Source organism: Psittacula echo, assembly GCF_963264785.1.
Source record: "Psittacula echo genome assembly, chromosome: 6".
Classification (NCBI taxonomy): domain Eukaryota; kingdom Metazoa; phylum Chordata; class Aves; order Psittaciformes; family Psittacidae; genus Psittacula; species Psittacula echo.
This window is the reverse complement of record NC_137743.1, coordinates 63,637,809-63,709,897: the sequence shown is the minus strand read 5'-3', so window position 1 is coordinate 63,709,897 and position 72,089 is coordinate 63,637,809.

The window sequence follows — 72,089 nt, the reverse complement described above, 5'->3', positions numbered from 1 at the left end:
TTTAGGCATTATTGAAATAGTAATATGAAAGAATAATATTGATTGTGGACTGTTTTTTCCATACAGTTCCTGCTGAAAACATCTGCCTTTGGTTCTCCATTCATCTGTGAGGTTTAAATTACAGTCTTGTCAGTGAATAATTTTTTTGTGTGTTGTGAATCTCTTGGGATAAAAAACAGATTTCCTTTGCATTCCTTTGCATGTGTGCTAAGTGAACTGAGTTGAGGTGAAAACTGCCTCTCTAAAAGTTGTCTTAAAGAGTTTGAGAAATACTACTGAGACTTCAAAAGACTTTGGTTTTAGTATAACAAAGATTCATACACTCTTTAAGCAAGTGATAGTCCTGGACTGCATATATGCTCAAAATTAAGTAATTGCTTAGGTCTTTACAGGAGTGGCAGTGTGAGACGACACAGTGTGAGATGACAGGAGGGAAGCTTTTACCTATTGCAGTTGACTACATAATCTAAAAAATTGTTCTTTCTAGAGAAGATAATTTAAAAAATACCTTCTGAATTTGAAAATAGTTTAAATTATAACTCAAAATATTTTTCCTGGATGCCTAGACATACACGAAAGAAGTCTGTTAACTCTCTAGCCTTCATCCTTTGTAACTCAATTTCTCAGTTTTGAGGAGAGTGGAGATTTTTGTTGTGTGGTATTGTTTGGGGTTTTTTTGGTATGTATTTTTTTGGTTCCTACCCCACACCCCCCCTTCTTTTTTTTTTTAATGCATACAGTGGTTTAAATTCCAGAATGCTCACAACTGGCTATAGCTAATAAAGGGAAAGAAATGGACTGGAATCTCTTGCTATTAGCATCCCAAAATTGAAAGCATTTTATCTATCTTGTATCCAGTCTTCAGTATCACAAGGAATGCCTGAGAACCCATGTCTTTTCCCAGATTTAAGTGGCTGCATGTGTAAAGGCTCATATAATGTTGCTTTTAAGCTTCAGAATTGCTTAAGGGCATATATTAAGGAAGTTTGTAATAACTTGGGATTTTTTTGAAGGAATTAATTTCTTTGAGTTAATGGCATACTCCTAAGCTAGCATGGCTGTGTTAGAGCAAGTTATGCTGAAAGGTGCTCATTGGCTGCCAAAGGCAGTCACAGACCTTTTTAAAACCAGCAAGCATGCCAAGTGCTCTTTTACACTCATCAGAAGAGTTAGTGCTCCTGGGAGACTCTCCAGGAGCAGGGCTTAGTGACAAGCTGTGTTTGGGCTTTTGGATTATAACAAAAGTTCAATAAAAACTTTTAATACTCTATTTAAAACAGTCCTGGTCTGGGGATGTAACATTTGGCAAGTGTGTTATAATTGTCACAAAGGATGTGATCCAGCACATGGTTAAGTCAAGGGGGCAAAAAATTGACTTCAATAGGTGTTGGATGAAGCCCAGATTCATGAGTTAACACTGATCTGTGTTTCAGTAAGTGAAAGTTAAAACTTTGTAGCTGCTTTAAAAAATAATTAATATCAGAAGGGCTTATTTATTTTTTGAATAATCTTCAGATTAGCTTGGAGTTACTTCTATTATGTTTATGATAATGTTAAAGTGGTCTTTAACAGTGACATCTGATGCTAGCTTGGAAAATTAATTTTGTTGCAAGCTAAGAAGAGATACATTGACTTGTTTAAAAGGTAGGAGGAAATGTCATCAGGATAAATATTAAAAATTCACTAGAAAAATGCTGTCTTCATTAATATTTTTATGAAAATTAATAAAGTCTATGAATTTAAACAGTAACTCTATTAAATAAAATTGGTAAAATTGCCTTTCAGTGATCCTACCAATATTATTGTGTTTAAAAAAAAATTGTTTCCTGTTGCTTTCTTTCCTCTGATAGACCTTTTTATTCTTATATCTAAGGTAGCTCTGAACATCACTTGTTACCCTGGAATTAGAACTCTTCACAAAGTAACTCAGCAGTGTTTTATTAGGTCTTGTTTTGTGCTAAGAGATTTTAAGGCCTAGATACAAAATCTCAAATAGTTAAGCATTTGTCATGTGCATCTTCTGAACTTTCTAAAATTAAAAGAAAAGCCATTCACTGCTGACTGCTTCTAGAAAGCACTGTGACTGTCCCGTTAGACTGCTTTCTTCAGTTAGAGGACATAATTAGAGCTGCAAAATGGGTTTCTTTACAAAGATGTATCCTCATTTCTTTCCTGTGATATGTTTCTTTAAGCACAGTGTTCTACAGTATATTCTGCAATATTTGCATTTGTTTTGTAACAAGAAGGGTTGTAATGAGGGATTCTGCCCCAACCAACCTCCATTTCCAAATAAAATTTCTCTTTCAGAACTGAGAAGTCATAGGAATCCCCCAATCAAAAGAACATTATACTACTTCATTAGAGTTTGTCACTTGAAAGGAGGCACTTTAATTTTCTGATTACTTGTTATATGTTCTTGTGAGTGATCTGAATTTGTTCTTTAAAATTAAATTTTTACTGGGTGCTAATGAATTATTTATTTATTTTAAAACATAGTCATTTGCAATCAAATTTTTTCCATCAGTTTCTATATTTGGAATCTGCTGATAGTTACTGGAAGCTGTTTGGGGATTGGCATACTCAGCACTATTGTATTGTGATCAATAATTAAATTTAGTGCTGACATGTTTATGCAGCAGCCTTTGACAATCCATCCTGCAAAATTAATCCTTTCCAATTTATTTAATAGGAGAGTTAAACAATAAAATAATTCAGATGAGTACCAACACAGGATTATTTCTGGTCAATATTACTTTATTATAAATTGGGTCTACAGACTCATTAGTAAATTAACTGTCAAACCTGAAAACAGCTTTTTTTTTTTTTTTTTTTTTTTTTTTTTTTGTTTAAAGGTAATTATTGGTACTGAAGACAAGAAGGCACTTAACCTTGCTGTGCAGTCGTCCTTACCACAGTGATTTTATTCGAGGCTATAACTACCCATCAAAGCTGCAGAGGGAAAATAATTAGAGATATTAAATGGATGGAATATTAACTATTAAAAAGCTGTGTTCATTCAAAGCTGTTAGGGTCTTTTGGATTCTTTGTCAGTCAAGTGTTTCTTTGGATTTTTTTTTTTTCTCCAAACATTAAAAAATATGGCTAAATCTAAAAAAAACCCCAAACAAACATACAAACAAAAAACCCCACCAAAACCCCAAAACCATCAAAGTAAAAAATTGCTATAAACTATAAAGAAATCAAAATGACCACTTTGAATGAAAATAAATGTTGTGTGCATTATAAAGGAAATGAGATATTTATATATGAGGGATTTTGTTTGTTTTTCTTTTTTTGTTTAAAGAAATAAGTTTTGGGTTTTTTTAAGGAAAATATACTCTTCAACAAATTTTACTTATAACATTCTCCCATTTCACTGCTACCTCAGTTCAGTAACTTACTCTGTTTATTCCTGCTTTAGACTTTTGATTATGCCCAGTACAGCATCTGTAAGAGCTCCTCAATTCTAAGGATTTGTGCTAAACAAGGTTTAGGATTTGAGATTTCTGGTTTCAGTTTTGATGAATGACAGCCATTTGAATTTTTATAATTATTCCCTAAATCCATTTTGAATTTGCAGGAGTCTCCAGAGCCAAATAGAAAAGAGCAGGTAGAATGGCAATTTTATTCTATTTGATTTAATTATTTATTTTAAGCAAAGGGCATCAGAGCTTACTGTATGGCTGTGTGAGCACTGAAACTTCTGGGACGTCCTCTGTATTTCAGTGCTGGCCACGGGCTCTTAATGCTGTGCGCGGTGCAGCTAAGGGTGGCAGTTCTCTCTCTTGGAGCCTTGGGATCTGACTGGCATGTTGGTTCCTCCTGCAACATTTTGCTCATCTGTGCTCTGAGGGGATATTTCTTCTCTACCTGGCCACCTTTTTCCACCACAGGAAAAGGAAACTAAATTCCTTTGACAACTCTGTCTAAATTACATTTGATGATAAGCAGTCTGTAACTTCTGAAGTTAATGATGGTACAGACTGACTTATTAGTTTGTTCAAAATATCATTCCAAGTAATAAATCCTTTAATTTCCTGTGCATTTTGGAAAGTGGCCATGCTGCACTGTATACAATCAGCAGCAATAAAAATACATTTGTTAAAATTAGAATATATGATTTTGACTGCGAAAGACTGTTTTACTGTATTTGTATTTATGCCAGAAGATAATTGTCAAAGTTGAGAGAGAGGGTGTAAGGGGGGAAAAAAGCCCCGCACATAAATTTTTCAGGCAATATTTGGAAAGAGCCTAGAAAAGTAAAAATTATATTCTTATGCTGTGTTTAAAATGTGGTAAAACATTTGAAAAGTCATTATCAGATATATTTTATAATATATTATGCAACAAATGCTTACTAGATATAAAGGAAATGAAGCTAAATTATCTGAAGATTATTAGTTAAAAACTTCCCAAACACTTGATTAAATTTATGGTTCAATTTATCCATGGTGACATGCTGAAAAATACTATATGGGATGTATCTTTCATTCTTAAATACAATTTCCAACTGAAGGCAACATTTACTTGTTCTTAACTTGCAGTTTAATAATGTTCTGAAAGAAGAAAAAAGCCAAACAACCTACTAACAGTTTTAACTCCAACAGTGCTTTGAAAAGAAACTATGATTGTTTTTTTAATTCTGTATATAATCGCAGCCTAAACAGATTGATAGAGAGCTAGCCAGTAAAGGGATGAGGGTGGGCAGATTTTGTTCCTATGCTGGACCAGATGACCACAATGCACAGCAATGTGCGTACAAAGAAGAGTACAAGAAGGATGTATACAAGCATGGAGCAGCCTTTGGTTAGTGTAGGAAAGAATTTGCATTATATTATTTCGAAACCAAAGAAGGATGTACTAAAGTGGGTCACTGCACTACTATTCTTGCTCCTTCTGTTCTTGTACATGTGAAAAGCAGCAACATGGTATATATGCAGATGAATATGGAGGGCAAGTGTAAAGGTTAATGTATATAGTTCTGCCCTGGATTTCACACAGGCCCAGCAATCACTCAAATTGGAGAGGTAAAAATGAGTTTTTCTGCCAACCAAACCTTAACCCAAATAGGAATCTTTGTGTTCTTTGTGGCCTTTATAGTTCTAATAGCACACACAATGATTTAAGGTAAACTTCTTAATTATTTTAATTTTTGAAGGAGAAGTAAAAGGCCCTCCATTTGTTTTTTTTTGGGGAGCATTGAGTGGTTCTTGTAATCATGAAATCTACTGTCTGCTGTATAAGACTCTAATATTCAGGTAAAATAATCTGCCATTTTAGTGTAAGCTTATTGCCTTGTACTAAATACTTTTCGGCCATTATGTTGTGTTCGTTTGTGTTGGTTTTGTTTCCTTTTTTTTAATTTTTTCGGTGGGGATGGTGCTTGTTTTGGTTTTGTGGTTTTTTTCCTTTGGTAATTTGTGTAGGGTGATTGGCTTTCTTAAAATGTCTGGGAGTGCATAATCATGATGTGGCTCTACTTTGTCATCTTGTGCATAATCTTTGTCAGTACGATGTGTGACCACAGAAATGTGTGTCATAACCATTTGTGTACTCTGTGACTGAAAGCAGTCAGAATGCAGGATTTTAGTAACAAATCATAGAAGTAAAAGAAAATTAAACCATAAAGATGTCACTCTGACGATAAGATATCCCTTAGGAGGTCATTTCAAAGGGGCAAAATGTTGCATAAGAGTTCTGGGAAATTATCTTGCTTCAGTGAAATCAATCAGTTCATGAGAGGGCCCTGAGTGATGGATAAACACTTCCTTTTATTGAGCTAAATAATTTCCTAATAAGGATTAAATAAATGCTGTTGTTAACCACAAGAAATGTGTTGATTAAGCACAAGAATAAGAACACAGTGATTTACAACATTAAATAGTTGTTTGGAACTGAGCAACTGCAAATACTTTGCTAACAACAAATACTATAAGTTGCATCCAACTGATTTTTTTTTTTTAAAAATGAAAAAAATAAGTACTTCTACGTCTGAAGTGGTTTATGTCAATTAATATGGACTTACTGAATATCTGTTCAGTATTTTTATGTATGTTTTCCGTTGCAATCAATAAAAGGAAAGTATATCCCAAGTCATTAGGTAGTTGGCTGTTTACTATTTTCAGAGTTACAGTGCAGACTACTCTGAATTACAGGGCTATGTATTATTTACAAGCTTATATGGCAGTCTACATTGAAAAAATGTGAAAGTATTTTCAGAAAGTTACGGGTGAGCATGAAAAATATATCTTAATTGGAATCAGCTATTTTATTTTGTATGCATATTTTTAAAACTGCTATTCATATTTTTTTAAAGAGTATTTTGGTTTTAAACCGAAGTATTTGAGACTAAATTTTTCCTCACCTTAGCTGTGAAGCTAATTTTAAAATATTATTAGTGGTGAATGTGATTTTAGTCAGGAAATCAAGATGTGAATTTTTGAACATGTTTCTCCAAAGGTGCACTTCTCAAATTATTACTGTGAACGTAATTTATTTCAGCCAAACACCCTTCCCACATATTGTTAACAGGAGTCTGCACTCCAACTCATTTAACAGCTTTTTAATTCAGTGGTTATTTCATTTTAATAGAGCCATTTCTTCATCATTCTGCATTTAGTGATAAATGGTACCAGAACATATGATAAATTAAACCACAAAGAACTGTATTAAAGTAATCCAAAGTGTTTAACTTGAAAGGAAGAAGCACCTAGTTTGCTCAGCATAGCCGTCTGAGGGTTCTTATGGAGAAAGATACTTCCTCTCGTGAAATAAATTTGAAAATAAAGTTTTAAACTAAAACTGATTTCAGAAGTTTATCCTGGCAGTAGCAACCATGCTGTATGCACAAGGCATAATGGTCCCATCAGTCTGAAAAACTACCTAAAAAAGCTATAAGCTGCTTTCTTGACTACATCACTTTCAGTAATTTAAGCGATATCTATTTAAAAATAGATACTAATGAAATCTTATAAATTCAACACCCAGTTTGCTGGAAAGTATGCCCTGAGTGGACAGCAAAACCTACCCTAGAAGTTACATAAACTGCGATGATAAGTAATTTTTGTTTTAGATCTGAAATTAAAGTATGTTTGGTTTTGGGTGGTTTTCTTGTTGGTGTGGTATAGTTATTTATTCATTTATTTTACATAGATGAATAGACCTTAATAGTCACACATATGCAAGTGTTGAGAACTATGGTGCTGTAATTCAGCAATATGGGCCATTTTTTTTTAAGATGAGTTGTCTTCCATTTTCCTCAGTATGTTACACACAGCTCTCCTTTGCTCTCTCTGCTTTACAGAAGCACACACCAGCCAGCCATCTACAACTTCCTTTCAAAGGAGCCTATGCCTTTGGTTTTGTTTTTTCTTAATTAAGGACTCACAAAGTTCTGTGGAAAATAGACAATAAAATGGTGTAGGAACTAACATATAGGTGTGTTTTAAAGTAGGTCATTCATTACAATATGCATAGCATGTGTCAGCTTTCTGCTCTTGGCATTTTTGTAACTAAACCGTCTTAATTCTGAGCTCTGCTTGATATGGTGAAGGTAAACTTGATGGTAATGGAGTGCTTAGATAAATGATAATGAGGTATGAAACCCTTTTGAATAGATTTGAATCTGTCTATAGAGAACTAAAGTAACCATTAAGTAGATCCATGCTGTGGTCTGTGTGAAATGAATCTGAGATCTTAGTCCAGCTTCTAACGAAGGTCCTTTATTTATTTTTTTTTTAAAGGCCTTCTTACTTAAGCAAGTTCTTGTTGCTAGTGTGAAATGGAGTGTGCAAGGAATCGTCAAGCAGCTGCTATCTTTTCAAGGGGAGAGAAGTAAGGCTAAAAGTTACTGAAAGACTAGTCCAGTTTTTTAATTATATTTGAAATTGACATATTTGTGAGAAATCCCTTAAGTTCTAAGTATTTTTACTTTTTTTTTAAATAACAAAATTAATCTAGTTTAAGTTTAAACATGTGCAGTATATTTTTGTATCATGTAGTATATGCTGCCTAGATAGAGCATTTTTAAACACTTTTAAAACAAGCTCTCCCTCTAAATGACTTGTTAGTAAAGTGAGGTTTTAACAAAATTGACATCGAAAAGAAAGTATTTCATGATCATGTGGGCAAATTGCTAGAAGGTTGAAGAAGGCTCTTTAGTGGCCTTCTAGCAGCCTTGCTGTTCAAAAAAATCAGTGACATAATAGATAAAGACGATGGATTGGGTTTTATTGTAGTGTTTTTTTAGTTGGTGGTTGATAAAGTCACTTGTGCTCTTAGTTGCACTGTCAAACCTGCCAGTTTATCATTCATTATGGGCAAACAATCAACACATTACTGTAATAAAGAAGTATATCCAACTGTAACAACTCAAATTTCCAGTGTTAAGTTGCAGCATTTGAGTTCTAAAGCTTAGGCTTAATGATTTCTAAAAAAACCGATTTTGTGGTTGGTCTGAGATGTAGCATTTAGCAGCGACTAATTTCACCTGTAACAAATAATTGTTTTATTAAAGTCAGTAACAAAGCTTTAATTTGTATTTGAATACCTATGTGTCTTAATATGGGTACAAAGGTAATTTATGACCATTTTCCTTTTAAAAGTATTGTATAAAGTGTGTATTCTGGATGTTTTTCAGGCAGTGGTCTTATTAATTATGTTTCTCAATTGTCACTCCTGTCTTCAAAATGGTCTGTATGAACAGCTCAAGCTCTCCAATTTTCAAATCTGCCCAAATTAGTTCAATCCCTGCATAATGCTGTCAGAAGTTGATGAGATGCAATGTTAAAAATTTGTTTGTATAATAATTATTTCTGAAATAATATAGTAAACCAAAAGGCATTTCCTGACATATATAAGAGCAGCTGTACTGGGTTAGCCCAAAGATCTAGGTACCTCAATATCTGTTGGTACTTTGTGAATAGATTCTCTCTGTCCTGAAATCAATAGCATTGGCATGGTCTTGCGACTGTCCTGAGAGTTTTGAGAGGGATACCTAGGAAAGCTTGGCTAAGGAAACAGGTTGTATTCTTAACCTCAAAATTGTTTCCCTCATTGAATATGAACATAAGAGATTTTTAATTATTTTTTTTTTTAACATGTTGGCACGTGAGCTGTAGTTGTTCTAAGAATGAATAATTCCCAGTCTTGTACTTTATGTCCTCATACCTAACATCAGCGATTAAATTAATATAAAATTATTTTATTCTGTAGTTTGTATTGCATGGTGCATGAGAATATTGGTACTGTGTGTTTGTGGTTTTGAATCATGTGCTAGCAATTCAAGCATTTGAGCCAATATAATTATTTGTTTCCCTAAAGGGAACTAAGTGCCTTAAAACTTTGGGAAAGTTGGGAAAGTTTCTGACCGATTGAGGGCAAAAACCCCTCATGGAGCTGTGATTATGGGCAGTTTTAAATGGGCAGCCGCACCACAGTATACCTTATTTCCTACTTGTCCAACATTTCCTTTTGTATCCTGCTTATTAAAATGTTTGGCCTTAATAAGTTTTTCCACTAAGGGCAGCAGTGCGAGAAAACTCTACCTAAATTCTTTTAGTGTCCTATTCTTCCCCAAGCTGAAGTTCATAACCCCTTGTACTTCTATTTAACACTAGCTCAGATAGCCTGCAGCATCTCTTCCTCCCTGTTCCCTTCAGGATTGTGTGTACCTTAATACAGTTTCCTCTTAATCGCCTTTGCTTTCGAAAAAGCCACAAAATTTCCCTTAGCTTTATAAATAATCAAGCTTTCCACGTCCCAGTCTTACCATATAAAGTTGCTTTCATTTATTGTATGCTCAGCAGCTCTAAACTGTTGTTTATTGAGTTGATGACTTACTGGTGTTATCCCATGCTGTCTGAATTGCTTGCTCATTATGGAATGCTTTCTTTGATGTATATCTGCTGCTTATCCAAGTCAGAATTTGTTTTGCATTTTCACCTTGGAGAATCACTACAATACGACCAATAATGTATGTAATGCTATAAAAGCTTGTACATTGTATTTGATCATATTCTTATTGCATTCTGTGCAAAGGGGATTAATTTAGATATCATACTTCTCATCTCTTGCTCATGATTTCATGATGTTTATGATTGGAACTCACTTTTATCCATTCAGAGTCCTAGTTAGTCCAAAGACTTTCTGACTTACACTGCTCTTCACTTTTGTATTGACTGACTCCCTCACACAATTTTTGTGTCAGCAAAAACTGTCTCACCTTTGTTCACACTTCTTCTGCCAGCTCATCAGTACAGAAAGGAGAAAAAAAAAATCCAAACTCCCCAAAAAACCCACCAGTGTAAATTCTAAAGCTCATGGCTTCATCCCACTTAGCAACTCTCTACATCCTATGATCAGATACCAAAGCAAGCTCTCTAACCACCTCTAGTGATATTTTCTTGACCTTTATAGGGCAGGCAATTCTGTATCAGAAGTATTCCTTAATTCCAATGTGTTTTGCCTGAAAATTCTCTAGTCAACACTTTTGTTACTTTAAAAAAAATGGAAATATGTAATTTCCCATTCTTAATATTCATTTCTAGAATCCGTTTAGACTTTTTTCTTTGCTTTTTTTTTCTGTATCTGCATCTTGCTACAGACTTGCTATAACAGATATGACAACAAATTTCATCTAGTTTAGTCCTGTACCTTCAGGAGTTGTTATTAATCTTTGCTGTTCCATGGCACAGTATCAAGACAAAACTCTTCAACCTACAATAATATGCCTTAAAGGCACACTTTGGAGGTTGAAAGCTCTTGTAATTTTAGTGTATAACACCATACTTATGTGGATCATTGTTATATGTTCATTCCCCTGAGTGTCTTAACTTTTTACTGTAATTATTATCCAACCTTATGTTTTATGTCTATTAGCAGCATTTTGTCCTCACTTTCAGTATGGAGTTACTCACGGTGCTCTTCTGAGTCAGAATAGTGTCTGAAGAATAGTGCTACCTTTTGAGAAACATGCAGATTATATGCTGAAGGATTTTAATTGACATGGTATGCCAGGTACTATGTCTGTGATTTGCTGTAGATTGTCTAAGAATCAATTATTGTAACATCTCTGGAAAGAAATCCATCTAGATTTTTTAATCATGCCATTCCAATGAGAAATAATGTATTATCAATTATCTGTGTTTGCATGATAAGTCTAGGAGGCATGAAGCAACGGATGTGTAATACCGAAATTGTTTCTGTGAGAACTTTCTATATACTTATGATGTGTAGTACTTCCAGTGTGTTTTGTGAGTATTTCTTGACAAAAGTGGATAAATGATACCTTCTAGTGTATAAACAAAACACATTGTGCACTATCTCTGTGGAATAATTGCTCAGATTTTTCTCCTTCCTTTTAATAAATAATTAAGAATCTGACTTGCTGTTCTCTCTGAATTTAGTTTAATGAAATCCTTATTCAGAACATTTGTGACTTCTTTCCAAATTGCTTGTAGACATTCCAAATAGAGATTTTACTCTATTCTTGTGACATGAACAGGAGATTTTTATTGAATTTTATATAGTTATTATGGCCTCTTCTGCTGTTCAAAGGTCATTTAAATAACCTTGCTAATTCATGCAAGGTTATGTATGCAACAGATCACTGACACACCAGAAAAAAAAGTTGTCCTGGACAAGTTAAAAAAACCCTGTTCTGTACTTCTTGTATTGTTGTTGAATACAGTGGCTCATTGCAAAAGTGGCATGCAATGGATGTCATCATTTAACAGCTTTCTTTGCCCACTAATTTTTCTTAGGTAGGGTCCAGAGCATTAAAATTTGGACATGAGAAACTCCAGTAAAAAGGATCGTATTGAGATTCTCTTGGAGGAGGCATTCCTCTAAAATAATACATTGATATTCAAACTATTCTTTGTTCATTTGACTAATGAGGCTTTTGTTAGTTTCGTGTGCTAAAGACAGTGGCTCTTCAACTGCTTATTAAAAAGGTCTGACTGACTGACTTACCCATTAATGATAGAGAGGAAAGTTTCCTTTAAAGAGATACTCCTGTGAAGCAGAGACTAGACATCAAATCCTGGTGTTAAAACATTTTCTGAAAAAAATAAAAAACTTTGTGAGGTTCTCTGGTTGGTGATGGCTACAGGCCTTTTTAAAAAATATAGTCCAAGATCTGCAGGACTGGTTTCCCTTTTTTCTTTTTCATTTTCTTTTTTCTACTTTTCCACCTCTTTTGCTATCGCAGTTTTTTTAAGATTTTCCAAAAGAGGATGCAGAAGAGGATTTGGTGGAAATGCATTGATAGGCTCAAAGTAGTAAAGCATAGTATCAAGAAGGTTAAAACATATTAGATTTTGATTAAATGAGGAAGTTTGGGGGAAACTCAATACTTCCTAAACAGTTTTAAGTGTAACAACAGTGTAAAAATATGGCCAAGCATTCTTTCCTCCTCCTCTATTTTTTCATAAGGTGGCTTTGTTCAAATGATTAATTTCCTAATGTTTCTCAAAAAAACTGTTTAAGTCATTTGTAGACAAAATAGGCTTTTTATTTAAAGATATTTCAAGATACTGATTGCTTTATCACTGTTTAGAGACTGTTTAGAGAGCATTTGTCTTTGGTAATTTAGTGGGTTTTCTGAGAATATGACTAATTGAAGTTTGGTTTCCCTAATGAAAATTTACCTTAATTCAGCCATAAAAATTTAGGAACAATTCTGCATCAATATATTTTATTTCGGTGCTTTTGTATAACTGGTTATAACTGGGCTTAGTAATTTATTTCATTCTATCAGTTTCATGTTGTATACGAATTCTAATATCAATCTCTCAATCTCATATATGAAATGTGAAATGTTCTATATTCTAAAGTATAAAACACTGTTTAATTGGTAGCCCTATAACATTATATGTATCTTTTTAGCTGCTGTTGAAGGGTGTTAAGAATTTTCAGCTGCCCAAGAACTGGAGCCTTCATTTCTGGGAAGGGGCAACTTGCCACTTTCTTTGAGACTGGACAAAAGCTGCTTTTATTTGCAATCAGCAGTGCAAAATGGCTGAGTTTACTAATGCTGCCACAGGCGCTTTTGCAAAATTGATTAATTCCTGCTACTATAATGTGGCCGTTATAGCATCTTTAACCCTTTCTCAATCGTATTTGGGGAGAACAAACTGCTAGCCAAGACTTTCCAGGACTTAACAAGCTTGTTAGTTTTTTTGGGGTTTTTTTACCTCAAGCTGTTTCTTGTAACTGGTTTGGTTGTTTTGGATTCACTTTTTGCCTTTATTTCCCTCAAAGCGGTTTTTGGTCTCTGTAGCAAAGCGTTCATTACTGAGCATCAGTGCACTCCAGGGAACCTGTGGTTTGTGGCTATTAGAGTCTGTGAAGCCCATCAACTTAGCCAAATCTTAGGTAAATTAGTGTTGCACAGAGTCGCAGTTGAGGATTTTGCCTTTTTATTAGTATATAGGCCTTCCACAGTGTTGTGCTCTGATCAGTGTCAATATTTCCCTTCCAAAGGGAGTGCTCAGTCTACAAGAAGTCTAAAACCTGATGTATTAGATAACTTTTTTAAATTTTTTTAAAATTTTTTTATTTTAAGGATGTATTTTTTTCTACATGGTTTTGACTGCACGTTCCAATATAAACCTCTAAATATAACTCTGAAAATGTTAAGACACCAACAGCTAAAATGAACAGACAGCTTCGTATAATCTGATGATTGAAAAGGTACTAATTCCTTTGTCTTCAGAATTGTTTACTGGATCCAAAACAATTACTTTGTGTACCTTCATCTTAAATCTTTCCATCAGTAGGGAGACTGTATCACATGGTTCATTGATGACAGATTGATGAGAATGTAAATTTTATCTTCAGGATAAATATTTTTCAACGTAAATGTAAACCAAATATAAATTTAAGATAGAAAAATATCATTTAATCTTAAAAGCATTTACTTTTGAATTGCAAGTACTACTTCCCATTTGGAAGTCACTTGTGAAAGGATTTATATATTTAAAAAGCTGCTGAAGCCTCCAAGTTGGTGTAATCAGCATATTGAAATGGGAGAAAGATGGACAAGGTGAGGATAAGCATAAAGAAAGACAACGCACAGAATATATTGCACTTCAAATGAGGTGCCAAGGATAATCAGATGTATAATTCGATGGGAATCTGTCACATGCCTGCATGGCTTAACAAAAATAAAAATTCAATTTGTAATATGTAAGGGCTATCTTCTAGAATGAACTCTGGAAATCCCTGCAAGCAATATAAACCCACACAATGCTTAGTAGATTTCCAAAACCTGAAAATAGAAAGTTGGGCTAGCACTGCATGAGGATTTCTTTTTCTGCATGATCTGAGACATGAGGAGTCTTGCAATTCCCTCTGTAGATCCAAATAATGTAAACAAGATTGATATTGTCAGCTACTGTACCTGTTCGGAAGGTGCTCATAAACCATGCTGAGTATGAGATGGTTTTAATATACAATTTGATCTTATGAGGTACAGAGTATCTTTGGAGATTCCACGAGTTTAGTGAGAGCTAAGGATGCATGACAGATGGTTGGCAGCAACTGCAGTCCCGAGTATTTTTTTGTGTGAGTCCTTTATGGTCTTGTTTATTGCTACCATACATTTCTTTGTATATAATCTGTTGCAGCAACACAGGCTTTCATTGTTCCCTTAATTTCTCAGTTTTGATTGTGCTGGAAAGAGCTCTTTGCCAGAGGTCTGAACTGTGACGAACAAGTCCTCCAAATGTGTGTACTTTGGACTTAAGTTTAGAATGCCATTTAACTGTTAGGCAGTGATAAAGGCTGAATCAAAGATTGAACTGCTAACTGCACCAAGGACATGGGCTAGCAAAGGTGCTAGCACTTCAAAGTAATTATCATGCTCTCATTCTGTAATGCATTTTGAGGTTGATATTTTGTGCATGCTTATGTGTAATTCAGTGCTTGAGCATGGCAGGGAGAGAAGGTGGCCTCAAAAGAGTTCTTTTAAGATCCCAAAAGAGCAAGGATTGTTATGTCTGTTTTATCTTTGAACATCAGAAAGACTTTAATTAAGATATCCCTGGGTTCATATGAGTTTGCTAGAGCTTGCTCACCAGGAGGGTTTCATAAGCTCCTGAAACTCATTTTTAATGATACTGCTTCCAGAGAAATGTCTGAGGAGAATCACCAAGAAAATGCAACATATTGTATTATTGTCTATCCTGTTACTGTTGCAACATTTCATAACTGATTTACATGAAAAATAAATCAGAAAGTCCAGTAGTCTGTCGAGAGAAATAGGAGACAAGAACATCTCAGTATTGTTTGATTCCTCTGAAAACTTGTTCATTTGAATGTTCGTGATACATTTCTTAATCTTCCTGCTGATGATGACTAGAATAACTTTATTTTAAAAGCAATTCCATTACCTTTTAATGCTACCATCATTATGAAATATGTATATAGGAATGAGAACTGTTGTGCCTCAGTCTCCCATCTCTAAAATGGGGGTTACAATTTTTTGCTTCATTTTGCTCTTCAGAAGTAGAAATCTTAAATGTTTGAGAGGTGCTAGATATTATGGTAATGAGGGCAATAGGAAAACTCATTAACTTGTGAATAAGTAATTAGCTATTTATTGTCAAAAAATAAAAAATAGAAAATGTACAATGAAATGCTTGATATTATTATTACTAAGAATGCATCTTATTTTTGATGATTGTCAAGCTGATTAACAAGGAAAAAGGCTACAAATGGAGATCTTTTCAGGAGAGAAAATAAAGCAGAATGTAAGTATGACAGCTTAAAAAGACACAGCAGAAAACACTAGACTGGACACTGCATTCTCCTTATAAAACAGCACCTTCTCATTTCAATTAGATTCCTATAAACTATTCATCTTGGTATGAAGTAGGTAGGGAAGAGCAATTTTAGATCAAAATACTCCTAGATACTTTGAAGAACTTGCATGACTTGTGAAATTATATTTAAATCAGGTTCTTTGAAATTACACCCATATAGGTAAATAGATGCATTTATCTATTTATTTTTTAATAAACCCGTGTTAAGTTTTCTTGAAATACTAGATTACAGTGTCAATGATTTACTTACATGGATATTGTTAATGTTTTCTTCTTAACAGAATCATATTAAATTTTAATGACATGGATTGTAATACCTAACTGGTATCTGGAAGCTTGTGGATAGCCCAAAGCTTTTATACAAATTTATATGTATAAAGCTCTCACTGATATACTTTGCCAGTAGATATTGTACCTTGAGTAGGCAGCTCTGCAAATCCCTTCTCACAAAAGATTAAAAACATTCTCCTATTACATCTAGAGACTTCTTTTTGTTATTCAAAGACATGAATATATTTAGAAAAATGTATACGATTTTTAATGCCTTAAACCAGAAAACTACCTTGATTCCCATTAAAAATTGGAATATTTAATGTTTTTGCTTCTTCTGTGGCACTTTTTTGATATTGTGAGAAGAACAAAAAAGATTTCTGAGAACATATAAAACAAAAAACTCTGTTTGAAGTATTATAATAAAACAACCTTCTTTTAATGCTAAGTCCCTTTTTAATGAAGATCCTCTGGCAGCTCTTGAATGTATAACTAGTTTATATCATGGGATGAAGCTGTCTGTTCTGATGATTGACATGAGCCCACATTACAATGTGATTCTGAAAATTAGTCCATAGAGGTCCTTTTCAGGTACTACTCAGTCTGAGAGCTGCCCTCCAACTACAGTAGAGCCTTTTTAACCCCACTCATTGGTATTCTAATCTGGAAGTGCTGTCCTGCTTTTTAAATAACCCAGGCATTCAGGCTAGTACCCCCCTTGACACATTACTTAGCCAAAGGATTCAAATGAGATTCAAGAAACATGCAGTAAGGCACAAAGGGATTGGAATATGCACAATTAATAATCACACAGTTAATTCATTTTTAATGCAAGGAGGTTTTCTGAAATTTCACATTCAAATTTGTAACACAAAGTAGTTGCTGTCTATTCCCATTATGCTGCCAAAACACTGTAATGATAAAAATTTCCTTATTTTTCTGTCTGTGTGTGTCTGTGTGTATATGTATGTGGGTGCAAGTACATGCTAAAAAAATAAACCTGTATAACCACTAAGGTTATGATGCAAACTGATAAAAGCTAGAGGGTTCAAAGTTAAAGATTACTTAAGTCAAGCATGAGCAAAAAAGTGTAAGACCTGTGGCATAAGTCAGAGGAGGCATGTCAATTACCTTACGGTGGCAAATAGCCTATTACTGATTTGTGTCTAAAACAGAATATGGCTTGATCAATTTGTGTTTTCTTTGCTCATTTTGTTGTTTGTTTTCTGTTGATTCCTACAGATATTTTTGTGCAGATGACTGCAATACATCTGAGTAATTTTGTCTTAAGGGATAATTGTACTGACAATAGAGGAAATATGATATTTAGGCATTACTAACCACACTACTTAAAAATTAAAATTTATATTTTGTTAAGAACTTATTTTGGATCTTGTATTTTTACTACATATCATTTTATGGGCTCCTAATGTTCCTTCTTTGTTCAGAGCAAATGAGCACTGAATACAGAAACTTTTTTGAGAATAATAGTAATGCTGAGTGAAGGCTGCTGTTCAAACCCTTCTATCCATAGATTACCAGCCATTGTCACAGGGATCTGCCAGATAAATACAGCAAGTGCACTTTATTGTCAGTAGGAAGCTGACCTTTACCAACAGTTACCATGCTGAAGCATGATTCCCTACTCTCTCCTTTTGTATGGCCCCTACTGCCCTCTGCTCAAGTTATTCAAGCCTTCTGTTGGTAAATTTTACCCCATGAAGAGTCCCTGAAAAAAATATGCTTAACTCCTACTTAAACCCTTTTTTAAAGACTTAAGTGGTACATAAGCTTTATGTTCTCACTATACACAGGGATCAACTTCATTCTCTGTGACTGTTTCACCAGGGTCTGCTTGAAGAGACGCGTGTAAATGCTGCTTCTGCATGTGCCTATTTTTAAAAAGAACTATTTCCTTCCAGCAACTAAATCTCCCTAATCATACTTGAGATACAAACCATTTTCTAAAACAGAAACATACGTAGAATGTTCAAGAAAATTAATATAAAAAATAGCATAACATGCCTGGAATCAAATGTTACAAAGCCGTAGATTCTTAAATAATCAGAATGTGAACCAGAAACTTGATTTTCTAAGTTCACATTTAAAATCTAAAATAGTGCACCTGTACAAAGAGAAAGAATTGATATTTTTATATTCTAATAATCTCAAACATCACCAGTCAAAATTTTCCATGTCAGACTTAATGGTTAGTAGAAGAAATTGAGTTAGATAAAGAACATGTGAAAAGGAACTGGAGATACTCTGCTTTCAACTATATACTGGGCAGTAATGACTCCCTTCAGAGTAATTTTTGGGAGGCGGGAAATAGCCATATGGAATATGGAAAATAGCCATAATTTCTGGATTAGGTGGAATATGTGTATATATGTGTACTTTCTCAAGCTGAAAGCCAAGCAATGCCTCTCCTGCCCTATGCTCAGGAAATGGAAGTATCACTCCCAGCTGCATGGGAAGTCCTAGATCCTGTACCGATCTCGGGGCACTTACATTGCCTCTGTCTACAGGCTTTCTTCGAGTAAAAGGTTTTCTAAAGTATTGTAAATTCCAACATGAATTTACAAGACAGTTTCTAAATGTGGCTGAACATTTCACTGATTATGTTATTTGTTTGTAAATTAATTGCTCTGGATTAAGCCAGTAGAGCTGCTTTGATTTACATTTTTAAGTGCAATTTGTCTCAAATCAATGACAACCTGTGAAATATGGCCAGAAATATGTATTTTATTACCTGCTTGATTGCGTAAGTCAGTATCACTTGCATTTTTTTAAAATATCACTGATAATGTTCATAATAAGATACTGTTGAGTGGCTTTGGACAGGGAAATACATCTTAGCATAGAAAACTAATACATTTGTAGAGAATTTCTGTTGTTAGTGTTGAAGCATCACTATCATTAGTGTCATGTTTACCAATAGTGCCTAAGGATCACACAAGAATGTTGTATTTTGGACTAAACACTCAAACATAAAGTAGGTTCTGCCTTAGAGTACTTACTCTTCACATTGCTAGCTACACACTAACTATTCACATTGTTAATACTCTCTTGGGGGTGGAGGGAAAGAGAAGAACGTATTTAATTAGGAAGGCATCTGCTAAATAAGAGAGCAGGAAAACAGATGATCTTAAAAAATCATGAGGTAAAGAGTACAAAGACTGTACTCTTGGGGCATGGGGCCTCAAAAAGAAGTAAAGGGAAGTAAAAGTCTTAGCAGTAGACAGTCAAGGTTGCGTAAAGAAGTTAATCTGTAAAATAAATTTAAATCTTACAAAGGTTTTCTCACTACTGATGATGATCAAACATTTCCTTGTTATTAAGGCATTTTTTACAGCCCTCTCTATTAACCTCAGAAACAAGAACCAATATTTTTGCTTTGGAAGCACCCTTAGAAGGATAAGTTGTCTTGCTGGTTGCTTGCTACAGTTTTTCCGTGTTTCACTGGTGCATTAGTATTATCTTAAATTTGGTAAACATTCAGTATACTGTAACAACTGGCAAAAACTCTGTAGAGGCTTGTATGTTGGAGCTACCTGTAGTAGGCAATAGTTCATTAAATGTGGTATTAAAGTTTTTAATACTGCACACGTGTGACTCTGGATATTTGCTGTGACACTGAAGCAACAGTTGCACTTTGTTGTTGCAATAAAATCAACCTTATGGGACTGCAAATCCTGTCATGATGGCAAAAGGATGCTTTGTTAAACCCTTGTTTTATTGTGTCTCTTTTCAGTTAGGATCATATTCTTGTGTTTTTAGTGCAAAGAAGAGCTGCATCACTGCCAGGGCAAATCATTCTGCTGCTTTCTCAAAGTCTGAAAGCAATAACACACACACACAAAACTATCCTTACATGAAGTAACAGTAACCTTGGGAAGTGGTACCCTGAAGGGAAAAAGGCAAGTCATAAGTGGTTGTGCAGTGCTCTGAACCTCATGAAGATGCTGGTTTGCCTCAATCTTGAGCATGGTATGAAGCAGGTTGAGAAGACCTGTGTGGAGGGAGTGACCTGACCAGCATGCCTACCAGCAACTAGCCAGGGCTGACTGGGAGGCCTGAGGGGGACTCTTCTGAGGTAAGCCTTTTCATAGTGCCTCAGGACCATTCTCCTGTCTGATGTCGTTGCCTACCACAACTGAGTCTGGTCTCTACCTGCAGCACTGAAAGCGGGTCCATGATTTGACTTGCGTTATGGTAGGCACTAAACTGCTGTGCTTCTGGGAGGACTGAAGAGCACTGTAACTTTGCTTAAGTACAAGAGGCTTCTGACTTTGTTACCCTAAAAAACACTGGTCTTACATGGAATCTTTTACTGGGTTGATGCAAGCTTGGGTATGTATAAGCACAGGGAGGAAGGTGGATTCTAAAGCACATGGTGGAAAGCTTTCTCTTTTTTTTTTTTTTCTTTTTTCTCCCCTCTCATTGAATAACCTGAGAAAACCCATAAACCTTGTCAAAGCAGCGTAACACACAGGCAGTCTTGTCTGATTATGCTGTAAACTGTCTTTGTGCATTTAAGTTATAATTGTATTATAAATATAACAGCTTTTTCAGGTGTAAAAAATTCAAGAAGGCAAATCAGGGGACCATATGGTGTATAATGGAAATGAAATAGTTTTTATTTTGCTGATGTGGAGGGTATAAGTAAAGGGATTGTTTTGGTTAAAATAGACAGTGTAACAGAAGGATGGAGTGGAAAGGCCAAGGACATCTACCTGTTTACTATAGTGTTAATCCCTTCAGTTGCTGTCGAGTACCACTATCCGTGTGAAGCACTTATTTCCTCAGTGTGCAGAAGCTCAGGCAGTAGGATATTTCAGACCTTGGCATGGCACTAGCTTCTCTTTTTCCTTTACGCTGTTCAAGAATGATACAGCTATTTCTAAACTGTTGCCCCTCTGTGAGACCCAAAAGTTTAGCCTGAAGGAAATACAGCCCAGCCCCCATGTTAGCACCTGAATGCCAGTTTCTTCCTGGCCCTTTAGCAGGGTTTGGCTATCAAACCTGTCAGCCTGGTGTGTCTGTTCAGAGTTGTCCTCCTGATGTCATTTTCCACTGGCTGCAAGGGACTTACTTGCTGTTGCTTATTTGGCAATGAGGTCTTGAGCACATTTTGCCTGACAAGCATATGTATGATCAAAAAGTTCTCCCTCCTCCATGCTCATTTATGTTCACACTATAAATCTGCTTCCTGGCCTTAGAGCTGATCTCATCAGGAGTAAATCCAGACCATCACTTTCAGACAGTTATATTGAGAGTGTAACCCCATGTGTATATTAGCCTCTTTCCTTTGTGAAGCAAGGTTTAAACGCTACATCAACAGATTTAAATGGACAGTTATTGAAATCAGCAAGATAGTTTTCAGTGAGGCATTCATAAATTTTCTGGAGAATATTTTTCAAATGTGAGGCAGTTTTCTGAGACCTAGGTTGCTGTAGCAGGAAATATTTGGTAGATGAGCTACTATAACTGCTCTTTGATCCTGATTGCTGCCTTGTTTTTATTTAATTTTGGGTTTTTTTGTTCTTGCTGAAATGGCTGCACCTCCAGTGTAGGCTGAGTTACTTTGGAGTAGGTACATTTTATATTTTATATTTTAATCTTTTTATATTATACATTTCATATTATAATCTCATTTTATACTTCACCATTAAATTATTGTGTATCTTGGCAAATGGGATTTGACTGGTCAATATCCTGGTGGCCCATTTAAACATCTTGTTGCTATTCAGTACAGTTTAGCATCATACAGTTTCTCCTTTTGTTGAAGCAGACTTAGAACAGTTCCAAATGTATCTCCCTCTCATGATTGGGTTGTGTGTGTAATCCCTGAGTATTCACATCCCTCTTGCACTTCTGTGCTTTTGGTTAAGTAGAGACAGTAACTATGAGTCCCTCAGTGACTAAAATGCCAAACCACACACGACACCCTCCCTGTACTCCCTATTAAAATTTTACAGGTCAAAAATCCAAAACCCACTTAATAAAAATTGTTCTTCATCACAAGTGACAAGAGAGAACAGGTCAATCTATGGAATAATGGTGCAGTAATTAGAACCTTTGTAGTTGATAAAGTGTGACTGTTAATCAATGTTTGGCTAATTAATCAATATTTTAATCATTAGGGTTTTTAAATTTGTTTTAATGAGCATTTCCTCTAATTCCCTTGATCCTGTTGCTTCCAACACTTCAGTTATCTCTGTTAAACAGCAAAGTAAGTGTTCATATACCCAGAATATGCTGTGGTTTTGTAGACTGTAGTTTACTGCTAGGATACAAGGGCATTTTTTAACATGCAAAAATTTGGATTCTTGCGCCACATGCCTTGTGCATATATGTGTAAAAATCAGTGTGAGATGTCTGAGAGAATGGGTCTTTGCAATCTAATGGTGCACTCCCTTGATAAATTTTGATATCTTACTATGCGTAAGAAAAAATGCAGATGGGACATGTGTTACTGAATGATAGTTACTCAGTCCTTGAAAATCCTACTCTTCCCTCTAAAAGCCTTACCCATGATTATCAAGGTATTTAGAGTTTGTAGAGAGTAACTGCTCCACCATTAGTCAAAACCTATTATTTCCAGGAATTTTCTGCCTTTTTCTTATGTCGTTTGATGACTGCAATTCCCTGATGTTTCATACATGGTATACGTGCCGTACAGCAGTTATTGAAATGGCCAGTGGAATGTGGTATCTGTCATTTGAATCTTTCAGTAAATGTTTGAGGAATGTTTTTATCTCCCTCATGCAGAATATTTGGAGAATTTTTACGCTGCCTTTGTCCTTTTGGAAATCAAAGCATGATACCGTTTACCATGACAGATGCAATGAAACTATTTCTGGTACTAATGGGTACCAGGAGTTTGCTGTCCAGTCCTGCATGCAGATCATCTGGCAGTGAGAGAGATTTTGCTGAGCTCTGCATGGGTTGGCCTGTTACATTGGGTTAGATTTCTTACTGTCTCCTAAACACTTGCTTTTATTCCCCTTCCTGCTATTTGGTGATCTTTCCCTCATCTTTTACTAGGTGTCAATGAGGGACTGAGAAATAACATGTTCCAGACATGTAGAAATCTGTGGTTACAGAGTGCAGGCTGATCCTCTGCTTTAGCTTAATCCGGAGGTTCTCTAAGTCTTTCCCTGCAGGAAACGAGCAATTCATTTGCTCTACAAAAATTTAAGTCTCCAACTAATTCTAAATGCTCTGGTGCTTTTGTGGTTTTGTCTTCTGCAGACCCATAAAGATTTTTGGTAGCTATTCACAATATAACCTTATTAGACTATTAGTTCTTTAACCAAAAATTTGTCAACTATTTTGATTTTTTGATTAACAACATTAGAAATGTTTACTGAGTGAACATTACATCACTAGATAGCAGTGATTTACTAAATGTCAAAGTAATTCATAAAATCCTTTCCCACTGGGAGCTTGGATTATCACCTGTGATTTCTGGTTTTGCCACCAGAATTTGGCAAACAATGAATACATACATTTTGGAGCCATTTCTACAGATTTTACTGTAGTAAACTGCCAGTTATGTTCAAAGCACAATTATGTGCTTCTGGAATACTTAAGCGGAGTCTTGACATGTAGATAAAATAAAACCTGTTTCTTGTAACAGTGAAATGATTTATAAAGAAACATTAGAAAGGCAAATTGCAAACTGCTTTCCAATGTAACCCAAACATCTGAACACTCTGTTTCCAGCTTCTGAGAATGTATTGAGTGGGAAAACCTTTAAAGTTTAACTTAAATATTTTTTTTAGAGATTGACAATCTGGTCTACTCCTGCCAGCACCAGGAGTGGAGGGATTGATTCTTAGCTAAACAGCTTTGTTGAAGTTGGTGCAAAGCTCTGGTTGACTGTATCTGGGCACAGTTCTTCCTTCTTGTAGGCTGATATGGCCAATGTGCTGTTCATGTAAAAATTCCGGCGGCTTGGTCTGATGTATGATATAAAGAAAGCATTTGAATAAGTAATCTCACCTAAAGCAGGTATTACAGCACATGAAGGTGCCTGCAAAGTTTCTATCACAGCAGAGAGTTAATGGATCTAGTTAATGAGGGAGACTTCTTCAAAAGAGCTATACACTGATTTCATGCAGTTGCCGTGTTTGGTGGGGAAAATAAAGTGGTTTTCTCCTGGTAGGACATAGAAAGATAACAGTAGTGGGCAGGCAACCTACTATAGAGAGATATGTAGAGGAGAAACTTGCTTTGGGATATTTTATATGTGCATTTCACTTTTCTTTATCTTCTCACCTTAGTACCATTGCACCTGATCCTATAACTTTTTCTTGGAATGAATCTTGTTCATTAAATTTTTGTCTCAATAAACTCCCTTTTCTGTCTCATCTAGTAGTCAGTGAAATCTAAATTATAGAGAAGAGGCAGTCCCTGAGAGAAACACATGTTGAAAAAAATTATTATGAGGACTAGAAAAAAAATAAATTTCTCACCAAAAGGCTATTTTAGGGTATAGATGATAGTGAATAAGAAATATGGAAACTGAAGTCATTCCAGAAAGTCAAGAAACACTATTCAGTCAGTAAATCAGGAAGGTATGTAGCCAGGTGCGTGGTATCTTGCATGTACTAACATGAAACTTCTGCAGTGAAAACTAGCAATATTGTTAAGTAGGTCCTTAAAATTAGAAGCATTTATGGAATTTATATGTGGCTAAAGTGTCTGATTTAAAAAAAAATATATAGTTGACAATAACAGAGTAATTACAGTCACAGCTCCAATCTGGCTGTATAAATCATCATGATTCAACCTACAGTAGTAATAAAAATAAATTATATTAGTTTTGGTCCATTACTGCTAATCTAATAAAATATAATGAATTAAAAAAAAATCCTGAGTGAAATAGTCTCATAAAAATAACAATTTACTAATGGCTTCTTAACAACTTATGAGAATGCAATACAAAAAGAATTGTATTTTTAATTAAAATAGCCTTTTGGTAAATCTATTTTAAAGAAAACCAGTGTAAGGTTGTTGGTGGATTTTCTTATTTTCCCCCCTTTCTTTTTTTTGCCTGTATATTTTTCTTATCCTTTCTCACAGTGAAATGAGAACATATGGGCAAAAAGTGACCAATGAAGATGTGTAAAAAATTACTTGCAGCAAAGTAGTGGATTTTAGGAAGCAATTGCTTATCAAAGGTATGTCTGAAAGAAGCGAAGGAGGACTATAGCAAGTCATTGACATTGCAGCAAACATGAAATGTAATGAAGTTACTAGTTATTTTTAAAAATCCAATTTTTAATAGCAATTTTCTAATAGTAAAACTTGAATAATTACCATTTTTTAATTTTATTGCCCGTTGCGAACTTCATTTACTCCATACATCCTTGATCCACCAGGCTAAACAGAGAATGATGTAGAAGGCTTGAATTAGGGCATTGTTGAGCCAAGACTGCACTAAAGAGAATTTTCCTTACTGGTGAACACCCTCAAGGCCTAGAATTCAGATCAAGTGTGGCAAGAAATTTTTTCCCATTTTCTTGGGCTGTCCTAGGACATAGAAATACCCTCTTGCGCGTGTGAATAATGGCGGAAAAAAAACAAAACAAAACCAAAAAAAATCCAACCCCAAACCAAGCATGCCACTCAGACACCTTTTGCTCATATTCCTTGATCCTCCAGGTGACAAACATTCACTTTGTCCTAGATTTTGCTCTGAGTATGGACATTATCTTCAGATGCAACTACTTTTCCAAGATATGTAACATTTGTCCCAAAGATATTTTTGAAGAGAAAATTCAGAACACTATCTACAGCTTTTTTTGTACAACTAGAAGCCTGTTATACGTATGTTTCAGTTATCTCAAAACAGCCTCATTCTCCATGGAAATGGAGGAGAAAATAAAGCCTGTCAATTATGTTGATTCACTGAACCTTCGAAATGCACTATTTTGTCTTTAAGTAAAACTTAGAGAAATTATTTTCACAGCATGCAAAGTATTTTGGAGATTCCCTCTCAAGACCAAAAATAACATTTTTCTTCCTTCCCCATAACTGCTCAGTTAGGGGTTTTTTTTAAAGACATTTTGCTTCTGTTGCTGTCTCAGGAAATATCTGGTCAAAGGCTACCAGAATAGGCTCTAAAATAGGAATTAATTTCAGAAAAGTTTTGATTCTCTTAATCTAATGTTTCAGTTGATGCTAGCTTCGTTTCCTACTTATCCATTCTTCCTTCTTATCCATGTCCCACTTTCCATGCTTTCATTCTTCAGGATGTGAATAGCATAAAAGGCCACTTAGAACTGTTTGAATGTCCTTACAGTTTAATTTGTCCAAAATGTCCAGCAATGAAAAAAATACTTCCAGTGACATGTATGTGGGCATTTTTTTCTCCATGCCAGTTGCAACATCAATGGCAGTAAAGAGAAAAAGACCTGCTTTTTGTACTTTGCTGAGTATTGCAGTATTTGGCTGAGCATAGAGCCAGAGGACTCTATATCTGCTCATCTGATTAACGAGAGCCTAACAAGCAACTGAAAGAGAAATGTAGAATTATGTTTATTTCTCTGCTGGGATTCTCTTTCATAGCAATTGTGATACCTGAAATCCAAGGCCTAATTTTGCAATGTGTTGAGTGCAGTCAGCTGAGAGTGCTCTGTGCTGCTCAAGAGACACTGAATATCTTGCAGGATGGGATCCTTGGAAAGATTTGAGTGTGCTTTTGTGAGCATTTGCCTTTACTCTACAAAGCTCTTAAAAGCAATTCTAAAGACAGATAGAATTCTTACAAAGTTCAAATGTAAATCTCTTCAGAATTATTACATTCTCTGGAGTACAGTAAACAAATAAACATAGTAAGAACTACAGTGATAATATGGCACTTGGTATACAACTTTTCTTCAGTTTTTACAGAGCTTTTCACCTCAGGATCTCAAAGGGCTTTATAGATGGTACTTATCTAACCCTCCTAACACCTTTGTAAAGGTAGCACTTAGGTATCATCCTCATTTTAAGTTAAGAAACTAGAAAGGGAAGCACAAGAGATGTTAGGCAATTTTCCTGTTTTTCTCAAGTAGTCTGAGAAAAACAGGACTCAGGCCTCTTAAGTTTATATATTAACATAAGAGAGATTTTTGTGAATAAATGATATTTGAAAGGGCTTTTAAATACCACATAATCTTAAGTTAATGGCAATCTTGCCTTTTATACTTGTGTTATCTTTGGCATTCTAGTTTTTGGTTTTACAAATATTGAAAAGGTATTTCTTGTAATTACTGTTGAAGGTCTTTAAACTTTAATTTATTTTTTTTTTTTTTTTTTTTTTTTTATTCCTGGAAATCACTTGATTTACAACAGGCAGACTTAAAGACTGTTGTTATTCTAGTTCACCTTTAATCGTATTGCAGTCTAATGAATTATTAATTAATTGTGTCGTATTCATTGTTCTGTCTGGAGAATGGCCATCTAATATCTGATCTTATTGCTCTAAATTTTGATGAAGAGATGAATACCAGTGGTAGAAAAGAAGAGAGACAATGGTCTATTATAATTTTATGTATTGAAAAAAATGTTATTAATAGCTCTGTTTTATAAAATAAAATGCAAATACTTTCGCATTTTCCATTGCTGTAAAATGTGAAATTTACATGCATTATTTATTTCAAGGCCTTTTCATCTTAGAGTAACTTCTTCATATCACATTTCACTGAAGACTGCTGAAGAAGTGCACAACACAGATCAGAACTGGTATGTCAGCATCTTTCACGTATTTTTTTTCTAACATCCCATGCCAGTTGCAGTTGCCATTTTCTGAAACACAAGAGATACTGTTTTATAAAGTGCAGAATGGGTCCCAAGAAAATATTTGAAATCTTATTGTATTTTGACAGCACTTCAGGAAGTGAAAAGAATTTTTTTGTTTGTTTTGTTCTCATATATAATTTTGTACAATAAATGTTCCTTGAGAGAGCACAAGTGAGTGAAGATGCATTGTCAATCTGATATAAGCTATTTTAACCATAGTTATTTTAGTCAGTTCAATTACTACTAATTTGATTCTAGGTTACAGCATGTAAGTAATATATTTAAATAACAAATGCTGCTATTGCTTTTTTTTTGTTAGAAAATACAATTAATACTTCTTGAAGGAAAGTTGTAGAAGTGGGTTTATCTGAAAGTTTTTCTCACTAAATGAATGACAGTCTTGCAACATTTTAAGTTGTTATGGCCAAATTATTTATTGGAGTTATTTTGGATCTTTGCCACATTTGAAAGATTTGGACCTCAAATATATGTAAGTACTTGTAGCGTATTCTAGAATATTATGCTTTTTGACAAAACTAGGTAGGAAATAAAACATACTCAGGAGCATCTCCTGGAAGGGATTGTTTTGGGTTTTGGGTTTTTTCACCTAAATTCTGAAAGTTGTGACATGGAAGCAAAATTAATAAAAGAAATAAAAAAACACACAGAGAAAACAAACAAAAAAACCCACCCTCAAAACACCACCCCCTACACACAAAACCCCCTCAAACCACCCCACAAAAAGATCCCGAAGAACTAACTCTATTTAGGTGCAAAAAGAAATGTGTTGAATGTTAAGAAAAACTTGTTTTCTGAAGTGTGCATATCTATACACAGGCAATAACTCATTTAATGTTCTATTTCAGTACATTAACAATTATTTACACTTAGGGCTCATATAAGGTAGGCTGATGTCACATCAAAGAAGTAGCTCAGATATATTCAGCCAGCCTGGGCTCAGTTTCAGATAAAGCAGCCCAGGCCCTGGTGTTAGGTCTGACAACACAGAGTTTTTCCCATGTGGTACAAAGCCCAGGCCTTCATCCAGCTTCTCAGATAGGTTTTGTGCTACCTACATCAAACAAGCAAGTTGTAATCTAGCTCAAGTATTTCTTTAGGAATAGTGTAGACATATTTTGAATCACAGGAAGTTTTAAACTGTGGCAATACAAGCCTTATGGGATTCTTAACTTTTAAATCCTATGAATCATTTCACGCATGGTCATGCTGACTTTAACTCTGAAAGACTCAAACAACCTCATTAATATAATAATTTATAAATAACAGTTTGTAAAACGCATGCATAGACTGGTTAACCATACCTTCTCTGACATTAGATTTTGAAATATTAACAATTTCCTTTTGGTGATTTTTGTATTGTCTTCTACTTGCCTGACAGTTTGTGAGGGGAAAAGCCGCTGCTGAGAGATAAGCATTAGTTGTTGATCATCCTCTGGGTTGTATACTTTTGTTAGGAGAGTCTGTCTTAACATGAAGGGAATATTCAAAATGAACATTTGAAAATTTAAAACACAAGGAAATGTTTGTTAAAAAAAAATGAAGCAGTGAAATTCATTGCCACTGCTAAGAAAGGAATATTTATTTACATGTACAACAGACCACCCAAGTTTATAATAGAAAGTAAGACAGTGGAAACAAAAACTTCAGGACATAAAATGCAGAATTTGCAGGTTGGATTTTGGAGGAATTTTCTGTAGAAGTCATATCTGTGCTTTTTGTATCTCCTTCAGCATATATGAGAGATGGCATAGTGAATGTAAATGTACTATGGGTGTTGTTCACTAAGAAATTCTTGTGCACCTATGTGGACAGCTAGTTTTCTTTATTATGGAGTGTTACAGAAAGTTTTCTGTATTATGGAGTGTGGTTTTTTTTATACTTGCTCTCCCATACTTGCCATTCTGCCAGTACTCTGGTCTTAAATTGAAGTAATGGACAAGACCCCTCATTTTCTTCAATTCATTGGCTACAAAAGTGCCATAGAACTGCTTTGTTGTTGTGAAATTTATCACAGACTTGCAAAGAAAAGAAAAACAAGAAAATATTACCCTGTCAACAGAGTCAAAAAAAAAAAAAAAAAAAATTAAAACAGAAACAGTGGCTGATGCGCATTTATACCCATGCTTGATGTCATCATTATAAGTGCTTTCCTTCTGGATAACTGCATCTCTACAATACAACTAAATCGCTTTTTTTTTTTTTTTTTACTCATAAGACAGGAAGGAAAAGATTATCAGGCTTCAGGGTGCAGTGTATTAAACTGGCTTTGGTACATACGGAGTATTACTCTCTAGTTCACTCATTGCTTGAGTGGGGCTTCAACCATGAATATCATGTATTTGGACTGTAAATTAGTTCAGAATGCGACACAGTGGAAAAAAGGAACAAACGGGGAGAAAAGTGGGAAAATGAGGCAATTGAAAAAAGCATATGTTAGGCTGCGGTATTCCTAACCTTCCCAGTCATTACAGCTCTTCATAGTAGTAGATTCTCTACAGACTAGTGGTAGCAGTTTGGCATCACCCCTTCCTGTAAGAAAATAACCTTCTGCAAGAGTGACATTTTTCTAACATTATGTCATAACCCTCCAGTAGGGCAGAGCCAAGGAGTCAAGCGAGAGCTCCCTTGCGCTATGGCACCTATCCTGGGAGAGGGAAAACTGGCTCAGGTGTCAGATTATTTTCAGATTTCTGCATCTGAATCATCTTCAAACACATACTACAAATCAGCAATAACGTAGGATAATGCAAGAAGTTTACCTCAGTTCCCCTTTTTCAAATAAGTCCTCCACTTGATTTTGTATATGTTGCTGGTGAGGATTATTGCAGGACTTATTTTAAAGTAGTGTTTCCTTTTTGAGCGTGTGGGTTATCTGAGGTCAGTTTGCATATGGAATTAGGGCAATCGACAAATTCATTTCTTTGACTCTTTTTCTCAATAATTTTCTCTTAGAACATCTACCTGTTCCTTTGGATCCTTAAAAAAAAAAAAAAAAAAAACCAAAAAAAAAGAGACAAAGAATTCCATATTTTCACTATTTTCTCATCTGATCAGACTGTCCTGTAAGATTTGGGAAAAGGAAGAAATTGCTATTTTTGTTTCTATTTTAAAGGTATTTAGAGTTGTTTGGTTAGCATGAGGATGAGAAATATCCTCTCAAGTATCTCTCTCCTAGTTGGATATAAATATTCAAGAAACGGATCCTGGGCCAGATCCCCAGCATGAATTCGAAAGGACTCTGTTAATGTAGACTAGGTAAGGATTTGGCACAGACAAATATATGAGTATACAAGTGCCACAGCTCACTGGGTGTTATTACAAAAAGTCTGTCTCTTGCTGGCACTGACTTTCAAAAACAAGCTGTGCTTAGCACCTCTGAGTTTATAAAGATCACACAGCAACCTACATGCTATCAAAGCTTCAGGAACAAATAAATAAGCAGCTTATCTCTCAAGGTCTTTCCCCCTGATTATATTATAAGTGACAATAGAACTGAAGTTGTAAAGCAGTATAAGATCTTCAGCCCAAATATGTGCTGTGTATTTTTTCACATTGTCTGAATCTGCTGTTGGATGATTTTTCCTTAAATTGTAATATTAGGGTTTTTTAGATCTGTCAGAGCTTTGAAATTAATTCTTACTGTCGTTCTACAAAAGACATGCAATATTCTTCACACATCTGCTTCAGGAGAAATGAATCTCCACTGGCACACACATGTTTTAAAAAGAAATGTCAGTTTTATGGATCTCTCTCTTTTTGTGCTATAGTCTTTGCAGAGAGCTATCTGTGTCTACACAGAGAAAATTCGGAGAAGATCCATTGTATTTTAGCCTTTGAAGCTGATACCCTGAATGGGTGAAAACCAAGTGATATCAGTCATCCCTTGAGAAACGTAATGAAAATCTTAAGGCAGGGATTTGCCCACTGTTGGTGTTAGATGTGTAAAATTTCACACAGCTAAGATGACAACAAATAAGATTTCTTAACTACTTTTCTACTGTTGCTCTTCATCAGTTGTGAAACAATAACAGTTATGGTTTTGCTCTAATTCTCCCACTCCAGCAAAGTCCATCTGTAAAACTGATGGAGATGACTGAGCAAAAACAACAGGCAGCCAGGCCATTTCAGCGGGAGGGAATCATTATAAATATGAATCATACAAAGTAATATAAGCAAAAGCTACCTTGGGCTGGGTTTTAATTCAGCCTCCACTACCAAGTATCCTAGAGTCCTCTCTTTCAGCAGCCAGAACTTCTGGAAATACTCTTTGTGAACGCTGGAGTAGGTTGTGCCTTTGTCTCCTGCCAAATGGTGCCAGAATCTCCCAATGTAGAGTCAGAAAAGCCACATGCCTGGAATGGATTGTATTGAAAAATAAGTTTTTTCCTGTTTAATTCATTTGTGTTCTGTGTTTAAATGTGAGAGGGGAAGTTGATGGGTTGTATTGAGGCTATTAATGATGTGCTTTGGCCATAATTAGGCGTAAGCCAATATGCCTTTTTATTTTTTTTTCGGATTCCTGCCGACCTATGTCATCTTTTAGCCTTCTGTAACACAAGCACATTTGGTAGCTTTACCTGGTGCAGGGGCAGCTCGAGCTCCAGCAGCATCCATTGGGCAGCTCTAGTGGGAGGTCTCGCAGGAGCCCCTGCTGTCAGGCTGTTCCCTACTTCTTTGCTCAGCACATAATCAAATGGTGCATAGCCACACACTGACTGTGTGCCATATATTTTCTCCTGCCATGTCATTACTCATTAGTGTCTGGAACTGTTGCCGCTGGCTTCTACAAATGAACGCAAGAGCCCTAGGTGAGTTAAAATAAATAAAGTCTCTTGCTGGCCCCCTAATGGACTATTGCCTGCCACCTGAGGAGGGAAGGAATCCGTCATTACCTCAGGCAGATAAGAGGGGCTACAGTTACTCACCTGAAGTAGGCCACTTATTGTCCTATCTCTGGGCTGAGTCAAATCTTACATATGTTCACCAGATGGTCAATTCCCATCATTATTATTCTGCAGGCTACAAGAACATGAGGAGACTGAAGAGCTACTCAGCCTGTATATGCTCCTCTCCACCAAATCTACTCACATGTGAATTGAAATACATTAGAGCAGAGTGGTACCTGAAACTTTAAAATATAGTAGCCCAATAATGTATTATTAGTCTTATTGCCAAGCATTGTATGTATTCTATCTGAGCATCTTAAAGAGGACAGCATAACTCATAAATGAAATCCACTACATTGCTGATTGTTAGGGCTGTCTAGCCAAAATACAATTAACAAAGAATTTCTCCCTTCTCCTATCACTCCACAACTGATCAATCCATAGATTCTTGATGCTTTTTTTTTTAATTTTAAAATGTTCTTTATGATACCACAGTGTTCAGTTTGTCCCAAATTACAAATTTAAGAAAAAAACCAGTATAGATTCATAGAATGATTCAAACTTTGTATCAAACTTTTAGATGAAACCTCTATATAACCTTAAGGGTCAATACTGGGGCTAGCAGACTTCGGTGCCTTCATTAGTGACCTGGATGATAAGGTAAAACTCAGCCCCAGCAAACTTACAGAGAACACTAAGTGAGGGCTAGGGGTTAATATCCCCTACAGCAGAGCTTCAGTTGAGTTAAACTGAGGGGCTGGGAGACTGGGCTGACAGAAACCTCAAAATTTTTAATGGTTCTGCACTGGAGGAAAAGTAACTTAAGTGTGTAAGTACGGATTGGAAACCAATTGAATGCATAATAGCCCTGGGAATACGATGGATAACAGCAGTGTGAGGTCATAAGTAATGTAAGCTGCACCCTTGACCACATTAGGAGAAGCATGGATAGTGGATGGAGATCATTATCTCTATAGACCTGGCACAGGCTAGGCAATACATGGAGTATGGTATCCAGTTTGGGGCTACCCTTGTGTAAGAAGGATATTGAGAAAGAAGAGATAATCCAGCAGAGGACTCGCACGAAGCAAACGGCCTGTTGTACTTGGCATAAGATGGGAGGTTGAGCGGGCTGGGCTTGTTTAGGCTGGCAAACAGGAGAGTGAGCGGGGAAGCAGCAGCATCCTACGACTAGTAAGAGATAAGAGAGTCAAAGTCCTCTTTGTAATTAGGGTAAAGAAGAGGCTCTTGGTTGAAAAGCTTTCACTAGGAGGATGCCAAAGTGCTGGTTATCCAGAAATGAGGGGAATTTCCATTCGTGGAGGTCTTAGAAACTTGGCTTGTTCTGGTGTTGCTGGTGTGTCTGCTTGAGACAGGAGATTGGATTACATGATTAACTGGAGGTCCTTCTCTGTGACTCTGGTTGAATTTTAACTCACAGCTATATAATCTGTCAGAGTATTTCTCATATACATCCTGTGAGTGTTTTGTGTGAAGCTGTGGGTTCTGGTTCATACATCCAAAAGTCCTCACATAGACTAGCAAACCTAAGCACTTCTGTCATAAGAAACCTAAGGGAGAAACTTATCTGTAAACTTAAAACATTGACTGAAAAAGTCCTGTCTTATGGATACTAGGTATTTTGCTTCTGTGCCTTGAATGCTGTATCCCACATTAGTGTCAGCATCATCATACTTATTTGTTTCCTCTGGGAAGGCTGCTGCCCAGCGTTGTCATTCTTAGTGATGAAAAGATTCCTCCATATTAACACTTTATTATTTGAATGTGTAGTTGAAATGTTGAAAGGTTTCATGCTGTTGTGAAGAAATGTCAGGAAATTGTTTAAAATCTTAGGGAATTTCTTACTGTAGCTTATTAAACCTTCTCATTGAAAGATTAAAAAACATAGACTCAAAGAATTGCTCAGTTTTTTTTCTGCAGCTAGGTCTCAAACACTGGAACTTTCAGCGTTTCCAGCTGCAGATCTTTTGCTTTTGGAAGTTCTTTGAGTACAATTTTAAAGCTGTCTGATATTTTCTTTTGCTGTGCCAACTGTTGAAAAGCAGTCTGGCCTCGTAAACATGCCAGTACAAGTGAAAGAGTGCTATAGTGTTAGTCTCATGGGATCTCACAGTAAAAGGGATGGAAAACTCATCCTCAAGATTCAGCAATCAGAAAATGTGCAACCACACGGAATTTTATAGCTCTGATTACTTTCAGTGGTTTTACTATATTCTTAACTTTTGATGCAGAGATATTAAAACCACCTTGTAAAGGTGTGGCAAGACCTCATTTTCCTGGAAGATAATAAATATCACGTTAATCAGTGGTCAGTCACTTTGTGATATGGCAGAGCCACGCTGTTCTGACAAATGGCTTTAAACAAGTTCAATGCTATAATTACAGAAAAGGTTACATTGTTCTACAATTATCCTTTTAATCAATCTTGCAGGGTAATCATCCTGCCGAAAAATCTGTTTCTCAATATCAATTTCATTATCTAGGTGATTCTCATCACTAATCATTAGAGTGTGATTCACTATATTCTTAACAACTCCTGTTTTAACTTTAAATGGGTGATTAGACTCAATATACAGGATATTACCTGCACTATCGTCTTTATAATACATTCTCCTTCCCAACTGTCAGACCATCTCTCCACTAATAAATGTAAAAAAGCATTTCTTATTAACATCTTTTCCATAGTAAATCATATTCAAATGAACATTACTAATGAAAGAGGAAGGAGAACAGCTCTTTCCCTGATGTTACATCTTTCCAAACATTGCATGAGAAGGCATAGGGTAAAACCGGGAACCTTCAGGCTGAAAGGTCAACGTATCTGAAGTAAATAGTATGAAGGCAGCGGTTATTCTTGACTTTTGAACTTGTACAAGTTCTTTAGATATTCCATCAGAGCAAGACAAAAAATACTTTCTAAGCTAAGCTTTTACATTAATTTCCAGTGGACCCTATCTAGTGATGTAGAAAGGGATTACAACTCTCATTTAATGAAAACCCAGTCTGAATTTATTGGGAGGATGGGTTTTTTTCTCTTTAAAAAACAGCATATTTAAAGTAGCATACAAACATCAGTAAAAAGTTTCAATGGAGTCTTTTTTGGTATGCTGATTTTCAAGAGCTTCAAGAAAAGTAGCTGCAATTGGTGTGTTTAACTATATTGTTTAATTGTGAAGTTCCAGTTTCCTGGTAAACTTCCGAGTTCTGATGGCTTTATGCAGGCAAAAGTTCAGTCCTATACAGAGCCTGTTTAACTCCGACCGTGACAAGGCCCCTGTTGTGAGGCTAAACTGATGTTGGAGATGATTGCTTCTTGACACTTTTTCTGCTACTTTTCTGTGTGGATTTATGTACTATACATTTTCATTGAGCATTTAACCCTGAATCTTTACATGAGCCTGCCATAAAGCACATGCCTATCATCCAGGAAATGCTTGGAACACTTTTCCTAGACAGGAGTTATTTTAACATGAAGAAGAATTAATTGCACTGAATTTCCAATATCCTAGGAAATAATTTCTGCCAGCTGTAAAAGAAATCTAATTAATCTATAGTTGTCAAGTATTAATTTTCATATTCATTTGAAATAATTCATTAGTGTGTTTGGATAAACTTTTTCTGTTTTGTTTCTGGATTTTGGTGTTTGTTTTATTTTATGCTGCATAATCAAATAAATCTTACAGATGTTGATTGGCAGAAGTTTTCCTAATAAACTTGCTACCTGTGAGAATAAACAATGAGTGTAAGTTTCCATTTAAAACTGGGCTCTGCCCAGTTGCTACTAACAGAGACAAAGGTTTTTGGAGAGAGAAAAAAACACTCTGTCACAATGACTTATACAAGCTTAAGCAGCAGATTTCCTAAACCAAGACTTATCACTTCAGGGTTATTTCCATGCGACCTGTGGAGGATGCCCATGAATAGCAGAAGAAGACATGCAGTTTTCTCTGCTGTAGGGCTGAGCTTCTCAGCGCAAGACTAGAAGGCAGTCCTGGGTGTTGTGAAGTAATCATTAAGTTACACGCTTGTCATTTCTTGTACATTCACTCAGAACTAATGCACATCACTTTTTCCAATTATAATCATTCCACCATTTAACAAGCACAAAAGGCCTCAGATTCCAATTTGCCACTGATGCTTCACTCTCACTTGCTTATTTCTTGGCATTTAGGTCAGGCTAGGTTGCACACAGCTGCAATAATGGGGTATATTCACCCTTTATACAGCAAGCGTACAAACGATGAAGGCTAGAACAGCTGGTCTCACAATGTGAGAGCAGATCATTTCCACTGGCATGGTAATTTCTCTATTCATACTTTTCCTTTCAGTTATTATAAATATGTTTAATTTTTTTTATTTGCTTATTGCCAAAGCCAAACAGAAAGCACACGATGATATAGCAGATACAGTCCTTGCCACGCTTCCTTGCTGGCTAAATCAAAGTTTCTCTAGTAAGCATGTCACATTTAATCTAGCTTTTTGGACCTCTCCACAGCTAAAACTGAACTCACACCCCCTAACAAAACAAGAAACTGGAAAAAACCCCACAAAACCAAAACAGCAAATCACAGCTGTTGAAATCCAGTCTTTAATCTTAGTTAGCCTCTCACTAATGACAACTAACTAGAATGTGGAATCAACCAGATGATGTGTTAATAAACAAGCTTTGGCTACACAGTAGCCAAGAATTACAAGAGTCTAGCACAGCATGTGAAATGCTTTTTTTTTTCACTCTGCTGAAAATTATCTACTTCTTCTGGAGTGCTTTACAAATTCTGAGCTCATATATACTTATTTCTGTCAGAGTATTCAGTAGGAAATGGAAGCAGGGATGTCTGCTGCTCTTTTTCCCCAGTATAGTACTGCAGTTGCCTCCTTATATGCAGGTATTGGAGGATTCCAGAGCAGGTAGAAAATTTGCTGTTGGTGGAATGGCCAGCCTTAGCCCAGTGATGAACCAGGACTTGAAGCTGCTGTTTGTAAGGAATGATGCTGTCTGCCTGCCTGTTCACAAATTTTAGGGAAATAGGAGCAATATAAACTCCTTCAAGACTCTAGAAGTTATGTTGCTGCTGACAGACCCCCCTGTCCCATGCCAGGCAGACTTGTGGTTCTAATTTTGTCCTGCATTAAAAAGATCCATTCCATATATCACTTATTTGTACATCAGTGATAAATGCAGGCGCAAAACACAAGGTAACACAGCACCATAATGAAATTGATGGCTACTTGCAGCAGCGAAGTGCATTTACTGTCTCTGCTCTAGTATGTGTCAGAATATGGACCAGTTTTATGATGTTTCAACAGTTTTCATAGAATAATCTGGTTCAGTCCATGGAGTCAGTGGTGGCATCAGAACAGCTGCAGCTGTTCAGTGCAATTGGGATCCCTCTCCAATGGATCCCACTGGGTACAATCTTTTTTCAAATCTGGCTCTGCTGGCAGCAGAGTACAAAGCAATTGTGCAGAATGCCAGGTTCTTAGAAATCTGTTTTTTCATCACATTTGGGTTATGTGACAGCACTTCTAGCCAACCCAGAAACTGTGTGTTGTTCCTGTCTGACAAGTGTTTTCAGGGAGGGCACCAGCTACTGTTTTGGGACTATTTTTACAAGAGAAAGTAAATACAGTAATATTTTTGTTTTTAACTAAACCCAGCATTATGCCTTTAAATATTACATGAAAGAAAGTACCAAATTACAGTTTAAATTTTCTTAGAGCTCCAGTTAAGTGAGACTGCACTGATTTTTCCCAATAAAACTCTAAAGTTTCTGTGATTGGTGTTCTGGAATGGTAATTAAAGAGGACGTGCTGCTTGAAAACTGCATGACTCAGATGCCCAAGACATCGTTCTCTGAAAACTCCCCTCTATCAAGTTTCTGTTCTCCTAAGGTCTTAGTGAAATCTCTTAAATGAAGCTGTTTCGCTACTAAGGAAGACATGTAGTGACCTAATATACTTCAAAAATATGCATTGTATCTTTCACTTTTGTTAGCATTGCTCGTATTTATTTACACTCTGTTTTGTGATATCTTTTCACAATTTTCTTTCTCAGACCTAGGAGGCTCTGAAAAAGATACTTGGATGAACTATATAGTGCACAAACTTTTCTCTCAAACTTAATTTTAAGACATAATTGAGTTGTTATCCACACAGCATTTTCCTCCCCGGTTGCAAAAAATGCCAGTCTGTCTCTGTAGATAATAAATGATGGAGATGCAAACTCTGTAATGGAATTTCACATGTACCTCACACAGCCTGAAAGATGAGAATCCTCTAGATAGTACGTGATTGCTTCACATGCAGTGGTGCATGCTCCCCTAAGCTTTACTGCTCTTAAGTACAGGGCCACACAAGTGTGATTTTTTTTTTATCTCCTGTATGAATTGCCAATAAAATTGGTTTTAATTCAACTTGCAATTAATGCTGAGACAATATAAAGAAGTACTGCAAAAAGAGCAAGGCTTGGGTTTCCCCCTCCTTTTTTAATCCCTCTCTGCTGCTATAAGAACATTGCCTGATAGAATCTCTGTATTTACTGCTACATTTGAAAGATTTGGGTACCTAACTCTCACTGAATTCAATATACTAATAGTTATCCAATGTTGCTTTTTATTAACATGCTAACTAATAATTATGAACCTGGTAATGTTTCTTCTTACTCCCTGTAACACAAATTATATTCTGTTACAATATTTGGGATTTTTAATTGAATTTTTCTCTTTTAAGAGAATTTCTGTTGTATAGATATTCTCTCACACAAGAATATCTTTGTATTGTTTTTTGATAAACAAATAGAAACGTCTTGGTTTTCCTTTAGTGCTTCTAGTTGTGCTTTACTTTTAATTCTTTTTATTAAAAACTAATATGGAGCAGATAATTTTGAAGTTGTAGTCCTGTAATACTTTTGTGGTAGTTTTTGCAGTATGTCAAAGAATCACTTTTTTTAAAATATAAATTTCTGAAGCCTTGTTAGTATGTATTTTGTGAGAGTTCGTTATTCGTTTTGTTTTTAATATTTATGTTTTCGTACTTTGAATTTTCATTCACATCTTAAAAGGCTTCCTAAATTTTGATTGTAAGTTAGGAGAAAATTGGAAGTAGATAAAATCACAATTATTTTAATTAATTCTATATTATAGATGGAATAGTTATGTAATAATTGACTCCCTACCTATTTTATTATTGCTATTTGTAATATTCCTGTAAGGAGGAAGCCTATAGGCCAGGATATGTACTAAGTTTTTCTCAGACAGATAGGTCACGTTATCACTAAAATCATTAACATGAATTTCGATTTGTCCAGTGAAACTTAGATTGAGTTTAAGAACATGAATTTGGGCCTTGTGTAAATTCCATATGTTTAAGGTATGAAATGATATATTGCAGCTTACATTTAGTTAAGTAAGGAGTTCTCTGTATGTAATTTGTTCAGGAGATCATGGATTACCTCCTATTATTAAGAAAAGATCTATAGGATATTTTATTTTTATGAAGGGTCAGAATCTTGGATTTAGGTGTTGTGACAATGCATTCAAACAACCCTCTTCTGCTGGATGCTGATTCATACTAACTCTGAAGCCAAAACATTGCATATTTTCTTACCAACACCACTTTTCTCAGAGGCCTTTCACAGTATCACAGTATGCTAGAGATTGGAAGGGACCTCAAAAGATCATCTAGTCCAATCCCCCTGCCGGAGCAGGAACACCCAGACGAGGTTACACAGGAATGTGTCCAGGTGGGTTTTGAATGTCTCCAGAGAAGGAGACTCCACAACCCCCCTGAGCAGCCTGTTCCAGCCTTTCTTTGGAGATTTCTCATTATGTATTTTCTTGGTCTGATGTGACTCTTTTAGTGAGCTAACTGTGAACAGCACAGAATACTTTTATTTAAAATCACAGATACATTTCATCTCTTAACATCTCTTAGCAATTAGTAATGAACAAACTGATTCAGATAAATATCTCCATCAGTAAAACTTATAAAGGCTTAAACAAGAGCATGAATTTTGAAAAGTCTGAGAAGTCTTTAAAATGTTCATACACCTTCAACAGGGTGCCAAGAATGAAAATTCTAAAATATAATAATAAAGTAATACCATATCTTCACCAAAAACACACAGAGGGAATTCTTTTCTTATGAAATGGCAAAATTAGAGTTCTCATCCTTCAGATGCTCAGAGGAGAGATTTTTCACATGGTGATTAATCCCATTGAATCCAGTTGGAGGACTCATTGGCTGTTCCTGATGACAGAATCTGGATTTGTAGGCTTTCTGGATACTCTGCTATATTATCAAAATAGTATTTGTACAGTTTTGATATAGTATCATGTTGGGTCTTCTTTCCAGTTAGACTTTCTAATTAGATTTACCATGCAGTTACAGAATTATTAATCTGAAAAAAACTCCACAAGTTTTGGTGATTTACCATATACTTTCTTTCCTGTGCATATCTGTACACCAACTTAAGTGTTCGTTCACATGTTCTGAAGCAGCTTTTCTAAACTTGACCAGGGAAAAGTAAAAGCAAGGTAATGTCATACTGTCCATGATCTTCACTTAAATTCTGACTGCTTCTAATGTGCTTCCAATTGGTTGATGTTAATAATTGACAAAATAATATGCTATTTTAGACTGTGGAATATTCATTCTTACTTCAAACTCTTCTGATTGTTCCTGGCAGTTAGTAGTTATTTCTCCCTGGAATGTTGCAAAGTGCTGGTTTGCTCCTTTTCCGGCAGCCTGGGTGGGGAAATTTCTGGAAATCATTTTTCCTATCCTTGTTTTGAATGAGCTGGAAGTAGAACTCAGAGAGTGTTAGGGAGACAAGGAAGCATGAAAATCCCTGCAAACACTTCTGGAGTTGCTGCTGCCATACAAAGTGAGGGAGGACCTTTCCCAAAGTAAAGACAGGGAGGCAGGACCTGCAAGAGGTTCACTGACTTCTGACAGTCCCTGGTATTTATTCTTTAAGCAACCAGTCAGCTGGATTCTCCACCAAACCTTCAAATCTGGAAAGCTGCTCTTATTGTTTGTTGAGATGCCACTTTCTTGGATGAATGCCCACAGCCATATGGCATTGAATTAACACAGATTTTCACTGAATTAACACAGATTTTCAAATTTCATATGTTCTGATACCAGCACTGTTAGCAAAGTGGAAAGTGCATTTGGTTAACATACAAAATTCTTAAGGGATTTATTTCAGCAATAAATGCTGATTCTTAAACAAAACAAGCAGCTATTATTTTGTTTTATCATTCTAGTTTCCTTAACATGTCTGCTGTCACATAATAGAAGGCAACTATCTCTGTGTTGCTGGGTTTCTTATTTAGGTCAGATCTGGGGAGACCTCAGCAGGTTGTCCAGTCCAACCTCGAAGTAGGAGCAACACTGGCTGTGGGGCTTCAGTCAGTTGGGCTGTGAAACTCCTCAAAGACAGAAAGTCCACAGCTTCTCTGGGAAACCTGTTTCAGTCCCTAATTATCCTTTTAATGATTTTTCTTTTCATTATGCCTGGTCTCCCGATTTAATCTGTGACCCTTGATTCTCATTCTTCTGCCTCACCCTCAGTGAGGAGCCTGGCTCTGGAGCCCCAGTAACCTCCCCACTGGCTGTGAGGTCCCCCTGAAGACACCTTCTCTCTAGGCTGAACAAGCCCTGGCCCTTCAGTCTGTCCTCACAGGCAGTGAGCTTTGAGTCCCTGCCTGTGTTGGTGGCTACTGCTGGACCACTCAAATTCTCGAACATCTTTTAGTACCAGAGAGCCAAAGCTGGATGTGCTGCTCAGATGTGCCCTAATGAGTACCTAGAAAAGGAAGGAATCACTGTCCTTGATCTACTAGTCCAGACTCCTGCTTGCTTAGGAAAAGAAAAAGACATAATTTCGGCTCATTGAAATTACTAAGCTTATTATTTAATACTGGTGTTTCAGAGCCCTGATTTAGCCATGTGATTTATTTGAGTGAAAAAACTGAACGTTTGAAAGAATCTGTTGATGTAAGTGAAAATTTTTTCCATGACCTTATCTGGTTTTAAATCTCATCCTTAATCCATTTTTGGCAGGAATTTTTGTTTATATTAGCTGGATTGTGTGGACCAACAGATGCTATGCTTAGAAAACAGCTATACTTTTCTTAAATGTATGATGGTACATTGTATTGCTATCAAATATGTTTGTTACATTTTTTGGTGAGATATATGTTTGTTATAAATTGTAATATCAGCTTAAAGGTGTCACTTCCCTTGAGAAACAAGTAATTATCTGTAGGTAACTCACATTTTCTCACTACCTCTATGACAAGAATCCAGCAGCAAATCTCTGGTTACTGGCACATGATCTTGTGTTTCTTAACAAATTGTGCCTCTGTGCTGCACTGTGCCTTTATAGTTTTAAATAAGATCCTGACATCTGTGTCATTGTGCTGTGCTGCATCTCCATAGGAAATTCTTTTTTTTCTTAATTTAAAGGCACTATTTTTCATCAAATGACAAGCATACATTATGGCTCTCCATTTTAACCAAGATACCAAAGGCTATTTCAATTTGACTACAGCAGTTTTCTGCCAAATGGCTACTCTAAGTTATATTGTGCACATTACCCACCAGAAAGCACAGAGTTGATGAGAATGCACTGTCAACTACACCACGCATCGATATGGAGGTTATTTGATTTGAAATTGGATTCTAGCCTTCCTTGATCTGTTGTATAAATGGAGACCCATGTGTTGAGGAAATTCTCGTGAAGTTTATGAAGAATGTGGTGTACTTCCCCACCCCCACTTGCATATGGCTTTTACTTTCCTAAGACTTCAGTTCTAGGTATGTTAAATACTCAAAGTATAAGATTTTTTTAAAATGTAAAGAAAACTTTCAAAAATTATTCAGTGTGTGGATTTCTGCTCTGATATTAGTCAGGTGTAGGTTGTACACTTTTGTAGCAAGGTGCCTTTTTGACCCTTCTTTAAACATTTAAGACTTAGTTCAGTAGTTCATTCAGTTGATGAGACATGTTTCTTAAGTACAGCGCCTTCAAAAGTACTCTAAATATATAATATTCTCTGAGAGACATGTCAGTCATTGTCAAGATGAAAACAGCTTAAACGCTAAGTTCCTTGTAAACTGTGTCCTTGTCTTAGGGGTCTATTCATAAAGCAGTGGTTTACTGTATGTGTGACACTTAAAAATGCTTGAAAAATAAATGGAGGCATACGATTTCATTACAGGGCAGATGGAACTGTAGATATTATGATTTGGGGAGGGGAGGGGGAAGAACTTGCTGTGCAACTTGCATGCATATCGCCAGCATGTGCATGGCCCTAAGGGCAACACAGAGAACTTCACAGAAAACATATTAAATGGGCATGGGGGAAGCATCCTTTGACCTACATAAAAGAGCCTTTGTGTAGATCTCATGAGCAAAAGTTCATATTTTCGAGCAGATAAAGATGTGCAGTTTCTTTGGAATCAAAGGTAGATTGGCAACACTTTTCAGGAAATGGCAAAATCATTATAAATGTATTTGGTATTCACTGTAAAACATTCATCATTGTAAAAGGTTTTGGCATCAAAGAGGTTGTAATATGTGATCCCACATGAATCCTGTTGTAATTTACTATTAATTGATGTTCATCTGTTGTAAAGTGCTGTTACTAACTTAAAAGGAGGCAGAATGAAGAAGGAAAACACAGTGCCCTGACAAGTCCTTTGCAGCCTGGCTGTGTGATGGATTCAGAGATAACTGTGAAGTGATTAGCTCAAGACTCTCTGAATTTGCCAGGGAATGTGGAGCACTGTGCAGGCAGGGAGGGGGGAATGTCTTGAAAAACTTGGCATGTTGGGTCACATTACCTGTATCATTCAGAGCATGTATGAAGTTCTTTTGTGAGTTATCATAACACATCTATCTTTTGACAATGAGCTGAAATTTGGCACTACACACAAAGGGTATTGAGAAATGTGCCAAGTACTATGATCTGAATCTGAATTTATTTTGAGGATTAGAGTGTTCTCACCAATAGAAAGCACCTGTTAAATGTATTGTTTTGATAGAAAATCAGAGGCATTAGGACATGAATAAAATTTTTTATCCCCAAATATTTTGCCTATGATTCAACTAATCTTAATCTCTACTGTGCTGCTGTATTAAAATGCATTCATTAGATGCATTAGAAATAGCAGGAATTAGACTCCAGTTTTGTCTGAAATGTTTCCCTGCTGTGCATGGTTTGTTTTCCTGCTTGTTTTGTTGTGTTGGCTGAATTTTTTTATATCCTACACAAAATTTAAACTTTCAAGTTAGCTTCCATGATAACGAGATGGAAATAATTCTTGAGTGGGGAAGCTTGTTAAAAGATTTCTCAAAATGATATAATACAATAAGCAATCGCTCACTTATGTATTTTACTTACTCTGCTAACTAATGAGAATTTTTCAGTCTTGAGTTTTTTAGCCTGATTTGCACATACCTGTTTGAAAAATTCGTGCACTTTCCTCTAAGTAACCTGCTTCCTATTTTTATAATTTTATAAGAGTAGCATCTCTAGGCCATGGACTCAAAGTTAAGCACCTTACAAACGTATAACAGACAGTCACTGCACAGGAAAACCTACAGTGTATGTCTAAAGTTTACACTTGTACACAAAGGGTGGATAAAGCAGGGATAATATGATGGTACAATGAGACAGTACTCACCATTATGAAAAACAGTGGTCAAGGCAATGCAGCTGCTTAGCATCAAGCATTACAGCAGGAGACAGCTGTAGGACAGGGAGCTGGAGCGGGTCTCACAGCTTTGGGAAAATCCCAAGGAGCCCCCCACCTCCACCCTTTTTCTTGCTGTAGGTTGTTTTTACACTGTTTTAATATCCACCTACAGTGCAAGTTAAACCAAGAACTGAGTTCTGGTTAAACAGCCAACACTGAGCACAGTTATAATTTGACCCAATGCATAGCAGAGGCTGAATTTTCACCCTGGCTGCTGGGCAGGACTTGAAAGCAGCCCCTGAGAAGAAGCAGACACCTCACACTTTGCATTGTGTGCCGTCTCCCATCACTTTCCATTTGAAGAGGCCTAACTAATCCTGCCTTCTCATTTTGAACTTAACAGTTTTTGATACTGCAGAAGTGATTTTAATTGAAAGAAATGGTGGATGAGGATGAGCATGAGGATATGGGTTTGTTGTTTTGAGTCATACATTGGCTTCTTGGATCAATAAACAGAAAGCAGTGTTGACATCAGATATTTTATGTGCAACTGCTGCTGAATTGTCTGATGATTTAGTAAAGCAAGGCACATTGGCAAACGTAGCAGCAGATGCGTGGTGGCGGCAGCAAAGCTGTCTCCTTCTGGAGCTCCGGATGCAGCTCCAGAACATGCACAATCTGGGAGACAGCTAGCTCTGTAATGGAAGCAATGACCAATATCTCCCTTGTTGCGATCTTGCCTTTTTCATTATAGTGTCATGTTTTATATGGCACTGGGCTATTCAGTGGAGAAGATGAGACTTCAGTGAGCTATAATGCACACAAAGAAGTGTGACAAATTGCAAAGACAAGGTTGCATTTGTACTACGAAGTACAGTCGGTTATGATATGATGTAGTGGAATGAAATAATCCTTTCTTGGACAATGCTGGCTGTGGCATGTTGCATTGCTGCCACAACAGTTAGTGCTACAAATATAGCTAAATATCAGAAAATTATTTTACAGAGAATCTGAGCAATTCTTCTCTAATGAATGCATACATTGTATAAGATAATAGTTAATAATGCTGCTGATGCATTGGGAATCTGTAATCTGTATATTCACCTACATTGCATCTTGGATCTGAAAAGATTTGAAATATATTCCCTTGTTTAATTTGCACTGCCAAAAGGCTGCCAAAAAACCTCAGTGCAATGAAACCAACATGTCTGGTTTGTTCTGTGTGAATATGTATTACTATCTGGTCTTTGCTGCTCTAGGTTAGAACTGCTCAAATAATCTATATCTTTTTAGTGTCCCAGTGCTTGCTACAAAGATGTAAGCTCCTTTATTGGTTTGCATCCGGATATTTGCAAGACTAAAAGAAGTTCAAGTTGGAATTGAACTCTGCTATTGAATAATGTCTGTTTAAACATGTTAAGCACTTCTGAAGATGAAGTGATTGTTAGTTTATGTGCTTTTGTTTTACTACCAAGATTTTAAGTATCTTCACATTGCTTAAGAGTGTAGCATAGTATTAGAAAATCTTCCCGTAATTTCTCTTTGCTTTCTTTCCTCATTTCTCACTCTCCCCTTTTCTCTTCCCGTTTTCATGGGAAGGAGCTTTGTCTGATGAATTAAAAGTTCTGCACTTAGAAAGAAAAAATTGATAGGAAAAATAATTCTTCTAAGTTCTTCTACTGTTAAGAATGTCTGGGTTAGCCTTGGCTGCTATTTCAAACTCTGTATAAAACCAAAAAATATCACTCCAACAATCCAGCCTTGCAAAGCAAGCAGTCTTTCACCCAATTGTGTTTAAAACTTGTCTTAAATTCAGTGGAAGAATATGTGAAAGGTACTTACATACATTATGGTATTTCTTTGAAGGTTTTTATCTCCTTAACCAGCCTCCTTTGTTGATGAAACAATGAAGTCTTTAGGTATAAATATGGTGATAATTCTTTTCATTCCCTAAGAAGCTGAAGGAAACTCAAGTGACACATTACTGGTAGTTTTCTAGACTAAGTACCTCAGATTCAGCAAACTTATCTTCATGCAAGTCACTGAATGTCCTCTGATTTACTAGAAGGATATATTTATCTGAGAACAGATTTCGAATTTTTTTGTGAGTGTTGAAAAATCTTCCAATTTCATTTTCTAATATGCAAATTGTATATTATCGAACTTACTCAAAGATAAGATGCATCTAAATATACACATTCTTTTATACTGACGTGTAAATGGAGGAAAGGACCAGACATGCCCCAGATTGAAGTCTAAATTAGGTAAACTGAAGAAATGTTGTCAATAGAACATTTATTGAAAGCATCCCTCTGAAGATTAAAGTATCACCATAACATCTACAAAGAAAATTTGGGAAGGACTTAAAGCTAATATGATTCCTCTCTTCCCTGTCCTCTCTCCTCCTTTCTCCTATGCTTCGCTTGCTTCCCCTTTCACTAAGAGTCTGTAGGTTTATCTCTCCCTTTTCTTTTTCTTTTAAACACTGCTGTAATATTTGTGAAACTGGTTTTAAAGAAGACATTTCTTTGGTGCAATTGCAATTTTTAACAACTGCTAAACTCTTTGTAGTGGATCTCCACTGGCGTAGAACTAAAATCTGGAAGTAATCAACAACCACTGAACATCAGAAATTCTTCAAAAAACATTTAAACGCAGCTGGAGTCTGCTAGTAGTTGGGATAGGATTCAGGTACCTAATCCCTTGAGGTTAGTTGCCATCCCCCATCTTCCTTGTCTTATATGTGGAACTAAAAAGCCCCAGGGTGTTGATGGTTGTAAAGAAACTGCAGGCATCTGACACCTGCTGGGAGCAATAAATAAAGAACTCTCTGCCTGCCATTGTCAGCTTGTGCCTTCCTCTTCCCTGCTACACTGCTTTTATTTTGTACCAGGTTTCGGAAGGAGAGATGAGCACTACCTGTTTAGCCATGTAAACAAACCTGATAAGTAACAGAAATCACTGTTGAAAAGCCAGCCGGTTTTGACACGCATGCTTGACCTGTAATACAAGCAAGTCTGCTTAAGAAGTAAACAAAATTGTAATTCCACATCAAAGAAATATTGTTGCAATTATGTTAGCGATTACATGGCTCTGAGAGTGTCTTTGGATCCTTCTTAGTTCACTTTGCAGCATTTCTTTTTTCTGGATTGTTTCTGTTTTCTTTGTTCTGTCTAGTTGGTTGGGATAATCTCTCTGGTTTGGATTCTCTCATCTGCTCACACAGTTTGTAAGTAACAAATTAAGGACATCCATCATTTTGCTTTGGAATGAACTTGTGCTTTTGCTATATACAGAAGAAAAAAAAAAAAGCCTCCTTCTCAACACCACTACTAAAAATGTTTTCTCTCTCAGCTCCTATACATGCAAATAGTGCTATGTGTTTAGGTGAACTGAGAAACTGGTAGTATGGTTGGGAATTGGCTATGGAGGTATTGAGTTTGGTTCCCCTGTACCCAGTCTACAAGGATGTGCAAGTGCCATGGACTGGTCTGAGCTGCTGCAGGAAAGAAGAGGACTAATTTTCAATGGTTTTCTGCAGTCCACATTGACCTTCTTACCTGTTTCTGTTGTGGAGGTTATCTTTGAAGAGAAAAAGCAGTGATGGGAAGGCAAGTTACTTTGGGGATTAAACTTTAAAATTAATATATAGTACAGACCTTTGTTAAAAAATATTGCACTCAATTAAATGCAGCAAACAAAAGCTTCTTCTGTTCTATACCCTGGTCCCTTACAACCCCTGTAACAATTTTTGTCCTATGTTTACTATACATGATTAAACCAATTTTCTTTCCTTCTCTCTCCTTTTTTTTTTTTTTTTTTTACAAATTCTAAAAAATGTGAAAACCTTGCAGTCAGATAAATTTAAATTTTCCCAGTCAATCTGCAAATCAGGGACGTGAGTTCTGCTCCTCTTTTGTGACAATCCTCCGCACAAAAGTACATTTTGCTCACTAGATAATAGCACTAAAGAGTAACCCTTTGAGAAAGCTTCTTTTTGTTTGTTTGTTTTTAATGACCCATGGATCTGGTTTACAGCTGGATACTGCATTTAAGTACTACAAGTATTAACATCTAGAACAGAGTCTAAAATCCTATCAGTGTTATAGACAGGCATTGTAATAGAGTCAAGGATGTGGAAAACCACAAGAAAAGAATTAGTCATCAATGAAATTAACCTTGTTCACACTCATAGCAGTTTGTAGGGCCATAAGACTTTTGATGGATTGATTAACTTATGTCAGAAAATCAAAGTGGCTTTTGATGTGAAGTGGTATTTTTAAGTCCCTGGTTTTCCAGAAAACAGAAAACTTGCAGTAAAATTTTACCCTAAAAACTGGGGCCTCTTTTGCCCGATGTCTGAGCTAAACAGATTGCAAGTAAGCTTAAAATAGTGACAGAAGTTGTTTATATTAATTTGATTTAAAAGCACAAAAAAATTGTGTTGATCATAGCCTTAAATTTGTGTTGGTTTTAACATTCATTGAGATGAAAAGCAAAAGTTTACAATTTTCCATGGGCTGCAGTGCAATTTCACTGTGGTACCTTTGAAGTATGATGTGTATGAACAGATGAGAGAATTAAACCTTTTCCACTGCATGCCAATGTAGGCAGTATCATCAGCCATTATGTCAGGAATAATTTAAAATCACTTAGACATTTAAAATAGTCCACAGAAATGATCCTAAAATGGAATTATATGGCTTTAAACTTTCAATTATGATTATGTTTTATTATTTATATTTCAGTAGCGGAGACTATTTTCTGCTCCTTCCTACATGATATTTGCTTAAAGTAATTATACCAACTGAGAACAGTGGCAGATTGAAATTAAATGTTTGGATTAAATATTTTGTCAGCAAACATGCAGCAACTGCTTTACTACTGCTTCTCTTGTCTGCATACTGATTACAAAAAGATTGGCTTTTATCTTGGTATGATTTTAAAATGCCTAGATAAGTGCCATTTGATAGTGCAGCTTAAAAAATAATCTAGAAAGAATCTATATCTAAATAATAAGGAACATACAGTATGAAACTAAAAAAAGGTAAGATAAATCTATCTGTTTAGTGCCTCACTCTGTACTTAAATGGGCTATTTTTATTGTATTTCCAATTAATCTGGGTTGCAGTTACGATCAAAATATGATTAACTGAAGTCTTCCACACTGCTGCTGATCAAAATATATGAACTTCTTGTGGGGTTTCTCAGAGAACTAATTCAGGACACCTACTGCTTTCTAATCCTGAAACATGGGGAAATATTTTGGTTCTGTATTAATAATAAAAAAATCTGTTATCACCTAGCTAACAGGAATTCTCATTAACCTTAACAAGACTTTCATGTGTAGATAAGCAAACATAATACGACTTTTCAACAATGGCAGTTTCAGTGAAGAAACTTCGAAGTAAAACTTCAAACAGATACATCATAGCTTTAGTCCATATTTCAGCTGTGTTTTACTTTGCCGAGCCATAGTTCTCACTCCTGTAACTGAGACTCAGGCCATTTTTCTCCCTTCTTCTGACAGCCCTGTCACCCCTGCAGCATCGGTGCATGGAGGGAGGTGCTCCTTGGGCTTTCTGATCTAGAGCTTGAATCTCAAATGGTTGCTTTCTCCCTCCACCTGGGCCTGTTGTTGCTCCTCTGAAAGAAGCAGGTTTCTGTCCATGACCAGCACTCACTTTATCCCAGAGATCACCTCACTTGTTTGCATGGTTATGCCAGCCTATGTGCTTCCATTTCTTCCCTATGACAAATCTTACAGAATTGGATGGGATCTAACTCAGCTGGATTCTACAGGTATTTCTCAAACCTCACACACACACACACATATAATAGAGAATATTATTTCTAGAAGACTTTTCTATAACTTAGCTTCACTTTAAAAATACACTGGTAAATAAATTCTATGTATCTTTTTTCCTTCTCCCTTGCTTTACCTATAGACACAACGAAGAAAATGGTTATTTGGATGTAGTGCTATGTATGAATGTATATTATCTTACATTTCCTTCTGCAAAATGCCCTCCCTTCTGGTTAGCTTCTTCGTAAGCTCTTGTTCTTGTGTATTTTTGCCTAAGGAACAGACAGGGAAATAGTAACAGTTTTGTCTTTTCTTGAGGATGAAGAGAAGTGGATATAACATTCCCTAGTCTTTCAAGAAAAGGCAATTTTTACAAGGTAACAGAAGATGATTTCTCTCTGAGGGACCACATTACCCCAGAGACTCATCCCATTTCATCTTACCGTATGTTGTTCCAGCTTCTGGAGTATCTTAGCACAGAATTCTCTAGCTTTTTCTGTGACACATTTAAGTTCAATGTATTCTGTACATAGAAAAGAAGGATATTTTCCTTCCAAGCCATTTGTTGAAACTATTTTATTACTTAAAAAGTATAAAAGGTTGCTAGAATACTTTGTGTGTGCATTTAAAGGTCTTTGGATATAGACTATACGGCATATTGTTATTATAATCACTAAACAAGTTAGAAAGATGTCATGATATTGGAAAGGTTAATGGAAAAACCTTAGTAAACAGATGCATTGTTAAGGCTTCTCTAGGGCAAGTTTGAGTAGTGAAGTTTGGAAAGCCATTAGCACAGCTGCACCAGCGTATGCTAGTACAAGCTGTCTTTAAATATTCTGCTGGCAATAGTGTGAGTAATACAGTGGCAGAAATACACCTGACCATATACAGTCATTTCGATTTTCAATTTAATTGCCTGTTAAGGAGCACTAAGGAATTCCAAATAATTCTAGTGTGCTTCATCAGCCAGCTGTGAAATACATTATTGCAGCTATATAAAGACTTAAAAATAATAAGTATGTGTGCAGGCAGCTTGCATTCTCACCCAAGGATGTTAAAGGCACTTATGTGTCATGGAAGTAACAGAGCAGTTGGAAAAGCAGACCCAATTCATACTGGGCACATGGCATGTGATTTCCTATTGAGCTATAAAGAGGAAAATAGCATAATCAAATGCAAAAACTTTTCAGAGCTGTCAGCTAGCACAAAGCTGCTTCTGGGAAAACAAGCTGCACTATTTACAAATTGTGATATCATCAAGAGCTATTTATATAGTGAAAATAATTTATACTCCAATTACGTATTTGTAGATAGCCCAGCCAGAAATGGCCACTTGTGTCATCCAGGCTGACCCCCAAACTAGAAATGAGGCTAAAGCTGGCTTTTTAATTATGAAATATACTTTTCTTGGTGATGGCCACTTTTTTTTTATATTACTATTTTTTATTATGGCTTTGAAAACATCTCTGTTTTCAATAGCCAAGCACATTTCAAGGCAATAAAAAAAATAATGTTATTAATATGTAAAGGGCTTTTTTGGCAATTAATCGTGAGCTCATAGGAGATGCTAGATCATCGCCTCTATTTCTTGCCAGAAGAGTAGGGTTTTTTTTAGAGTTTTTTTTTCCAGTCAGATTTAATTTGTGGTAAGCCATTGGGTGTGTACTGCTTTCCTTGGGAATTGATCTGTACTCTATCATTCATTTGAAATTTTCTCCTTTTAATTTCATTCAATTAGTCATAATTATGTAGATTCATAAATGAGATTAAGCTGCTAGATTTATTTTCTCTGTCTATAACCTACTAGCTCGATATGATAGGTAGAGTCTTCTTGTTTGGTAAGAGCCATGGAGGCATAACTGTTATGTCTTTAATTTGAATCTACAGGGCAGGACATGCTCAGTTTTGAGACATCCTTTGCAAAGAACTCTTTTCTTTCTTTTTTTATGAATTCAAACAGTTTTGTACACCCAACGCAAAAAATCAAGAATAATTAGTTGCTGGGAAAAAAACAGTACCAAGGAGCAAGGGGGGCCAGGTATTTCCTAGCGCTTGATAGTATCTGCAGTGAAAGGACACATGTTTGCCTGAATATTATTTGGCCTTTCCTTGCTACAGGAGTGAGATAACTGTAAAAGATTAGATTAACAATTGTATTTATCTGTTTAAATCACACATTCAATAGTGACTTATGCAATTAAGAGTTTTACTTGTGTCTCTGAACACACTTTCAGCTTTGCTTATCTGTATAACTTTCACAAACAACAGCTAAAAACAATTAAATGTACTGTGGGAGAGACTATATACTTAAAAGAATATTCTTGTCATCAGCGTGATGACAGGGTTAGCTATGTTTGCAAAGCCTTAGAATTTGAGGTACAGGGTCTAAAAAATTTAACATGGAAAAAAATCAGAATATTTTCTGGGCATTTAAACAAAAGCATTGCTTTGTTAGCGGAGAGAATTTTCCCACATATTGTTTAGAATTACTTTCTGCATTAGGGGCTGCCTGGTGAAAGTACCTCCACTTCAGTTCACTGAAAAAAGTTTTGAATCGGAGCATTAGGCTTCCAATTTTTCTTGCAGAAAAAAAAAAAAATCTTAGGAGTAAAGAGAGTATTCAAATATTTTCTGTAACCAGTGAAATCATCAGCCATCTTTTGTGCATACTCTTTCCAGCACTTGAGGCTCAAAGAGTGTCGAGTGTATATCAGGAGTTCAAGAGAAAGGTGCGTGTGTGGGCTAGAGTGAGCAGCTCATTAGGAAGCATCATACATGTGGCATGTAAAGAGTACAGTTCATAATGCAATATACTGTCAGGAAGAATTCAGGAATAAGACAGAAACTCAGTTACTTGATCTTTGTCTCTTCACCAGGTAAGAAACACTGCAGATACGATGCCTTGTACGATAGTAGAACTTCGCATATGTGAACAGCGAAACTGAAGCAGTATTGCTGCCTCTGAATGGAAATACTATCGTTAACATATAATAATAATTTTTAAAGTGCTTTTCATACTGAATTATCATTAAGACTGAAAGAAAAAGCTTCTGAAATAATCTAGGCTATTTCCTATTTTTGATGAATTGTTTCTTTCTAGATATTCCCAAATATCAGCTTTTCACTGTCTGATCAAATGGGGGACTTTGCCACTTCTGCTTGAAGAGGTAAAACAGAGCCCTGATAATATAAAAATTGCCCTGAGCTCAACTAAACAATAGTGGCTCTTTGGTCAGTTGAACTTACTGCAAGATCCTCGCTAGTTTTTCTCTCTCCTTTCAGATCTCTTGATTCTTGAAAAAAAATGTTCTGTCATGTATCATCACTCAGAAGCTCTCCAGTTTGTAGCTTTGATAATAGTACCATGAGTGACTTGACCTAATATGATCTGCAAATGACCGAATTATTTCTACAGAAAGATACCAACATGACCTTATTTGTAGCTATGAATTCTCTACCTATCACCCTATATTTTCAGTGAATCCCACAATTAGGATGGGCAAATGTAATTTCACTGTTTCCTAAGACTCTACTGAGATGGGAACACAATCTAGTGCTGATGAAGTTAATGGACTTGCTCTCTGGGCCCGCTAGAGTGCTCTTCATTTTACTTGTTGCCAACAACAACCTTCTTAATCACAATCACATCTGCTAGAAGAGTGAGTGAGTTGTAAGCTTTTATGGTTGAACCCCCCTTATTCCACAGAGATGTAGTTATCCTGTGTCTTTATCCCAAATTATTACTCAAAACTCTGTACCACCTGCATGAGACCATCAATCTCAGACTGCTGTCTCATCTATATGTTATATACCATATCATGGAAAAAAAAGCATTTAAGGTCTCATTTTCTTAAGACACGAATGTGATGATGTTGTCTAGATTTTTGGTGTCCTCAAGGAGCAGGAGGATCATCTTTTCTTACCTGTTATTGATTACCTGGATTAAGTTACATTTTAGGATGTGGTTTACAGTAGTTGACAATACCTGAGTGCTTAAATCAACTTAAAGGCCAGGAATTTGGAATAATCTCACATTAAATCTGTGATGTCCTCCCATAGAGCACTATATGTATAGCTTAGACAGTGGCAGGCTTTCAAAAATATTTACTAATCTGACCTTGACTTCAACATTATTTTTAGTAGGAAAACTGAAAAATAGCTGTATGTCCTTCTAGTCTAATTATCTGTTAGGAGTCTAGGCAGATAGTTGAACACCTTTATATCCCTGTCACTAACTCCAACTGGTACATAAAGAGTCCCAGTGTTCAAGACTTCCAGGGAGTTCCTGATGTTGAATAGCAACGGGGAACTTTTCCAAACTGTGCTAGGTAGGGAAGATATTTAGCAAAGGTAGTAGTTGCTATTTTAAAGAAGTCAGTCATAATGCTACTGTGTTGTTTGGTTGCCTTTTTTTTTTTTTTTTTTTTTTTGTTCATTTATCCATATTTTGGCTTTTCTCTTTTAAAAATGAAAAATAGTTCTATGGTTACCTTTGGTGTGCTAATCACGTAGATTTTTACTGTGAAAAGAGGGGTGCATTTTCTGGTTTTATGAGCAGCAATGATATTCTCATTATAGCTGTAAGTGTCAATACTTTATGCTTATAGTCTTTTTTTTATAATTGATTCTACATTAAAAAACTAATAAGATAGTGGAAAACAGTGGCTAATTTTTCCAGCTGAAACTAAGGAGGGAATACAGATGGACAGAATGTAATTAAAGAGGCTGGAATCTGGCCAAAACACTGGCATTGTTATTTTTGCTCTTGCAAAAGTACCATGGGATCTTTAATGGCCCTGAGTGGCCTCAGTTGTATGTCTCTTTTGAAAGATGGATGCTGGTGATCCTCTACTGCCTAGTGAATACACTGCTAATGCCTGCCTGTCTGAGAGCTGAGAGTAAGAGCAGGATGAAGAGATTCATTAAACACTGAAAGATCAAAATGAATGAATGGTGAAACTGAGGACCCCTACCTTCTTTAGGAAGTGTCTTTTTGCTGCCTTAAGGAACTGATGGTCTGATCCACAACTCATTGAAATCAATGTAAAGAATCTAATTGATTTCAAAGGATTTGGGTTCAAGCCCTGAGTTCCATTTTCTCTTACTCTTTGTTCTCTGTCAAGGATTAAAGTAACCAGGAAGTCTTGTATCTGACTATGTCTTCCCAAAATATAAAATGAATTTGTCTCTACCTGTTTAAATAGATTTTCCACAAGAGCTGCTGCTCAAGATCAGGGGAAAAGGGTCTAGGCAGGTTCCTGGCCTGGACCACAGCCTCTCTTGAGTGGTGAAATGAATCAGATCAGTACACATGGCCCTACAGAATTTGGTTGCCATGCATTTATATTTGTGGTAGATCTTTTTTCAGTCTGAGTTTAGAGGATCTCTGTACCAAAGATGGGCTTTGGCTTTGCCTTATTTTTCTGTAGCCATTCATGAAAAAATGATGTATCACATCAGATAAACTTACACATCTGTTATGTTATGAGTGTTGCCATGCTGGTTCATAGTTTTCAAACTGCTCTCATACTTTCCACCTTCTATTTGGAAAGAATTTACCCCTAGGCAATCAAAGTGCTTTCTGCTACCAGTGATGCTACCTTACAATTTCCATTATATAAACTATTTTCAGGCAAATAACCGCTTAAAAATTTTAGCTTGTCCAAGCATTTATTTATTGATCTGAACTTACTTTTGTTATCCCTGAGATATTTGAAGAGTAATGGCTTGACTTCAAATATGGCTATATTGCAAAGTTAATTTGCATATTTGATATTTGTGATAATATTGCTCAAAACCTGGGTAGATACTCTCTTGATGTGTTCTCTCTTTTATTAAAAAGAGAAGGCAGTTAACAGTGAATGAGTTAGAGAGGTTCTCTATTAGAAGGCCTCTTTTATGTAAAATTTCTTTTGAGAATGCAATGATCTAGGGTTTTCCCTTTTACTTCTGGTTATGCACAGCTTTTCTCTTGTTTTGGTATTTTACTGACTGCAGAGAAATGACCCTTGAAGTTATAGTGTTAGGCTGGTAATGAACTGACATCCAGGAAAAAATCCAAAAAACCAAATGACAACAAAAAAACCCAAACAGCCCAAACCCAAAACCATAAACCTTTTCTTTTGTTCTCCCATCTGGTGTTGTTTTTGGGGGGTCTTTTGGTTGTTTTTATGTTCCTCTTTCTTGTAATTAGATTTGCCACCATCAGGGACAGTCTTAGTTATTTAAAGTGTCTTGCTTATCTTTGCAGAGGGACAGAAATGGCTAAGTGAAAACATACCCTTCAGTACTAGCCTGTGAGGTGGACAGAAACTGACATTTGTATAATCTAGTTTTCTTGTATAAACCTTTTTATCCTTAGGGACCAATACTTTTTCTTTATGTGTGGAATCTCTGCTTTTCTGTTCCCTTCATGTTTTCTCCCAAGTAGTCATGAAATTTGAATACAAACTTGTCATTTGAGATTTTGGTTCAGACAGAGAGCTATGGTTCTAACCACTGCTACTCTGCATAAAGATGTAAAATGCAGAATGAAACATACTTTTTGTCCTGTAAAAGTTCTCATATCAGGTTGATGTGGGTATTGACATCATTAAGAGGCTCGGAAAGAAAGTGCCAGTGTTATTCATGCTTCTGGAGTTCCTTCCTTCCAATTAATTTATTTTCCTGGAGAACTGTGAACTGTTTCTGCAGTAAAATGCATAGAAATGTTTTGCGAGGTAAAAGGGACAATATGTTGTTATCACTGCAAGCTGAATGCTTTTATGGTGGCCCAGGTGCTATGGTTTCCCCATCTTGACTGGATGTGATATCTGTCTAACAGTTATGTTGTATAGATAGCTGAGCTTCTTTTTGTCCTTGGTTTCCGAAACCTCAGTCATCTACTGTTTGATCTAAAGGAGAATCTCTGTTAGCTAGCTGTAGTAATAAATCACACATTTGATAACATTGGTAAAGACACTGATCAGCCTTAAGCCAGTCAGAAATTGTTTATCCATTTGCAGTTTTAACACACTAATCTTGTGAAAAGAATCGTATTCCTTCACATTTCTTAACACCTGCAAGCTATGCATCATTTGCATCAAGACGATGCTCTTGCTTGGTATTGCATAATGTTGCCAAAAGCTAGTCAGTAAGTTAGGCCTTCGTTAGAGTGTGGTACTGACCCCTTACCTATTGGGCACTGTGCGTAAAGCAAGCTGTCAGTCTGATGTGTGTACAGATAGATGGGTCAGAAGTAGAAGCAGTTATTTCATATGTGACCTAACCAGAAAGAGTTTGCACCTTTATAAATGACCATCTTCATCATACATCTGGCCAAGGATGTATAACCAAGCCAGTTTCTTGAAAGCTTTTTGTGGTAAATCAAATAATTGGAGTCAGTATTATTTAGACATTTCCTCACAGCACATGGCGCTTTCACAATTTCTAGAAAGCACATATACCCTTGCTTACAGAAACCAAAAAATGAATATTCACTGTGAACTTCAAGTATTGTTCTTCTGTACATAGGAGGTGTTACCAATAATAAAGAAAGAACCAGGCACATATAATAAATATACTTCTCAAAAAATATACTTTTCGAATGAAACATTTTCTCTTTATTCTCTAATATTTCTCATAAGGATACCATCAGGTCTCTCTGTCACCTTTTTCAGTGTTCTTTTATTTTTTTTCATTCTAACAAACCATCTCCTCTGTAAGCCATTATCTAAAACAAAGTTTACACTTCTGATTTGCACACAGGGATGCTATTTAATGTCTGATATTCTTCATGACCATCTCTTCACTTTATCTCATTTTAAAATAATGATAAAAGGAGCTTTGGTCCCCTGCTGCTCACTATGCCTTTCTCTGAGCTTACTTTCCTCAGCCTTTAAAAAAGCAAAACTCCAAACCCCTGTTTGAAACAAAGTATGCTTAATCCTTGGATCTGTCAGAAATGCTCTCAGTTATGGATAAAATAGGTGTGCAAATTATCCATAGTCTATTTGCACCCTGGCTCTGGCCAGAGTATAATTTGGTCCAGTGCACAATTTAAACTAAACTTAGACTCTTCAGTGTCGAGTGAAGCTGTGGAATCATAGAATCATAGAATAGTTAGGGTTGGAAAGGACCTTAAGGTCATCTAGTTCCAAGCCCTCTGCTATGGGCATGTGACGATGTCGCCCAAGACTGTCCAACCTGGCCTTGAACACTGCCAGGGATGGAGCATTCACCACTTCTCTAGGCAGCCCATTCCAGTGCCTCACCACCTTCACAGTAAAGAACTTCTTCCTTATATCTAATCTAAACTGCCTCTGTTTAAGTTTGAACCCGTTACCCCTTATCCTATCACTACAGACCCTGATGAAGAGTCCCTCCCCAGCATCCTTGTAGGCCCCCTTCAGATACTGGAAGGTTGTTCTGGCCATATTCCACCAAAATTTCTTCTAGGACAATAAGTACCCTAAGACAAGATTTCACTAAGTTGCCTTTACTATAAATTGCCACATGGTTATTTAAGCCATTTCCTGCCTTTAGTACAGCTGCAGTGGTACAGAGACAATATAATGTGAAAGAGGGAGAGAATAAGTAGTCTGGTTTGTCTTTATAGTCTGTATTTTTATCCTTACAGTTTTTGAGAGGGGTTTTGTTTGTTTGTTCATTAAGACATGATTATTTTGTTTTATTTTTTTTTTCCCTGAAGAGACTGGCTATTTGTTCACCTCATCTTTGTCTAAATTTATGGAACATTTGGGGAGTAAACATGACAATTCCTAGAGACTTTAGGTGTAGGTTCTTTGGTGCTAGAATGTGCTTCAACTGGCCATATATCAAAGTCTGAGTCTGGTCACCTTGTGCATCATAGGGCAACAGGCACATTTATTGGTCCTTAGTGTTTGTCAGGTAGCTGGGCTTTCAATATAGGACAGAATTATGTCTGCTTCCCACCTTCTCCCCCTTCTAAAGCAATATTTTAAAATTATGAACCATATAATATTTTCCAGACACTGAGATCATATTAGCTTAAGATAGGATGGTAAAAGAAATTCTTGATGCTATTATACACAAACCAGTTGTTCATGGTCTTGTGTCTCCTCCTGTGTCTTAGAAATGGGAAGGGCATAGCTTGGGCATCTTTCACGCTCTTTTAGCTTTATTTTCCTTTCCTTCCTCTGTAATCCTTATGAGAAAGGAAAAAATATGAGAAGAAGAGGAGAAAATAGGGAAAGAAGAGATAGTGGAAAAAATTTCTTTGCCACTTGATCTTCAACAAATGGTAGAGCCTCCAACTCTTAGATAGAGTTTGAAACCAGTCTTTTTTGTGAACAGTGCCCTTATATGCAGGCTCATGCTATAAAATCACTACTGGTCTGTACTGTCCTGCTGAAAAAGCTGTGTCTCAGCCTGCACCCGTCATTTCCATGGGAATCAGTAGAAGTGGTGTTCCTTCGTAGCTTGCTGTCTCACAGGCTGTGGCAAATCTGTGGACCCTTTTCTAAGGTGCTTATAGGAAGTCAGATGAGAAGAGTTTGAGTAATTAAAAAAATATTTTTGAGAGAACATGGAAGACAGTATTATCATGGCCAGTACTACATTAAGAAGTTGGAATAAGACTGGACTAGCTGACCTAATGGTCTATTTCTATTTGTAGTGACTGCTGATGTACTTAGTCTCCGCTTTTTTCTTTTTCAGATGTCTTACCCAGGGCCAAATTAATCCAATGTGTGCCTTTAATGCAGATGAATTTAGCTCAAGATCTTTAATTTTTTAGTGCCAACCTATGCTTAAAAATCTAAAGTGTATGCCTGAAATCCTATTTCTTTTTTAGTATTTAAAATTTTGCATCACAAACTATTTTTCTGCAACCTATCTGGGCATCATATTTTTAAAGTTAATGTATAGGTCATATTCTATGCAAGAATACTTTGGTATGCTTTTGTAGATATCTTTGTCTTGACACATATTACAATTCCCTTCTCCTGATCTTTTTAACTCCTCTTACCCTGAGGGTTGTTATTAATACTGAACTGTGTGTCTTCAGGAAAGAGAGAGTACCTTCAAAGGAGTGAAGTAGAAATATACAAAATGTAATATTTTTGCAACAAAAACATTTTATGGCCAGTCTATCCTATCTGAACATGGTGAGTTTTATATTTGAGGAATTACTAGTCTTTAACCTGTATCACTAAATAGTGTTCAGGAAAATTGAAAAAGTACTGGACACTGCATAACCACAAAAAATTACCTGGAAATATGACTTTTGGTTTCTGGTTTTGTTTCACCAGGTTTTAGACTCTGGACTTGATTTATGTCTTTAAGTATGTAAACCAATTCTGTTTACTTATACAGTTCTTACAAAACTTGGTGAATTCAATTATATATTATTTACCTGTATGTTACTGTCAGTGATAACTCAGCAGCAGGCGAAACAGTTAAAAATGATGTACTGATCTTGTTTACCTGTTTTTCCTGTACTTTTTCAGAATCTAATTGCTTACTCCCCTTTCCTAGTCTTGATCCTATCTCTGCTTCTCCTTGGGACTGAAACACTTTCTTTCTCTCTTTGAACCACTCACTCACTCCTTTATATATTTCCCCTTAAGCCCTTCCTTTTCTGTTTATCTTATGTTTGACTCCCTTTGAAAAGCATTTTGTGCTACTGTGTGTTAACTTAAATTGTATTTTACATGAAAAGTATGAGATAAAATAAAGGAGAGGGTGGGAGAGGATGCATTAGTGTGTGGGCTGAAAGATGGAACAAAGGGCTGTTTTTTAATTCAAGCTGAAAATAGAAAATAAGATACTTGCTACACTTCTGTGCATGTCAACAAAACTGTGACTTTACTAACAGAATAAAAAGTATGAAAACTCTCTTTAAGCTACTGTGATATGATAAGTTAAGAATCTAACCATGTCATTTGCTGATAAAAATAATCCTAGGCTTCTTTTTAAACACTTGTTATAATGTTGGACAATGTGAGCAAAAGAAAATAATTTGCATTATGAAAAACCACTGTAAATATATCTGCTGAATTGCAATGTGCAGCTTCCGCAGAATATTGCTTAGAGAGATTTTGTTTAAAACATTTATTGGAGGCATATATTACAGTATATCATTTACTGGCTGGAAGCCATGTAATATGTGTCTTAACAAAAAAAAAAATTACCTTGTAATATGAGCTCCACCAAGGCATAATTATATAATAAAGTTCTTATTGGGAAAACTGGAAGAAGGCCAAGCCTTGTCCAAATATAGTGAATGTCAGTGCCAAATTTATTATCCTTAGCTATTAACGGGAGAAGGCAGGTTTTGTTTACCAAGCCTAATTCTCCCCTAATTACAGCCACTATAAAATAATTACTATCCATGGGATAACAACACAAGGCAGAGTGACTAACAGAAGAAACTGCAGGGGTTAGAAAACAGAGTGCAATTCTGTGTCATTTTGAACAGCTTGTGTACTGCTATGAACAAATTAACGGACTTCATTAAGGAATTATGTTTTAAGAGTGGCTTTGCAGTGAAGCAGTAAAGCAATTAATGCATCTTATTTGGTCCTAGATCTGAGTTCTAGTGTGGTTTTAGACAGCAACTTCATTTCTTTTTTTCTTTTTTTTTTTTTTTTTTTTTTGATATATCGGGTATAATAGGCTGCAACCACATTACTAAATAAGATCAGGAATGAGTGTATGAAGAGGACTTTATTTTGGAAAAATGATACCCAGCCCTCATTGACTCAAAATGTTTTACTGGGTACCTTATCTTAATTGAATAAAAAAAAAAAAAGACACCAAACTATGCTGTAAAATAATTTGCATATTCAAATATTTATTTCCATTATATTTTAGATAAAAACTCACGCACTAAATAAAGGTTATATATAATGTCCATGTTTGTATTTGTGCAAGGAAGGTAGATTCTTGCTGAATAATAAATGTTTTATTGTTGCTCTCTGTAAAATCAGAATGGAATATTTCTCAGTTGAAACATAATATTTCATTAAATCTGCAGTGTTTCCATTCTCACTTTGCCTACCCTCTTTCATCTTGTCGTACAACCCCAGAGGTGCCCAACAGACCTAGGCTAGCTTTTTTCACAATTAAAATGTGTATCAAAATCAGCCTGTACACAACATATTCACAATGTAAAAGGTTAGAGTTCAAGCTGTCATCTCTCTGTAGTGGACAGTTCACCCTATAGCAGGGCTAACTCCCCAATTTTAGTGACTTAGTGGGAACTGGCAAACTCAACACACTTGGGAGTCTGTTTTAGATACTAGTTTTAATAGGCCTCCAGATGGCCACATGAAAGCAAAAGGATTATTATAGTAGCCCCCAGCCGTGCCATTATAGACAAAGGTATATTAGAGTTTCCTTTGCAAACCCCTTTTTTGAGGGTTTTATAACTCCATTATAAAATTCTGTTAGCACCAGAAGTCAATATAAATTTCTCAGCCCACACAATATGTTTTAGGCTTTTTCGTTTTTCTTATAAGGTATGTATCTGAGTAGTCTCTGCTTATCTTGTATACGTAGCAGTGGTTTAGATTACTTTAAAGGGTACCTTTTGTTACAATTTAAAAAGAAGTTAATCATGAAAGTAAAATTTAAATGTGCATGTCCTCAGTTGGGGTGAATCAGCTCACTGTCTTCTGTGTTTTGAGATGAGCCAAGTGACACTTTTATTTCCACTAAGCATCCTCTCTTTGTTATTAATCTGATTGTAAGAATAACAGCAAGAAGAGTGGAAACCAAAGCTAAAGCACAAAACTAAAGTGGATAGAAATGCTGTTGGACATTTAATGTGAATATTATGATAGCATCCAAGACAACTGGGACACACAAAACCAGGTCATTTTTATACACATCTGTAAATTTTGGAACTGCCAGAATACTGTGGTTTGGATCAAATCATTGCTAGTTTACATATTGGTATTAGAAATAGCTATGTCAAATCTGGCGTTACTGGCTGCATTTGTATGGTTCTCTGGTTTTGCCCTCATTTCCCTGGGCTCTAAAATCAGTGTCGTTAAGTTATTAGAAAAGCTTCCTTGCACATTTTAAACAAAACCTCAAAATCTAAATATGTAGAAAAAGTCCACACAAGATTTCTTTGGACAAAATAAAGGATAATGCTGCAGTCAGTTAGCTTCTTTCTCTATCTGACCATAAACCAAAATGATCTTTTTTTTTTTTTTTTCTGGTTTAATCAAATAATTTCTCATAGTTTGGCAAACTCTGAGCAATTTTCTGAGCAGGGAAACAAGTAATATATACAATAAACCTAAGTAAGTATTAAAGAGACTTCCAGGCATGGAAGCCTTAACTGATTTCTTTCCCTGGTTTTAACACTGGTTTTCTGATATTAAAACAGAATGTGACTTATTACAATATGAACATTACCATTTCTCCACACATCACATCCTTTCAGGTTATACTTCAAAGTCCTCATTGCAAAGATCAGTCCTGTACATCGGAATTGTGAAAAGGAAGTGCCATTACAAGATATTGTGTCAATAATTCTACATATTTATGAAGCCGAATTGTGAATTGATATGATCTATCATAATGACTCTGCCACGTCAATGTCTGCTTATTAGCTGCTTCATTACAGGATGATACCGTGTCAGTCACAGTTTTTCAGGAGTTCAGAATCCATGCTAAGTTTCAGTCATTTAGCTTCAATTGCATTAAAAATGAAAGGCTAACATCTTTGTGAAATATTAATTTATACTTCTAATTAATGTTAAAAGAATATACGACAATGAGCATGCAAATATTTCCTGTTTTGCATGTTCCAACTGAGTAAATGTCTTTGTGTGGAAAAGATTATTGAAGTTTAAAAATATTTTAGGAATATTTTAACTGTGCTTCACAATTTATACATCATTCTACCACATAAAATTAAAAGCTCTACAGAGAACTACAACTTAAATATTATAATAAAATACAACACTTACAAATGAAATTTTATCTAATTTTACTTTAGATATGTGTCCCATATCTTCCTAATGGTTTCCTGAAGACCTCTGAGTTGATAAGTAGTGCATTTGAATGGGATACATGTCTTCAAATATTGCAGAAAATTCAAGTGTGAGATGTCACGTACTGTAGCAAATTTGCTACAATACCTAGTCACAAAAGGGTGAGTTAAGGATGGACTGTCAGCATGGAGGTCGTGACCTACAATGGAAGTAATGTACAGATCTAGGGCGCTAATGAGGGAAACAATGACTTCCACAATAATGATGCGCAATGCTGTATAACATCCCATGTATTCTTGTATAGCCTGTAAATGTCACAGGCCTCAACTAGGAATCAGAATTTCCTTGCTTTTGATGGCTTGTCTTCAAATGTTTGATGTGTTTTGTAGCTGTAGCTATCTCCGTGTGTATAAGCCATTCTAGGAAGCTATTGTCGCATTGATCCAACGTCATGAACATTACTTAGACAGTGAAGTACTTGCTGGCTTTGCATACATTTCAGAAGCCAAAGAAACAATTCAGGGCTCTAATTCTAGAAATTACACTAATTTATTATTTTTTTATTTATGCTCTGGAGAGGTTTTCATGTGTGCTTTAGCATGCAATGTCTTCATTATTAGCTGCGTCAGATCTCTATGTGCATATTTATGTTCTCAGAGTTATATCGGTTTTAGGATAAACTTTAACTAGAAATGCACTTCTATCCAATCCCAACTGTTGTAAAACGTGAATATCTTTTGCACAGAGTCACTTATACATTAGTTTCCAGGCTACCTGCATTATTCTAGGTTGCAAACAGAAAAGAGCAATTATTCGAAACATCACAAATGCAAATACATTATTTTTTCTGATTTCTATATTGGTTTTTCTGTACATTGTAGCAGGGTTTGGAAGCTTTGTACTGAATAAAGCTGGTATTCACTGTGAGCTGTACCTACAGATGTTGTGTTTTAAAGAGGTATTTCAGCAAGTGCTCTTGTTTCCCAGGGAATCTTCAGTTCCAACTTGCTTATGAACTAAGTTGAACAGACCTTTAACTAAAAAACCTTGGCAGGTACAACATGCCAGGTACAGTGTAAGATCTTCATCACAGTTGCTGGAGTTTCAAGATGTCATCAGTAGATGTATTCCTGGTTTTACTACTACAATTTATTTCAAAATATTTTAAATCAGAAGCATGCAGAAAAGCTTCAAAAATCTGTGGCTGAAAGCATCAAGGTTACTATCTTTTGAGAGCTACAACCTACAAGAAGCAGGCACCATTGTGTCAGAGTACAATTGACAGTCTGTTAAGGGATACTAAAAAACGGGGCTGGAAACAGAAATAGAAACTAACTTTCAGCTTTATCAAGTGTGATGCTTCAAGGTCAGAGTGAAATTCAGTGATGGGGCAGCACAAAGATGCTTGCACGGCAGGTGCCCTGGTCAATCTATAAACTCAGAGGCCATCAGTCTGTGCTTGTGCCAGCCTGCATTTTAATCAGAAGGAAAAATATGTGGCAGAGTTAAGCATGCTTAGTGGTTTTCAATCAAGCAAGTCCCAAAACTAGAATAGCAAAATACATCAAAGGAATTTTAAGGCATATGTGAAGATACATAAAATCTTGATTACACAAGTATTGCCAAAGGAAAATTAGTTGAAAATTCACTAATATTTCAGATTAAGCATTCCCTTCTCAGTGCTGTAAAATAATCATAGTAAGAACACACTTTTCTATGTAATTTTTCATTTTGTCCTACACTGGTTCCGAAGCTAGTATGATGACTAAAAAGGCAGTACTGAAATTACCCAGGGAAAGGTAACTCAGCAGAACAGCTTTCTAGTTGTAATCAAGTCCAAATTTGAATCCAGAGAAGTACTAATGTGTAGCAAGTGATAATGATGTTATTTTCATTCTATTTTGCAGAGTATATTAAATGGCTTCTTGCTCAGCTGATTCTTTCCCCCCAAAACACTTTCTCATCTGTGCACTTTACAGGAAGTGAAAAATTTCTCTAGCTGTTTCAGTCTTCTTTCCTTCACATCATCTTCCTTTCCACCCCTCCTTACCTTTGTTCTTCTGACCTTATGATATGGAAGTTTTGTGATAATCAGTATTCCTTACATGTACTTGTAAATATGCACAAATGTGCCAAATAATGCCTGGGTGGTGAAATGTCCCCTAGCATGACAATATGTCAGAGATGACATGTTGGATATTTCAGTTTTCCATGTTACCAGCATGGCACAACCTAGGCCATGTGGTATGTCTTGGATGTGTCAGCTTATTGGCTATGCATTTTACCAAAATGGCCTATGTACACACCAGACATACCTGAGACTTTCAGATGTGCCACAGCCTAGTTATATGTAAAGCAGCTGTTTTTTTAACAGGGCTGAAAGACATGGACAGAAATCCTGAACGCATGTTCAAAGTCTCAGATTTTGCATAGACAAGATTTTGACTCAGAAAAAGAGAACTTATCCAGGTCTTCATCTGTCCTAGTCTCCAAATAGCCAGTTCTCAGCATGGTGTTAAAAGCATAATGACTTCTGAAGCCAGAAGAACTAAGCTTGCTGGCTACTTTCCTTTCAGTTGCTTAGCATGGCTGTCTACTCTGATGCTTTTTCACTGTGAAATATACGTAAAATATGTCAGATATGGCTCTGCCTGCTGCATACCACCACTGTTATATGCTAAATTTCACAGCGAGAGTTTGGAAGCATTCTGGCTTCTATGTCATCATAAGGGTCCATTGTTCAGTGATTTTTACTTTCTTGACATATATGGCAAAACATCACAGATGTTGTACAATATTATGATAACACAGAAGTGAAGAAACTTGAGATTTATTAATATACCTTTGCCTTTATAGAGAGGCTTTACAGGCAGTGGCGATCCTAGCTCCTATTTTCTGACAGTCTAAGCTCTTACACAGTAAAAGTTCCTCATTATACTGCTGCCTTTCCTTACACTTTGGGTAGATAATTTACTGTAATGACACAGAAATAATAAAGCTGTTCCATATCTATAATAACAGATGCTATTGTAGCATAGCATCTCATGCTATACAAGGGAGGTATTTTCAAATACTGTATGGTTATTTTTCCTAATTTTTACTCCCTCCATTACCATAGGCCATTCTAATTTCTCTTTTTCTCTGTTATGTGACAGTTGGCCCCAGCTTATTAACAGAGTTCATTAATAAATGTACGTCACTCCCAATGTAAGCATGCTTTTGGATGTAACTTTTCTGAAACTTGTGTGTTGCTGTTTGAAACTGAGATGTATGCATTAAAAGCCTCTAACAGTACCTTGAAGGTAATGCTAAAATACATATCCAGGAGAAGAAGCAAAAAGCCCTCTGAAAGCTTAGTCATCCTAAAAGGTCTTGAACCAGTGTCCTTCTGAATTTTACATTGTAACACAATATGCAACTGTAGACCAACCCACCGGGGGTAATAACTGAGAAATTCTGAGGGCTGCTGAGCACTGTGCACATTTTCCCAGTGGAACAGGGCATAGTTTGTTAGCACAGGTGTTCCTGTAATTGTGATTCATTGGGATAAATGCTCGGTGGTCAGTGGCCCTCTTCCACTTCCGTCTTCTCCTGGGGGTGTATTGATCTGATTGGTACTGACCTGCACCACTGGATAACAAGTAAGCCTACACAGATGGGGGCTCTATTCATGTTCTGAAGGTTAAACCATAGCCCTATAAAATATTAAACAGGAGATTTTTTCAAGTGCCCAAGAATTTCAGAGCACAAATTGCAAAGATTTTCTGGAGATCACCAGCACTAAATTCCCCATGTGCTTTCTGAAAATCTCTCCCTAAAGCATGTAAGGTCAATAGTCTGTGTTGGTACAACTCATTTCTGTGTCATAGAAACTTTTAATATGGTCTTTGTGTAGACTTGCTAGGTTATATGAAAAGTTGCATGATGAAAAAATTCCTTTCTACAAAATTTGGTTTTTTTGTTTTTTACTTTCCCCAGAAATTAAATTTTCTGCTTGGAGATTAAGAAGTTCCGAATTACCCCAAAGAATTTGTTTTCAAAGAATTTTCAAATTCTTTTGTCTAAAGTAACCTTTTTTTTTGCTTTTCATGAGCTTGAATTAAACCATTTTCAGACCATTACTATTCACACAAATACACATGCACATATATTTTGCTATAATCTCACACACAAATGTACACATACACTCAAACATTAATATATATACACAGAGACATTTAAAAAGGGGATTGCTTCCTAAGCCAAGTCAAATTTATCCACTCTGTTTGGATGGAAAAGCAGCTGGACCAGGATACTGTGTTCTTGAGGCATCTCCACTTTCCTCTGGTGCCCTTATGCTTCACTTCTGTTCCAGGAACTTGAAGAGCCAACAAAAGTCAGCACTTGGAGATGAAAATTGATCATATTCCTTGTAACCTGCAATTAACGTGGCCCATTGTACCTTCCTCTGCAAAGTTCGTGTTAAGGCCTCTTTGCTGCATATGTTGCATATTAACTGAGCTCTGTGTCTGGAGTGAGGATGTTTGGAGTACTGTCCCATACCACCCCCGTCATGGTAATTCCACCAGAATTTACATCATGCTTTCCTAAATCTTCTCTGTCTAGAGCTACAGTGATCAGTGGGGTTTTTCAAGCTTCAGTATAGAAGAAATCTAAAGTAAGCCTTATGCCTGCAAGCATGGACTAGACATTGGAAATGTGGGATTTTATGTTCTTTTGTGTGTTCACAGACAAATTGTGCATGCAGTATATTGTATACAGTATGATACGTGCCTACAAGTCTTGCTTCAGGCATACAACACGCATTTACCTGGTCAAAATGTAGTCCTAGACAATTAACTGCTTCTTAAGAGAATATAATTGCATTCTTGTTTGTGACAATGAAGATACTACCGTATACTGAAAGGACTGAGTCTTATCCTTATATAAAATATCCATAACTTATTTTGCTTTCAGATTACTATGTTAGCTCATATGATCCACTGATAAAGAAAAGCAATTTATTGTAAAATAGATATAAGTAAAGAAATACCCTCTGAGGATATAATAATTATGTCCATTTTCCCATTCCCAATGGTATGAAATAATAAAATGCTAATAGATGCAAATTATGCATGCTTTTTGATGCATGCTAAAAAAGGGCCATTAAAAACTGGATGTACCTTAAGTTAGGGACTACTAACTGTCACTGCATTATGGTTTTCTGTTTATATCTAGCTTCAACCATAACGTTCAGTTTCATTTGAGGGGATTGTGCATCTACCTGTCTATTAACCACCAGGCTAAGCAAATATGAGTTCCTGATGGGTTAAAAAAATAATCCTTGAATTCAAAATAAATTCCACCAGGAAATCTTGAAAAGAGAAAACAAACATTGCCCCCAATAGGACAGTCACTGTGACTTGAAGAAAAGAAAATTGAAATACATGAAAAATCAATGAGGTAATAATTAAATTGTGGAGCCCACAGTACAGTGGCCAAAGCTCAGCATGCATTTGTTAATGTATACTGGGAACTGAGGTAATCAGCAGCTAAAGGAGAGCAAAGAATGTCTGTCATCCTGAAGCTAATTTCACGATCAGACTGTTTAAACATACCTCCTACAGTATACGAGGATATTTATAGGAGGTTAAAGATACAAATTAAAGTCCAGGAGACTATACATTCCTGATTACCCAGCATTCTTAAATCAGACCCTTCTTCATTCTCACACCTGGGCCTCAGCTGCAGTGTAGCTGTCATTTCTGCTATCCATGGCACAGGATTGATGACAGTCATTCACTGATGAAGCTGTATACATCATTTCTGTCCAAGCTGCACTGGCCAGATGGACCCTGACCATCCATCGCCTGTCAGGGACGCATCTGTTCACACTCCTGCTAGAGCTACTAACAAGTCATTGGCTTTCCAAAAGGACAATGTCAGCTGGATAGGGCACAACATAAAAACTGTTGTTGTTGTCCTTATATTTTTAATAGGGATTTTACAGCAGCCTTTTTTAAATGTAAAAATTATGTTTTCCAATAACTTGTAAGTTAAAGGAGTTACAAACATCCTTCATGCTGTTATGAATGCTTCTGGAAGATATAGAGCCTAGCAAATATGTCTGGTAGATGTTTGTTTGTTCAGACGGATTTCTGGGCTAAGAATTTATTAGACACGACTACATGGTGATCTATTGTTTCTCTCAAAATCTAGAACTATATGTGTTTTTTTTTTTTATATCTAGCATTTTACATGAATATTCTTCATGTGGAAAGTCTTTGATATGGATTAAACTTTCTATTTCCCTGAAATGAAGGAGCAGTGAAAGAATATTTTACAGTTCAATTTGCAGTGTAACCCTAGCCATCAGTAAGATAAAAACAAGCTCCTGAAATGATTGTTTTCAGCAACAGAACTTATTCACCCCCAAAAAAGTGGCTCTCACTGCAGATACAAAAAAAATGAGAATGTTATTTTAGGGCAGAGCCTGTAAAGAGACATTCAGAATTCAAATACACTTTCACCTCTTTGCTGTCTTAAGACTAATATGTCCATGACTAAATAGAATAACATATTATGGATGTTTTTGTAACTTGGAAAGTATAACTATTTTACTATATGAGAATAAGCTTGGGAGTATTTTGAGGGAATGCTCTTTCAGTAAGAATAAGAAGGCTTTATGGTATCAGCTCTACAAAATAGCACCAGGGAACAAAATTCATGCTAGTGTTCTAAACAGTGGACAAGAATAGGAACAGCTTCACCACTGAAGGTGGGTTCTCTTGCCACTCTGACA